The sequence below is a fragment of the Lithobates pipiens genome, unplaced genomic scaffold, assembly GCF_037356315.1.
Source record: "Lithobates pipiens isolate NorthernLeopardFrog02 unplaced genomic scaffold, aLitPip1_a1.2 Scaffold_30, whole genome shotgun sequence".
Lineage (NCBI taxonomy): Eukaryota > Metazoa > Chordata > Amphibia > Anura > Ranidae > Lithobates > Lithobates pipiens.
The window spans coordinates 31,880,067-31,952,155 of NW_027507791.1; the positions used below are offsets into that span (position 1 = coordinate 31,880,067).

The 72,089-nt window shown below is 45.3% G+C and overlaps 1 protein-coding gene across 1 annotated transcript; it reads left to right on the top strand.

Moving 5' to 3' along the window:
* The first annotated feature begins 5,214 nt into the window (after positions 1-5,214).
* On the top strand, positions 5,215-41,531 carry MEX3A (mex-3 RNA binding family member A). The gene is made up of 2 exons (XM_077463363.1): positions 5,215-5,566; positions 40,200-41,531. The coding sequence occupies exons 1-2, from the start codon at positions 5,233-5,235 to the stop codon at positions 41,273-41,275; spliced, it is 1,410 nt and encodes a 469-aa protein (XP_077319489.1). The 5' UTR covers positions 5,215-5,232; the 3' UTR covers positions 41,276-41,531.
* The last annotated feature ends 30,558 nt before the right edge of the window (positions 41,532-72,089 follow it).

Genomic DNA, 72,089 nt, shown 5'->3' on the forward strand with positions numbered 1-72,089 from the left:
CAACCCCCAGCAGACAGAGCCCCTCCCCCTTCTAGAACTACAGCCTCCAGCAGACAAAGCCCCTCCTCCTTATAGAACTACAACTCCCAGCAGACAGAGCCTCTCCTCCTTATAGAACTACAACCCCCAGCAGACAGAGCCTCTCCTCCTTATAGAACTACAACCCCCAGCAGACAGAGCCTCTTCTCATAGAACTACAACCCCCAGCAGACAGAGCCTCTCCTCATAGAACTACAACCCTCAGCAGACAGAGCCTCTCCCCCTTATAGAACTACAACCTCCAGCAGACAGGGCTCCTCCCCCTTATAGAACGACAACCCCCAGCAGACAGAGCTTTTCCCCCTTATAGAACTACAACCCCCAGCAGAGCTTCTCCCCCTTATAGAACTACAACCCCCAGCAGACAGAGCTTCTCCCCCTTATAGAACTACAACTCCCAGCAGACAGAGCCTCTCCTCCTTATAGAACTACAACCCCCAGCAGACAGAGCCTCTCCTCCTTATAGAACTACAACTCCCAGCAGACAGAGCCTCTCCTCCTTATAGAACTACAACTCCCAGCAGACAGAGCCTCTCCTCCTTATAGAACTACAACTCCCAGCAGACAGAGCCTCTCCCCCTTATAGAACTACAACTCCCAGCAGACAGAGCCTCTCCTCCTTATAGAACTACAACCCCCAGCAGACAGAGCCTCTCCTCCTTATAGAACTACAACCCCCAGCAGACAGAGCCTCTCCTCCTTATAGAACTACAACCCCCAGCAGACAGAGCTTCTCCCCCTTATAGAACTACAACCCCCAGCAGACAGAGCTTCTCCCCCTTATAGAACTACAACTCCCAGCAGACAGAGCTCCTCCCCTTATAGAACTACAACCCCCAGCAGACAGAGCTCCTCCCCCTTATAGAACTACAACCCCCAGCAGACAGAGCTCCTCCCCCTTATAGAACTACAACGCCCAGCAGACAGAGCCTTTGCTCCTTATAGAACTGCAACCCCCAGCAGACAGAGTTTCTCCCCCTTATAGAACTACAACCCCCAGCAGACAGAGCTTCTCCCCCTTATAGAACTACAACTCCCAGCAGACAGAGCCTCTCCTCCTTATAGAACTACAACTCCCAGCAGACAGAGCTTCTCCCCCTTATAGAACTACAACCCCCAGCAGACAGAGCCTCTCCTCCTTATAGAACTACAACTCCCAGCAGACAGAGCTTCTCTCCCTTATAGAACTACAACCCCCAGCAGACAGAGCTTCTCCCCCTTATAGAACTACAACCCCCAGCAGACAGAGCCTCTCCTCCTTATAGAACTACAACTCCCAGCAGACAGAGCTTCTCCCCCTTATAGAACTACAACTCCCAGCAGACAGAGCCTCTCCCCCTTATAGAACTACAACTCCCAGCAGACAGAGCCTCTCCTCCTTATAGAACTACAACTCCCAGCAGACAGAGCCTCTCCTCCTTATAGAACTACAACCCCCAGCAGAGCTTCTCCCCTTATAGAACTACAACCCCCAGCAGACAGAGCTTCTCCCCCTTATAGAACTACAACTCCCAGCAGACAGAGCTCCTCCCCTTATAGAACTACAACCTCCAGCAGACAGAGCTCCTCCCCTTATAGAACTACAACCCCCAGCAGACATAGCCCCTCCCCCTTCTAGAACTACAGCCTCCAGCAGACAAAGCCCCTTCTCCTTATAGAACTACAACCCCCAGCAGACAGAGCTCCTCCCCTTATAGAACTACAACCCCCAGCAGACAGAGCCCCTCCCCCTTCTAGAACTGCAGACAAAGCCCCTCCTCCTTATAGAACTACAACTCCCAGCAGACAGAGCTTCTCCCCCTTATAGAACTACAACCCCCAGCAGACAGAGCCTCTCCTCCTTATAGAACTACAACTCCCAGCAGACATAGCTTCTCCCCCTTATAGAACTACAACCCCCAGCAGACAGAGCCTCTCCTCCTTATAGAACTACAACTCCCAGCAGACAGAGCTTCTCCCCCTCATAGAACTACAACCCCCAGCAGACAGAGCCTCTCCTCCTTATAGAACTACAACCCCCAGCAGACAGAGCTCCTTCCCCCTTATAGAACTACAACCCCCAGCAGACAGAGCCTCTCCTCCTTATAGAACTACAACCCCCAGCAGACAGAGCTCCTTCCCCCTTATAGAACTACAACTCCCAGCAGACAGAGCTCCTCCTCCTTATAGAACTACAACTCCCAGCAGACAGAGCTTCTCCCCCTTATAGAACTACAACCCCCAGCAGACAGAGCTTCTCCCCCTTATAGAACTACAACCCCCAGCAGACAGAGCCTCTCCCCCTTATAGAACTACAACTCCCAGCAGACAGAGCCTCTCCCCCTTATAGAACTACAACTCCCAGCAGACAGAGCCTCTCCCCCTTATAGAACTACAACTCCCAGCAGACAGAGCCTCTCCTCCTTATAGAACTACAACTCCCAGCAGACAGAGCCTCTCCTCCTTATAGAACTACAACCCCCAGCAGAGCTTCTCCCCTTATAGAACTACAACCCCCAGCAGACAGAGCTTCTCCCCCTTATAGAACTACAACTCCCAGCAGACAGAGCTCCTCCCCTTATAGAACTACAACCTCCAGCAGACAGAGCTCCTCCCCTTATAGAACTACAACCCCCAGCAGACAGAGCTTCTCCCCCTCATAGAACTACAACCCCCAGCAGACAGAGCCTCTCCTCCTTATAGAACTACAACCCCCAGCAGACAGAGCTCCTTCCCCCTTATAGAACTACAACCCCCAGCAGACAGAGCCTCTCCTCCTTATAGAACTACAACCCCCAGCAGACAGAGCTCCTTCCCCCTTATAGAACTACAACTCCCAGCAGACAGAGCTCCTCCTCCTTATAGAACTACAACTCCCAGCAGACAGAGCTTCTCCCCCTTATAGAACTACAACCCCCAGCAGACAGAGCTTCTCCCCCTTATAGAACTACAACCCCCAGCAGACAGAGCCTCTCCCCCTTATAGAACTACAACTCCCAGCAGACAGAGCCTCTCCCCCTTATAGAACTACAACTCCCAGCAGACAGAGCCTCTCCCCCTTATAGAACTACAACTCCCAGCAGACAGAGCCTCTCCTCCTTATAGAACTACAACTCCCAGCAGACAGAGCCTCTCCTCCTTATAGAACTACAACCCCCAGCAGAGCTTCTCCCCTTATAGAACTACAACCCCCAGCAGACAGAGCTTCTCCCCCTTATAGAACTACAACTCCCAGCAGACAGAGCTCCTCCCCTTATAGAACTACAACCTCCAGCAGACAGAGCTCCTCCCCTTATAGAACTACAACCCCCAGCAGACAGAGCCCCTCCCCCTTCTAGAACTACAGCCTCCAGCAGACAAAGCCCCTCCTCCTTATAGAACTACAACTCCCAGCAGACAGAGCTCCTCCCCTTATAGAACTACAACCCCCAGCAGACAGAGCCTCTCCTCCTTATAGAACTACAACCCCCAGCAGACAGAGCCTCTTCTCATAGAACTACAACCCCCAGCAGACAGAGCCTCTCCTCATAGAACTACAACCCTCAGCAGACAGAGCCTCTCCCCCTTATAGAACTACAACCTCCAGCAGACAGGGCTCCTCCCCCTTATAGAACGACAACCCCCAGCAGACAGAGCTTTTCCCCCTTATAGAACTACAACCCCCAGCAGAGCTTCTCCCCCTTATAGAACTACAACCCCCAGCAGACAGAGCTTCTCCCCCTTATAGAACTACAACTCCCAGCAGACAGCCTCTCCTCCTTATAGAACTACAACCCCCAGCAGACAGAGCCTCTCCTCCTTATAGAACTACAACTCCCAGCAGACAGAGCCTCTCCTCCTTATAGAACTACAACTCCCAGCAGACAGAGCCTCTCCTCCTTATAGAACTACAACTCCCAGCAGACAGAGCCTCTCCCCCTTATAGAACTACAACTCCCAGCAGACAGAGCCTCTCCTCCTTATAGAACTACAACCCCCAGCAGACAGAGCCTCTCCTCCTTATAGAACTACAACCCCCAGCAGACAGAGCCTCTCCTCCTTATAGAACTACAACCCCCAGCAGACAGAGCTTCTCCCCCTTATAGAACTACAACCCCCAGCAGACAGAGCTTCTCCCCCTTATAGAACTACAACTCCCAGCAGACAGAGCTCCTCCCCTTATAGAACTACAACCCCCAGCAGAGCGCCTCCCCTTTATAGAACTACAACCCCCAGCAGGCAGACCCCTCACTCTTTTAACACTACAACTCCCAGCAGACAGCCCCCTCCCCCATTAGAGCACTACAACTCCTTGATGTCAGGGGAAGTCCTTTCCGCAATTATGTAGAACTACAACACCCAGCAGGCGAACCCCTCCCTTTTATAGCACTACAACACCCAGACAGGCAGGCGGGCTGCCGGTGTCTTGTGAAATAGGGTCCTCCATCAGATGCTGTCCCCTGCGTACTGCGCATGCGCAGTACACAGGAGCACAGATTCCGAAAATTGCCGAGGACGAACGGCGCCTGCGCCGTGAGTCCAGGTTCTATCCCCACTATCCAAGTGGACATAGAGTTAGAATAAAAAAGAGCCGAGCGCAGCGAGGCCGAGCCCGAAGCGTGGCGAGCGAAGCTCGCCCGCGAGGGGCCCTCTAAAATTCTAAACCCTATGTCCGCTTGGATAGTGGGGCTACCTCCTCCACTCACGGCGCAGGCGCCGTTCAGCTTCGGAGATTTTCCGAAGCTTCGTCTGCTCCGTACTGCGCATGCGCAGTACGGAACGGACACATATGGATGGCCGGACTCTATTAGGCAGAACACCGGCCGGCTCCTCCCCCCCGTAGGCAGACAAAAGGCGTGGGGTGTGCGAAACTCCACCCTCTGTGTCTCTGTTCCCTTCTGGCCCCTCCTACACTAAGCAGGCAATGGGCGGTGGGGTGTGCGAAGCTCCGCCCTAGTGTGTGTTTCTCTCCCTGTGTCCCCGCCTTCGGTAGGCGGGGGGGTTGTCCCGCGCCCCGCCCTCCCCGTGTATCCGTGCGTCTCTCCCTCCCTCCAGTAGGCGGTGTGTCCCCCGTGTCCCCGCCCTCGGTGTCTCTCTCCCCCATTGTGTCCCCTCCCCCGGTGGGCGGTGTGTTGCCGTGTCCCCGCCCCCCGTGTGTCTCTCCCCGTGGCTCCTCTGCCTCTCTCTCTCTCTCTCTCTCTTCTTGCCCCTCTTTGTTCCCAGCCTTTGTCAGCCATGCCTAGTCTGGTGGTGCCAGGGCTGATGATGGAGAGAAATGGGGCCCTGGCAGAGCTCACCAAGGAGCGGGTCCTGGAGGACGAGCGAGCCCTGCAGATCGCCCTGGACCAGCTGTGCCTGCTGGGGCTCGGGGAGAGCGAGGAGGACAGCGCCAACAACAATGCCAGCAGCGGCGGCAGCAGCAGCAGCAGCCCTGGCACCCGGGACAAGGGGGACAGCAAGCTGTGTGCCCTGTACAAGGAGGCCGAGCTCCGGCTCAAGAGTTCCAATACCACAGAGTGTGTGCCAGTGCCCAGCTCCGAGCACGTGGCTGAGATTGTGGGCAGACAAGGTAAGGGAGAACACCCCCCCCCCCTTTGTCTCCATCCACCTGCATGGTGAGGGACCCCCCCCCCATTCCATCATCACCCCCCCATCATCATCACCCCCCCCCCCCCCTCATTGGATAACCCCCCAACAACAAACCCCACCATACCCTTCTTTGTTTGGGCGCCGCGGCGGGACGTTGTCATTAACACACCCCCCTCGCCCACCGCCGCCAACGCCGCATGTGCCTTTGTTTGGCTAACGGCTCGCCGCTCCGTTTTGGCCATGTGGGGGTACCACCACCCCCCTCCACCACTTATCCCCGCGCCGTCCCCTTTGTTGTCTCTCCGAACCGATTTCTATTGTCTGCCTTTTCTTTTTTTTTTTTTTTTCGCTCGGGCACTTCCTGAGCTGGAAAGTTTATGTGAGGATAGCGTGCTGCAGTCTGGCGTCTATAGCGTGCCATGTATAGTCTGTGCCGACAGACAGGGGGGTGGGTTTACATTGTAATGCCCCTATAGTGGAAAGGGGGGGGCAGAATTCATTCTGTAGTAGGGACCGTTTGTTGTCCCCCCCCACACCCACCAACACCATGGGATGGGACAGATGGTGGCTGGAAAGAAAGGGACGGAGTGCCTCAAGAGAGAGAAACATTCGCCCAGTAGAATGGGACCACTTACCTCTATATGGGGACATTTGAAAGGGAACGTTTGCACCCATGGGAGGGGGCAGGTGGTGGAAGGTCCCCTATAGAAAAGGAACGGCGTGCCCCTAGAGAGCGAGAGGGAATGTTTCCCCTATAGAAGCGACAGCTTGCCTCTATACGCGAACATTTGCACTATAGAAGTGACAGTTTACTTCTATACAGGAACAGTTCCCCTATAGAAGCGACAGCCCCCCTTGGGGGGGCGGTTTTGTCCGGTAGATGGGAACGTTTGCCCCATAGAAGAAACTGTGTGCCCTATAGAAGGGAGTTTGGGACTGTTTGCCCCTACAGGCAGAATATTTGCCCTATGATGGGGACTGTTTGCCTCTATAGAAGGGGCAGCATGTCCCTGTCGAGGGGGGAAAACAATTGTCCCAACGAAAGGGGGAGGGGGGGCACCTGCCCTATAGAAGGGGGGGCATATTTTCTATTGAAGTGTCAGCCTGCCCCTATAGGGGGAAGATTTATTCCATGCAAGGGGCATCTTGCCCCTATAGGGGGAGGGCATTTGCCCTATAGAAGAAAAAGCTTCCCCCTATAAGGGAGAACATTTGCCCTATGGAAAGGTTAAGTTGCCCCTATGGGGGGGGGGGCATTTGCCATATGGGACAGCTTTCCCCTATAGGGGAAACATTTGCCCTATAGATGGGGTAGCTTGCCCATGCAGGGGACAACATTTGCCCTATAGAAGGGCAGCTTGCTCCTATGGAATGGACAGTTTGCCCCTATGGAATGGACAGTTTGTCCCTATGGAATGGATAGCTTGCCCTTATATGGGGATAACATTTGCCCCTATGGAATGGACAGCTTGCCCCTATAGGAGGGGACATTTGCTCCTATGGAAGGGACAGCTTGCCCCTATAGGGAGGAACATTTGCTCCCATGGAAGGGACAGCTTGCCCCTATAGGGAGGAACATTTGCCCCTATGGAAGGGACAGCTTGCCCCTGTAGGGGGGAAAATTTGCCCCTATGGAAGGGACAGCTTGCCCCTATAATAAAGAACATTTGCCCCCATGGAAGGGACAGCTTGCCCCTAAAGAAAGAACAGTTTTCCTTTTAGAATGAACTGTTTGCCCACCTAAACCTCCCCCTCCCTCCTTCCCCTGGAGGGGGATCGTACGCGTGCACACGGAGGGAAGCCTCTGTCCTTTGTTTGGGCTGAGGGGGGTCCTCGGCGTTCCAGGAAGACAGAATTTTGTCCTGGGGCAACTTCCTCCTCACGTTAAGTTTCTACGTAAAGTTGTGTGTTGCTTTGTGTGCCCGCTAACCCTCGACCGTACGCCAGGCAGCCTTTGTTCTCGTTTTAGGGGGAGGACCAGTTAGGGTTAAATTGAGAGATACCACACCCACCTTTTCTGGCTCACCAGCGGTCCCTAAGATGTGTTTGGGGATGCGCCGTGGTCCTTCTCCCTTCTGCCCCCCCCTGCACCCTCTGTCTTTGCCCCACTAATGCTTGCAGTGCCTGGTCCAGAGACAGTTGCGGTCCAACTTCTTTGTTGACTCGTTTGCACGTTTTTTATTTGGGGGGGGGGATAAATGCACGTACTGAGCTCCCCCAATGTGCAGCAGAACCTCAACGTTACCGAAATCCATTTAAAAAAAGTTGATCAAATGTCTGGCGATCGGTCTCTGGACCCTAGAGCTAGCAATCTGTTTCATGCACGGGCTGCCCCGCGAAAGTAGTAGAAGAAGATCAAAGGTGCGGGTTTTCAAAAATGTGCAAATCTCGCGCGCTCGTGTATGTGTGCGCTTTTATTTTTTTTTTGTGTGGTGCGAGGTAGGCGTAAGATGCGGCAGCGTGCTTCCGAAATAAGTTTTTTTTTTTTTTTGGTGGGTGTGTGCGGCGTGCTGCTGTGTTTGGTGCCGGAGACGACGCTTGCGCGAGCCGGACCCCGTTCGCGGCGTGAAGATCTCGTTTAAAACAGGAAGCGGTTGTTGCTAACTTTTTTTTGGGGGGTGGGTGTGGGGACGATAGGGAATTCGGGTATCAGGGGGTCCCTCGTACGAAGCGGTGCTATTAGGGGGGGGGGGGCTGCTGGGTTGCGATTGGTCCCCACCCCCAAACGAGTTGGCCCGTGGCAAAGTGAGGTGCGCAGTCACCTCTGCCCTCTGCGGATATCTCTAGGCTAGCGCGTCCCCCAGCTCGCTTGGGGGCTGCAGTGATGTTCTCCGGACCCCCGTTTTGCGCACACGCCCCCCTCCTCCGCCTCCTTTCCAAAACCTGCCGTGTGTAGAATGAATGATGTGACATCACTGTTGCTTTGCGCATTGTTCTCCAATCTGCCCCGACTGGCGCAAACCAAAAAAATTCCCGAAGCCTCCCCCGTTCCTTTTTTTTCGGAAGTTGGCGGGCTTGCAAAGCTCGTACGAGCCACGGCGGCAACGCTACGACTTTTGCCCCCTTGCAATGTCAATTTGACCCAAAAACCTCTCCTCCCCAGGACGGGACCCCACCGTATACGGGGTGCCTGACAACCCCCTGAACCCCCTCCACGGGATTGGTCGCATCTTGCACTCCTCCGGCCGGTGGGAGAGGGGGGGGGGAGAGAGTAGGTGTAAACTTGAAATATTGCCCGCAATAGCTGTCAACTTGGGTCTTTGTTCGGCGGCGCACGTGCCGCGTTCATTGTAAATAGTACGATTGTTTATCCAAGTAAATCCGGACGACAACAACAGATTGCGTGGCCCGGCTGATTAACCTCCTCCGCCCAAACACCCCCCCCCCCCTTCCCCGAGCCGACCCCCCGCGGGAAAAGGCTGGCCCGCCGTTCCAAGGGAGCGAGAGGGGAATGGTTGGGGGAGTGAAGGGCTCTTTTTTTTTTTTTTTGCGTACCAAAACACGAAACGGCTACCTAGCATGTGCTTCAGACAAGACAACTGGCAACAAAGCCTTTCCTCCAGACAGCCTCGACAAAAAAACGGAGCGCCCCCCACCTTCGCTTATCCACCAAGAGGGTCGCCCCCGTCTTGACGTTGGGGGGGGGGGGCCCCCGTTTTTCACATTTTGAAAGGGGGTGAGATGTGGAAGCTCTGAGACGTTGAGTTTTTCGAGAAAAAAAAAAGAAAAAACGTGCCTCTCGTGAAATTATGTAACTGCAGACAGTCAGTAGACAGTGTCGGGCTGGGGTCTGGTGGTAGACGTTATTGTGCTTTTTTTTTTTTTTTGATGGTTGTTGTTGTTGCTTTGTTGTGTTGTGGCAGTCGTAAATCTCAGGCACCACCTGTATAAGAATTTGTGTAGGAGACTCTGCAGCGTGCTGTGGTGCAGGAAGTGAGCCTTGTTGCAGGCTCTTTGTCTGAAGCTCTAGACTTTTTCTCTCCTGCACATGTGCTTCCCCCGAAGCAGCACAATTTTTTTGTCCCATCTTTTGTCTGAAAACAACAAGGGGGAAAAAAAAAAAACACTTACACTGCTTGTCGGTGAGCCTTCCAGCCCATGTCGTCATGGGGGTCTCGCTCCAAGAATCAGCACAGTCTGCAAGCTAACGCTTTTTGTTTTAAATAATTCATAGCCAAATCTTTTTAGATATTTAACTCCAGCCTTGGAGATTGAGGTCTTCAAGACGTCTGAAGATCACAATGGGCTTGATTTTTGGTTTTTGTTGTTGTTGTTGTTGTTGTTACAATGTAACAGTTTTACCTTCCTGTGCAGCCATGTCAGCATGTCCCAAACAAAAGAACTGGGGTGATGTTTTACGTCTCGGCCAGACAAAGTGGCCGAAAAAAAAAAAAGAATTGCCTAAACTTACCTGCTGACCCTTGAGGTCTTCATAAATCCTTGATGGATCCTTTAGAAAAATCCTGTGTTTTTTTTTTTTTTTTTTGTGTTCGGAATTTTTGGCAAAATGAACTTTGACTCGGCTTTTGAGATCACCAACCCCCAAGAACGTGTTTTTGATTTTCTTTTTTTTTCCGACTTGGCCCTTTATTGGTTTCAAAAGCCTGGCCTTTTTTTATTTAATGTTTTATTCTGAATGAGATTTTGTGTTACAGACAAAGGGGGGGGGGGGAATTTGCATCAGTTATTGCTTTTGTGTCTGCGTGCGAGGGAATGTGTGCGAAATGCGCAGGTTTGTAGCGAGAAACAGTTAGGGGGGTGTGGTCCTTATTTTACAGTCGCGATCAGAGCCATGCGTGTCCGTGCTCTTTTTTTTTTTTTTTTTCAGAAGGCTAGAGAGACACTGCGGAAGGGTCGAAGATTGGCATTTTCGTATGATTTCGAAGGGGTGCCGTTGAGACCTTCAACCCCTTCTGTTGGATTTTAAAAGGTTGTAGAGTTATTTTTGGATGAGCTGGTTGCGATGTTGTATTTTTTTATTTTATTTTTGTAGATTTTTTTTATTTGGGAGATGGCAGGAGAAGGTTCCATTTCGGGGGGGGGGGGGGGGGTTGGGTAGTTGTCTTAATAAAAAATGGAAGTTTTTTTTTTTTCGGTTGCATAAGTACGTAGACATCCTTCCTAAATTTTTGAATCGTAACCTGTTATTTAAGATGTCCATCTCAAGGTAGTGAGATCTGATCTCATGGTCTTTTTGGATATTGTAGGCCAGACCAGAAAAAAGGTGGGGGGGGGGGGGGGGCATATATAGGGCAATGTACCATTGTACCTCGATCATGCTTTCAACGTGATCTAAGACTTTGAGCATGGCCTTTGTGCCAACACACCCCCGAAACTTGAACAAAAGGCAAGGCTGCTCACCAGCCTGTTGTGTTTTTTTTTTTTTTTTGTAACCAGATTAGGATTCTAAAGAGGGGCTCGACTAAATTCCATACATTTTATTTTTCTTAATATACCAGAGATTACGATTCTACCAGCTTTGGCGTGGGCACGTGGCTTGGCGCTGCGTCTGTAGATCTTCCATGACTCTGCAGCCCCCCCCCCCTTTTTTTATAAACCTAGATACAGCCCTTTGTATCTGTCATCTGCCTGAGAGGCAGGTGATAGCCATTGGCTGTTCGCATGGGGTGGTGGCATGGAGGGGCGTGGCGGTTGTTGGCAGCGGCACCCTCACGCGGTCCTCCGAGCAGGCGCAGTGTTGGTAAACACACGGCACATTTTTGGCATGGTGAAGGATGTTGACGGGAAGAAAAAAAAAAAAAAAACAACTGACTTCCAATATTTCACTCTTCCATTTGCGCCAAATTCTAACGCCTTTTTATTTTATTTTATTTTTTCGTGAACGCGGGATTTTTTTTTACATTTTTTTTTTTTTTCAAGCTTGGAAACTTCCTGAACTCTTAAGATATCTCTAACTTAAATTCGACACCATTCTTCGTGAAAAGGGGTTTTATTAAAATTTGATGTCCACGATCTCATAGGGTTCACACCCTTCTTCCTTTTTTTTTAGATCTAATTATTTTTTTATATATATATTCATATTGTGATTGGAAATTTTTTTTTTTTTTTTTTTTTTTTTTTCAAAGATGATCAAGAGACTGGTCTAGAGCTTCAGCATGAGTTAACCATCAAGAACTGGAGACAAGCTGACCAATAGGGTTAGGGCCTGCATAATTTGCTTTGTTCAGGTTGTCCGTCGTTCTTTTTGTGTGCGTGCGTGTAGGCTGGGCTCGGAGAAGGGGATTGGAGTGCTGCTCAAGATCCTGCTTCGTATTGTTCTTTTGTAGGCTACTGTACGCTAACGAAAAGGGGTTAAATCTCGCTCGGCTTTAGCGCTGGTCAAGCAATTCTCTGTTTTTGGCAGGCATTTCGAATTTTTATGGACTATTTTAATGATCCTATGAGCTGTGTATTATTTTTTTTTTATCATTGGTTTCTTAAATACTTTTCATGCCTTTTTTTTTTGTCAGGTAGGCCAGGGGTGCTGGCTTTGTGTGTTCAAACTATGGACATCTGGTTGATGCAACCCCCATCTTGCTGCCATATGAGAAGTGTGAGCTTCTGGGTTATCTCTGTTGCTCGGGATATAGTTACTTGGGATAGATCTACGAACACAGCCGAGTAGCAGGGCCCACCTCGGTGACAAGGGGTCCCTTGTTGACCTTTCTCATTGTTCGATGAGAAACTTCATATTTTTTTATGTGTGTATCTCTGCGTCATGCTTGATCAATTTAGCCAGTGAATAGGACACTTGAACCAGTAGAGCAAAGGACAGTTGCCACGTAATACCGGGACAGGCAAAGCTGAAAGTATAAAGTGTGCAGGATTGTGAGCGATCAGAAACCAACAATGACCCTTAGGTTAAATTCTGAGTAGGATTTGGCATTAAACAATACCCAGAAGAACTGGGCCTTTGGTTTTTTTGTGATACCCAAAAAAATCACTGGAATGGTCTGCCAGAGTCTATGAAGTAGTGGTTGGATCAGGACCATGTGTCTTTGTTTTTAAGTACCTGTGCACACACCCCCCAGACTTTGTGGCATTAGAAAATAAACGTAGTGTTTTTGGATCAGGACCATATGGCCATACACTACTAGGAACCTGTACAGGCACCCCCAGACTTGGTGGCCTTAGAAGATATAATGTTCGGCTCGGGACCATATGTCTATACTTTTACTAGGAACCTGTAAAGACATACTAGGCTTGGGGACCTTAGAAGATATAGTGGTTGGTTTGGGACCATATGCTTTTAAGTACCTGTGCAGACACCCCCCAGACTTGGTGACCTTTAGAAGATAAAATTAGTGGTTGGATCGGGACCATATGTTCATAAGTTACTAGGAACGAGACCCCCAAACTTGGTGACCTTAGAAGATAAAGTAGTGGTTGGATCAAGTTGAGACCATATATCTTTGTTTTGAAGTACCTGTGTACACACCCCCAGAACTTGGTGGCCTTAGAAAACAAAGTAGTGATTGCATCTGGAGCATATGTCCATACATTACTGGAAACCTGTACAGGACATCCCCAGGCTTGGTGATCTTAGAAGAAAAAGTGGTGGTTGAATCGGGACCCTATTTGTTTATGTTTAAGTGCCTGTGCAGACCTCTTCAGTCTTGGTGGCACTAGAAAATATAGTATTCGGAACATATAGCCGTACATTGCTAGGAGCCTGTGCAAACACCCCCAGGCTTGGTGACCTTGGAGGATGAAGTAGTGGTTGGATCGGGACCTTATGTCTGTATTCTACTAAGAAGCTGTGCAGATAAACACCCCCACCCCCCACAAACAAAAAAAATAAAGGTTAAAGCAAGAACTGTATTACCTGGAATAGTTTTTTTTCTGGATGATAGCTGTTGTACCCCTGAGATAAGACAAGCAATATCATACGATTGTTTGGCAGAACTTTTGATTTGTCAACCTTAAAGTGTAACCCCAGCTAGATAGTTCCGTTGTTTTTTTGTTTTGGATGGAGTGGAGGAAGGGAAAAAGATTTTGTTGCAGAATGTGGCCCTTTCAGGGAGATTTCCCATCACTTTCTGTCCTGGTGGTAATGTCAATTGGACAGGAAGTAAAGACTCAATTTTCAATGTTCTGGTCACAGCAATAGGAAGCAAATGGAGGCCCTAACCTTGCTGAACTCTACTAATTTTATTTATTTTTAGTTTTTTTTTTACCTTCGTCACTGTTCTAGAAAGTTTCCCTTTCTGCAATAAGGTGCAGACAGAACACCTTAAAACTAAAATTTGTCTGGAAGCCGGCTTTAAAAGGGTTAATTTCCTTAGTGCTGTAAAACGGGGGATCTCCAGACTACGACACCCCAGCTGTTGCGGAGCTACATGTGGCATTGTAAAACTCTTGGCATGGTTAGGCATGATGGAAATTGTAGTTCCTGAACAACTGGCGGGCCATAGTTTGGAGACCCCTGCTGTAAAGGATTGGCCTGCATGTGACGTGGGTAACTTAATTTGCCTGCAGGCACCCTGGAGGAACCTGTAGTTTTTATTACGTGACTTTTAGAGAGAAAGTCAAGGGCTGGCCCACCGCTTTGTGCCTCCAAACAACTCCCTGTTGGACGTTGAAGCCTCTTGTGTAAAAGAATCTGTAAGGAGATTACAAAGGATGGTCCATCCTGTGACCTTTTTTTTATTTTTATTTTATTTTTTTTCGCAGACGATGGGGATTCCTGGGATTGGAGATCGTTTTTTTTTTTCTGCAGGCACCACGGGGTTCTCGTATTGGCTTCATGCTGCCATACTGAGTTAAAATTTGATTTAACCAAAAAAATGTTGCCGGATCACCCTCTTGGCTAGCTGGGTACCAGGCATGGACTCGTCCACAGCCCAAGCTATCCTTGGATCCAGCAGAAAGAAGCCATTGGCACACCATAGAGTTCCTCATATGCGATTTATGTGACAAACACGAAGGCCCATCTGGGACCTCCTCCTTTTTTGACACGTTTTATTCAAAATGAGGCTTAATCCTAGAAACGTCTCTCTTCATTTTGGGTGAAATGCCCCCCGAGGAGGAGGTCTCAGTTGAGGCTTCAATTTATTTGTCCGCCAGCTTCTTTCTCTTTAACCCGTTTGCTCAAGAACAATTACACTTGTCCTCCATTGGCTCCAGGAAAAATAAAAATCAGGTCAACTTTCGCCCAGGATCAGGATGTGACGGGCCTGAATTTAGCAGGGTGCTGGTGGTAGTTGAAGGTTTATGGAGAGGTCTGAACCTTTTTCGTACGAAAAATCATCCCTTTTATTAGGGGCAGACTTGACGTGTAATAGGCTGTATGTGATAGGAATGTCAGCTTTCAACTAAGATTTAGGGGGTGGGGGTGGGAATGTAATACCCAGGATTCACTGGGGCTTTTTTTGCTTCCTCCTTCGGTCAATAAACCAAACTCAGAACTGTTCTATCCTGAGACAAAGCACCAGTAGTTCAGCAAAAAAAAAAAGAGACCATTACATAACCTGGAGGTCATTTTCTAGCAGAATTTGAAAGGTTTGTTCCCAATTAATAATATGAGACCACCACAGGCTATTATCCCATGGGGTCATAGTGGTTTCATATCTAGTTTGTTCCTGGCCAGCTTGCACATGGCGCTTTTTCAGTTTGAGTTATTTCCCAATTAATATTGTTTGAATTTCTTACAAATTTAAAATTGGTCTTCTCTTAGGCCAGCCATGATTGGGGGCTGATGTGGTTCCTACAATTCGCTGGGTCTGGATTTGCAATGAACTGTGTAAAATTCGTTGGCTGACTAAGGCAGTGAAACTGATCAAATCACCTGTGAAAAATAATGGAAAACCTGAAAACATGACCTGTTGGGGGGGGCCTGAGGACTGGATTTGAGAAACACTGGACTAGGTTTACAATGAACTGTACAGCATTCTTTGCAAGAAAAATATCTTGATTTTCCTTAGGAATATTGGTTCCCAATTAATAATCAAATACCTTCCAAAGAAAAATGAGTCTTCCCTTAGGCCAAAGTTTAACCATCATTGGGTGGGTGGTGATGAGCCCACAATTCACTGGGTCTGGGTTTACAACTCGAAAATACTTTACAAGAACAATTTCTCGATATGAATTGTGAATTTAATATTCGTAGGGATTATCGAGAAATTGTTCTTGTAAAGAATTTTGAACAGTTTGTTGCGGTGCCCACAATTCACTAGAACTGGGTTTACAATGAACTGCTCAACATTCTTTGCAAGAAAAAAATGAATTCTGGGACATTCCCTATGAATATTAATTCCCAATGAATGATTTCTAAAATTTCTTCCAAAGAAAAATTGGTCTTCTCTTAGGCCAACCTCTAACCTTGATCGGGGGTTGTCTGGTGTTGTAAACCCAGTTGCAGTGAATTGTGGGTACCACATCCCCCCCCCCTCCCCCAACCATGGTTAGACGTTGGCCTAAGAGAAGGCCAAATTTTTCTTTGGAAGAAATCGAAACATTAATTGGGAATTGATATCTGTATGGAATATAAAAAAAAAAAAATGTTTCTTGTAAAGAATTCTGAACCAATTATGGTTAGACATTGGCCTAAGAGAAGACCAAATTTTTCTTTAGAAGAAATTCAGATATTAATTTGGAATTTTAATATTCGTAGGGATTAGCTGAATTGGACTTCTCCAAAAATTGGTCTTCCATTAGGCCAATATCTAACCATGGTTGGGGGGGGGGGTGATGTGGTGCCCACAATTCACTGCAACTGGGGTTTACATCACCCCCCAATCATGGTTGGACATTGGCCTTAGAGAAGACCAATTTTTCTTTAGAAGAAGTTCAGATATTAATTTTGGAATTTTAATATTCGTAGGGATTATCTCAATAGGAATTCTCCAAAAATTGGTCTTCTATTGGGCCAATATCTTACTATGGTTTGGGGTTGATGTGGTGTCCACAATTCACTGCAACTGGGGTTTACATCACCCCCCAATCATGGTTGGACATTGGCCTTAGAGAAGGCCAATTTTTCTTTAGAAGAAGTTCAGATATTAATTTTGGAATTTTAATATTCGTAGGGATTATCTCAAGAGGACTTCTCCAAAAATTGGTCTTCTATTAGGCCAATATCTAACCATGGTTTGGGGGTGATGTGGTACCCACAATTCACTGCAACTGGGTAACACATCAACCCCCCCCCCCCCCCCCCAGTCATGGTTAGACGTTGGCCTAAGAGAAGACCAATTTGTCTTTGGAAGAAATTTGAATGTCATTAATTGGGGGGATTTAACATTCGTAGGGAATATTGAGAATTTTTTTTCTTGCAAAGAATTGTGAACAGTGCATTTTGTAAACCCAGTCCTAGTGAATTGCGGTTACGACATCAACACCCCCCAACCATGGTTAGACGTTGGCCTAAGAGAAGACCAATTTTTTCTTTTGGATTTCTTCCAAACAACATTAATTGGGAATTTAATATCTGTATGGAATATAAAAAAAGTTTCTTGTAAAGGATTCCGAACCAATTATGGTTAGACATTGGCCTAAGAGAAGACCAAATTTTTCTTTAGAAGAAATTCAGATATTATTTTGGAATTTTAATATTCGTAGGGATTATCTCAATAGGAATTCTCCAAAAATTGGTCTTCTATTAGGCCAATATCTTACCATGGTTTGGGGTTGATGTGATGTGGTGTCCACAATTCACTGCAACTGGGGTTTACATCACCCCCCAATCATGGTTGGACATTGGCCTTAGAGAAGACCAATTTTTCTTTAGAATAAGTTCAGATATTAATTTTGGAATTTTAATATTCGTAGGGATTAGCTGAATTGGACTTCTCCAAAAATTGGTCTTCCATTAGGCCAATATCTAACCATGGTTGGGGGGGGGGTGATATGGTGCCCACAATTCACTGCAACTGGGGTTTACATCACCCCCCAATCATGGTTGGACATTGGCCTTAGAGAAGACCAATTTTTCTTTAGAAGAAATTCAGATATTAATTTGGAATTTAAATATTCATAGGGATTATCTGAATTGGACTTCTCCAAAAATTGGTCTTCTCTTAGGCCAACGTCTAACCATGATTGGGCGGTGATGTGGTACCCACAATTCACTGAAACTGGGGTTTACATCACCCCCCAATCATGGTTGGACATTGGCCTTAGAGAAGACCAATTTTTCTTTAGAAGAAATTCAGATATTAATTTGGAATTTAAATATTCATAGGGATTATCTGAATTGGACTTCTCCAAAAATTGGTCTTCTCTTAGGCCAACGTCTAACCATGATTTGGGGGATGATGTGGTACCCACAATTCATTGAAACTGGGGTTTACATCACCCCCCAATCATGGTTAGACATTGGCCTAAGAGAAGACCAAATTTTTCTTTAGAAGAAATTCAGATATTAATTTGGAATTTAAATATTCGTAGGGATTATCTGAATAGGACTTCTCCAAAAATTGGTCTTCTCTTAGGCCAACGTCTAACCATGATTGGGCGGTGATGTGGTACCCACAATTCACTGAAACTGGGGTTTACATCACCCCCCAATCATGGTTGGACATTGGCCTTAGAGAAGACCAATTTTTCTTTAGAAGAAATTCAGATATTAATTTGGAATTTAAATATTCATAGGGATTATCTGAATTGGACTTCTCCAAAAATTGGTCTTCTCTTAGGCCAACGTCTAACCATGATTTGGGGGGTGATGTGGTACCCACAATTCACTGCAACTGGGGTTTACATCACCCCCCCCCCCAATCATGGTTAGACATTGGCCTTTGAGAAGACCAATTTTTTTCTTTAGAAGAAGTTCAGATATTAATTTTGGAATTTTAATATTCTTGGGGATTATCTGAAATTAAATTCCCAGTTAATGACATTCGAATTTCTTCCAAAGAAAAATTGGTCTTCTCTTAGGCCAACGTCTAACCATGATTGGGGGGGTGATGTGGTACCCACAATTCACCGCAACTGGGTAACACCTCAACCCCCCCCCCCCATCATGGTTAGACGTTGACCTAAGAGAAGACCGATTTGTCTTTGGAAGAAATTCGAATGCCATTAATTGGGGGAATTTAACATTCGTAGGGAATATTGAGAATTTATTTTTTTCTTTCTTGCAAAGAATTGTGAACAGTGCATTTTGTAAACCCAGTCCTAGTGATTTGCGGTTACGACATCAACCCCCCCCCCCCAACCATGGTTAGACATTGGCCTCAGAGAAGACCTATTTTTTTCTTTTGAAGAAATTCGAACAATCATTAATTGGCAATTTAATATTCATAGGGAATATCGAGAAATGTAATCTTGTAAAGAATTCTAAACAGTTCATTGTAAACCCAGTCACCAGTGAATTGTGGGTACCATATCGCCCTCCCCAACCCCCAATCATGGTTAGACGTTGGAGAAGACCAAGTTTTTCTTTGGAAGAAATGTAGAAATCATTTGTTGGGAATTAATATTCGTAGGATTCACAGAATTTTTTTTTTTTTCTTGCAATGAATGTTGAACGGTTCATTGTAAACCCAGTTCCAGTGAATTGTGGGCACCACAACAAGTTGTTCAAAAATTCTTTGCAAGAATTTTTTTTTCGTTACAATACGATTATTAATTCCCAATTAATGACGTTTGAATTTCCTTCAAAGAAAAATTACTCTTTTCTTAGGCCAACGTCTACCCCATGGTTGTGGGGTGATATGGTACCCACAATTCAGACTGGGATCACAATGAACTCGTCAAAATTCTTTATAAGAAATATTTATCAATTATTATTCCCTACGAATATTAATGATATTCAGATTTCTTCCAAAGGAAAAATTGGTTTTCTCTTAGGCCAACATCTAACCATGATTGGTGGGGGGAGGGTTGATGTGATGCCCACAATTCACTAGGACCAGGTTTACAACTAACTATTCAACATTCTTTATAAGAAAAATTTCTCGAAATTCCCTAAGTGTAGACTTTTTTTTTTTTTTTTTTCCTTTTTCTGCCAGTTGATCAAAAGAACGACCCTTGAACCAGGATTGGAAGTAACCTGATACTCCCAGATTATTATGGTCTCTCGTTTTCCCAACTGAGAATTACCTAGGAGAGGATTTGCTTTCAGCTCGGTGATGGTGTTTACCAGGTTTAAGCTTCGTGATTTTTTTTTATTTTTTTTTTTTTTAAATGAAAGCTTTGGTCCTGTTCTCCAGCATAGACCTAACCCCCCGAAAAAATATATATATAAAAAAAAAATTTGAGGTGCTGAGGTTAGGTCACACAGCTCTCGCCTCCAAGGGAGGAGGACAAAGGTGAGACGATCTCTTTGTTGTGCGTTTGGTTAACCCCACCCATTCTCCCCCCAGCGCTATCCCATTCTCCTTACTCTTCTCTTGGCTGCCCGCCAGGCCTGTGTAAAGCCAATTTTAGCATTTAAAAGTGACTCAACACGAAGCATTTGCAACCCGCATCTGTTAGCGAAAGAGTGTCAAATCACTTGGCAGCTCCTCTTTTGCCCTGCCAAAGGAGTGGGGGGGGGGGGGACTAAGAATTTGCAAGTCGCCTATAATGTATTTAACGGGTTTCGGCACCTTCGACACCAAAACGTTGGACCTTTTTTTTTTTTTTAAAACTCGGAAAAACTTGGGGAGGGGGGGGTCCTCGCTCTGAGATGTTGAGGGGGGGAAAAGAGAGGCTTATTATGCGTCAGCGAAGTCCGTGTGACCTCTGGCGAGTCCATTGTGCCTCGGAGGCCTCCGGGTCACGTGTTGGGTGTAGCATGATCCAATGGTCACATGCTTTCTCCTCCATTATGCACTGCTGTGTCATGCTATGCGGAGTCTGGAATTTTTTTTAAAAAAACTTTGCCGGTTTCTATACTTTTATTTAAAAAAAAAAATATATATATATATATATATATAGCCAATTTTGCCAATTACTGATCTACCGAATGCCTAAAAATGTGGTGAATAATAAGGCAAGTAGAGTTTTTTTTATGCGTAAAAAATAGGGAAAAGGTAATGCCCGAGTTGTAGGAAGTTCTCCAAGTTCTTAGCAGAGGACCTTTTTTAGGCCTTCGCTCCAGGCCTAATCCAAACATTGCTTCATGGAGGTATTCTGTGTAGAAACCTAGAAAAGCGACGGCAGAAAAAGACAGAGTAGTCCCATCTTCTTTTTTTATAATTATTATTATTTTATTTATTTTTTATGTCGCGGTATTTGCACAGCGGTTTTTGAAATATATTGGGAAACAGTCATTGGACAGCCAAAAAAAATTGCAACCAATGAATGCGCTTGGAGATTGCGTCTGCACCCAGCCCCCTAAGCAAACAAAAAGGAAACCATCGTTTGGCTACACGGGTGGTAGGGGGGCTTAATAGAGTACCAAATGAACTACAAACATATCCATAAAATTCTATATTCCTTATTGATAAAGTGCTAAAAAAAAAATGTCCATCAGGCCATCTGGTCATGTCCATGTTGCAGCTCTAAAAACAATGGCGTGCTGTAACATTTATCATGGGTTGTATTGCCCCCCCCCCCAAGGGGGGGGATTTTGAAGCTTTTAACCCAGAATCAATTGAGCCCAAAATTCCGACATGTTTTGAGACTTGCTCTTCCTCAGGGGGATTTTCTCTCAGATTTTTAGAAGTCTGAGAGAAGGAAGAAAATTGCTTATTCTGTACTGCTAACAAAAAAAAATCCAAGAAATGGCTGAAACGCATCAGTCCCAAGCCAGGGGTTAATTTTGAAGCCACTAACCACCCATAATTAATTTGAAGCCCAGATCGACGCGTTTCGGCTATTTATAGGACCCTTTAGAAGGGCAGAACAAAGTAAAAGTGATTTTCTTCTTTTTTGGACTTTAAAAAAAAAAAATTACTCTTAAGAGCAAGTCTTGAAATGCGTCCGGCTTTGGGCTCGATTTGATTCTGGATTAAAAAATTACCCCCTGGGTTTGGGGGACAAATAACAACCCATAAGGGTTATGCACACCATTGTTGTTAATATGTTTTTTAGCGATGCTGCAGATGTAACATCAGATGGCCAGATGGACATGTTACCACTTCATGAATGAAGGGAAACATTTTTCCAAAAGTATTGGGACGCTGGCCTTTGCACGCACATGAACTTTAATGGCATCCCAGTCTTAGTCCGTAGGGTTCAATATTGAGTTGGCCCCGCCCTTTGCAGCTATAACGGCTTCACATCTTCTGGGAAGGCCGTCCACAAGGTTTAGGAGGGCGTCTATGGGAATGTTTGACCATTCTTCCAGAAGAGCATTTGTGAAGTCAGGCTCTCAGTCTACGCTCTAATCTCAAAGGTGTTCTATGGGATTGAGGTCAGGACTCTGCAGGCCAGTCAAGTTCCTCCACCCCAAACTCGCTCTTCCATGTCTTTACGGACCTTGCTTTGTGCACTGGTGGGCAGTCATGTTGGAACAGGAAGGGGCCGTCCCCAGATTGTTCCCAAAAAGTTGGTAGAATGATATTGTCCAAAATGTTTTGGTATGCTGACGCCTTAAGAGTTCCCGTTACTGGAACAAAGGGGCCAAACCCAACCCCTGAAAAACAACCCTCCGCCATAATCCCCCCCACCAAATGATTTGGACCAGTGGACAAAGCAAGGTCCATAAAAGACGTGGATGAGCGCGTTTGGGGAGGAGGAACTTGACTGGCCTTCTGACGCCTGACCTCAACCCCATAGAACGCCTTTGGGATGAATTAGAGTGGAGACTGCAAGCCAGGCCTTCTGGTCCAACATCAGTGCCTGACCTCACAAATGCTCTTCTGTAAGAATGGTCAAACATTTCCCATAGACACCCTCCTAAACCTTGTGGACGGCCTTCCCAGAAGAGTTGAAGCTGTTATAGCTGCAAAGGGGGGGCCAACTCCATATTGAACCCCTACGGACTAAGACTGGGATGCCATTAAATTTCATGTGCGTGTAAAGGCAGGTGTTTCGATGCTTTTGGTAATAGTGTGTGTGTGTGTGTGTGTGTGTGTGTGTGTGTGTGTGTGTGTGTGTGTGTGTATGTGTATGTGTATGTGTATATATATATATACACACATACACAGTATCTCACAAAAGTAAGTACACCCCTAAGTGACATTCGTGTAAATCTTCTCTCTTTTCATGTGACAACACTGAAGAAATGACACTTGTCTACAATGTAAAGTAGTGAGTGTACAGCTTGTATAACAGTGTAAATTTCCTGTCCCCTCAAAATAACTCAACACACAGCCATTAATGTCTAAACCGCTGGCAACAAAAGTCAGTACACCCCTAAGTGAAAATGTCCACATTGAGCCCGATTAGCCGTTTTCCCTCCCCCCGGTGTCATGTGACTCGTTAGTGTTACAAGGTCTCAGGTGTGAATGGGGAGCAGGTGTGTTAAATTTGGTGTTTTTCGCTCTCACTCTCTCATACTGGTCACTGGAAGTACAACATGGCGCCTCATGGCAAAGAACTCTGAGGATCTGAAGGGAAAAAAAAAAAAAAGAATTGTTGCTCTACATAAAGATGGCCTAGGCCAGTGATGGCGAACCTTGGCACCCCAGATGTTTTGGAACTACATTTCCCATGATGCTCGGCTACACTGCAGAGTGCATGAGCATCATGGGGAAATGTAGTTCCAAAACAGCTGGAGTGCCAAGGTTCGCCATCACTGGCCTAGGCTATAAGAAGATTGCCAAGACCCTGAAACTGATCTGCAGCACGGTGGCCAAGACCATACAGCGGTATAACAGGACAGGTTCCCCTCAGAACAGGCCTCGCCATGGTCCACCAAAGAAGTTGAGGTCACGTGCTCAGCGTCATATCCAGAGGTTGTCTTTTGGGAAATAGACGTATGAGTGTTGCCAGCATTGCTGCAGAGGTTTTAGGGGTGGAGGGGGAGTCAGCCTGTCAGTGCTCAGACCATACGCCGCACACTGCATCAAATTGGTCTGCATGGCTGTCGTCCCAGAAGGAAGCCTCTTCTAAAGATGATGCACAAGAAAGACCCACAAACAGTTTGCTGAAGACAAGCAGACTAAGGCCGCGTACACACGGGCGGACTGTTCGCCCAACTTAGTCCGCTGAACAGTGTTTCAGCGGACAGTCCGCTCGTGTGTGGGCTTCAGCAGACTGTTTCAGCGGACAGTCTGACGAACAAAGTCTTACGGAATTTCCGTAAGACAGTCCGTCCAAACTTGGTTTCAGCGGACAGTCCGCTCGTGAGTAGGCTAGTTCGACAGACTAAGTTTGGCGCATGCTCAGAAAGGATTTACACGGCGAAGGTTGCATTGCAGTGTATTGGACGTCGAATTTCTCGTCCCGTCGTACGTGCCGTTCACGTCATCGCGCACGCTTTCAGCGGACTGTCTGCTCATCGTGTGCGGTCAAGTCCGCTCATGCAAATTTTGAACGGACTGTTTGTCGGATTGTCTGACGAACTTAGTTGGGCGAACAGTCCGCCCGTGTGTACGCGGCCTAAGGAGATGGATTACTGGAACCACGTCCTGTGGTCTGATGAGACCAAGATAAACGTATTTGGTGTCAGATGGTGACAAGCGTGTGTGGGGGCAACCAGGTGAGGAGGACAAAGACAAGTGTGTCTTGTCTACAGTCAGGCATGGTGGTGGGGGTGTCATGGTCTGGGGCTGCATGAGTGCTGCCGGCCCTGGGGGGCTACAGATCATTGAGTGGACCATGAATGCCAACATGTACTGTGACATACTGAAGCAGAGCATGATTCCCCTCCCTTCAGAGACTGGGCTGCAGGGCAGTATTCCAACATGATAACCACCCCAAACACACCTCCAACACCACCACTGCCTTGCTAAAGAAGCTGAGGGTAAAGGGGATGGACTGGCCAAGCATGTCTCCAGACCTAAACCCTATTGCTCATCCTCAAACGGAAGGTTGAGGAGTGCAAGGTCTCCCAACATCCACCAGCTCCGTGATGTCATCATGGGGGAGGGGAAGAGGATTCCAGTGGTGACCTGTGAAGCTCTGCTGACCTCCATGCCCAAGAGGGTGAAGGCCGTGCTGGAAAATAATGGCGGCCACACAAAATATTGACACTTTGGGCCCAATCTGGACATTTTCACTTAGGGGTGTACTGACTTTTGTTGCCAGCAGTTTAGACATTAATGGCTGTGTGTTGAGTTATTTTGAGGGGACAGGAAATTTACACTGTTATACAAGGCCTAGTAGCCCACGTTTAATAAATGAACAAAAAAAAAAAAACAGTCCATAAATCCACTAAGGAATCCCACACAGGGGTTTACACGTCATTCAAACAAAACTGAAAATGCAAGCCCACCTGGCTACTCTTGAACAGCCCTGCTGTTATAGGTACTGGTAACTCAAACCACCAGATCCTCCAGGCCCATGGTCTTGGGTGCACACCACTTTGGGCTCCTTTTTAAAGCTTCAAGCTCCTCAATGCATACAGCTTCTCGCCCCTTGGACGCACATAGCTTTGAAGCCCTTGGACGCACATAGCATCTATCCTCACACAGACACTCGCTAGAAGCCACTGCTCCAACTCCACCTTCCTTTTTCTTCTGCTCTCACAATCCCCTCGTTATATGGGCTGTGTGCACCTGGGCACACACCCTGCTGGCTGTCCACAAGACCCGGACACAGGGTTGGAGATCCCGTCCCACCCAAGACTCTGAACGATCTCCAAACTACAGAGCCCCTTTCAGAAATGGCAAGGTCCAGAGAAAACTGCCGGAGCGGTTTTCTCTGTTTCAAATCTACGCTCTGTAGCTTGGCAATATAAATTTACTAACCTAATGTCAGGCCCGGTGGTGACATCGCTGGGTCTCTGTGCTTCTATTTGCAATGCAGGCAGATTATGGCTGGTGGGAGGGGCACCTGCAGGGGGCGCTGTACACGGCTTCCTGAAAACATCCCAGCACCCGGCCTCAGTAGTACTCCTCTCAAGAGCCCTCAGTCCTGATGCCAGCAGCGGGAGGAGTTACGCAAATATCAGGATGCCTCGATGGGCGAGTGTCAGTCTGGAGGTGTGGGCTCTAGGTAATGATCACATGTGACGCTGAACCTCCATGATTGAAGTGCAATCCAATGAATGAAAGGGCGGGGCCAGGAAGAGTCACGCCTGGGGGGGGGGGGGACTCATAGGTGCTCAACCTGTGGCCCTCCAGCTGTTGCAGAACTACAAGTGCCATGAGGCATTGCAAGCTTGACCATTACAAGCATGGCTCAGAAAGACAGGCATGGTGGGACTTGCAGTTCCGCAACAGCTGAAGGACCGCAGGTTGAGCACCCATGACGTCATCCAGACAGGAAATGAGGCAGGGCTCTATCTGACTTGCCGCAGCTTCTAATGCACATTGTGAGAAGCCCGCAGTGTGCAGCAGAAGCCGTTTTTTTTTGTTTTGGGAGGGGGTCCTGGACAACTGGGCAGAACTGAAGGGAAGGGCAGAGCTCGGCATCAAGAAACCTAGAAGTTCCACCATTCGTTCACCCTGCAGAAATCTGCAAACATGAATAATATATGAAGGTGGGAAGAGAAAGGGACAGCTCCCTTAAGAGATGATGGAGAGATTTAGAATCGGGGGGGTCGTCATATGATAACCCCCCCCCTTCCCCCAGCCGAATGTATAAGTTACTAATCGGGGCTTGCGATCTGCGGCATATGTTGTTGTTGACACTCTGCGGACGCCAGTCCCTGGCCGGCATGTGTCACATATGTGCGCCGCATCGGGACAAGGGTGGGGTGGGGACACCGCATGTGGCCAGTCAGGCCTGGGACCCATCAGACAGGACTGAGCAAGATTCTAAGAAATCCTTTGTGGCGGTTCCAGCCCCCCCCCCCTGCTCACCCTCCCCGGAGAATGAGGCCTTTTCACAAGAGATTACTCCAGCCGCTCAAAACTCTCAGACCGTCGCCTGTTAACCAGTTCCTGGCCTGGCCGGGTCCCCCCCCTCCGGCGGCCTGCTTGGCCAAAACCAGGCAGAGTGCCTCGCCGCTCACGCAGGGTTAAGTCAAACGTGAGAAGACGGGTCAAATAGGCAAAAAAAAATGTATTGTACATTTGCTCCCCGAAAGTAAAAAAAAAAGAAAAGCACTTCGTAGAATTATTTTTTTCTTCCATTTGGCGTGAAAGAAAAAGCGTCCATTTTGTCTGGGAGCCGTTTGTCCGCGCACAGCCCGGGCGTAAGGCGCCGAGGTGGGAGGGACCCCCGTGTAAAGAACGAAGTCGTAATTGTCTTAAAACGGTCAAAAGAGGGCCAATTAACGCTTCAACCTCTCTTCCTTGCAGGGGTGGAGGGGGTAAGGCCCAACCTAGTGCCCGACACCCTCCTAGGCTATGCGTCTATACCCCGCCTCGCTTACCGCCCTGATGATGCAACTCATGAAGGGTGGCGAAAACTCCAACTGCATTATGGGTGCTGACCGCTCGCTTAGGTTAGTCGTAAAGCTGGAGTATTGGGGCACTCGGAAAAGTGTTACACAAAGTGTTAGCTCAGTGGGGATCACCCTTAAATTATTATGGGCTTTGTAGAGCTGGTGGGGGGGCACCTCCTAAATGCCGGGGGGAAGGTATATACAAAATTCCCCCCACCCCGGAAAGGTGACTTTAATTTACCAGGCTGGACAAAGATACTGAAATATTGGTTCAGCATGGACGGACCGTTTTAGGGCGGAGCCGAGAGTCTACTTAGGTAGGACTAAAGGCCCATTCGCTCCATCTCACGATAAATGCACTGGTGCCATGTAATGTGCCTGGTGTGGTCAGGTATCTTACTGCAACCTATGGCATCGCATGCTACGTTTCTAAATGGCATCTCTTAATGGACGGATCTGCGTTGCACCATTTCGACCGGATCACATAGATGTGCAAAACCCGACGTATGGGCCAGGGTCGGCCTGCAGTATCCTCCAATGGGTTTGCTGGACAGGAAGTCAGCTGTGCGTGGGAGAAGGTCTTCCCTTTATGGACGGAACCTGGAATATTATTGGTTGGTGTGTTATAGGAACATTCTAGGACCTTCCAGCTGGCTGGCCAGGTGCATTGTATCTATAAAAAAGTTGGGGGGTTTAGAGGGTGAGCATGGGGGGACTGTTGGAAAATGTTTAGTTTCTGATTTGAAAACGTTGTGATCCTTGGTGTCCTGGTGAGCTCTAGGCAACTTAAAAAATTCATGAACTTCCAACGATTATAAATTCTAGGATTATCTTTCTTTTTATTTTTTATTATTATTATTATATATAGGATTTGTGGTATATTGCAGATGTTAGGACACAGATGCATTGTTACATATAGTCATTATTGTTGGTCTTCTTCATCAAGACGCCATTTTTCTTGTGAGATTATTTTTTTTGTAACGATGCTCCTTTTTATTCAAGGGGGACAAAAACGGGAACAGCAAAACATTCACTATCCAATAGGATGTGTGTGTCTCTTCTGACACGAAGTTGCGGTAATAACAATTATACCTTTTTTTTTTTTTTTTTCTTCCAAATATTTGGAAGACTCCATAACGATCTCCTAGTAAGATCTTGGGTTCAGCTGATACTGAGTGGCCCACCCCCCTGACGACGTCCTTTGCGACGAAACACGTTGGGGGGGGCGACGTCATCACGCAAGTGATTGGTTGAGTGGTACAGAGTCCAGGCAGCCCATAATAAATCCTACATATATCTATTACCTGCACTGTGAAGCTGGTCTGTTGTGTGTGTGTGTGTGTGTGTATAAGTTTTATGACATTTTTTTTTTTTTTATGTGGTTTTACACTATGGGGGTTGCTTCCTGGGTTTTATCTCTGAGCGTCATGGCGGCTGTTTGTCTGGAGTGGTGCTGATCCATCAGCTGGGGGTTAGCCGTATTAACCCTAAAAGCGCTGTTTAACCATTTGCTATGATGGTCATGGACATCTGGTAGGCAAGGCAGCTGATTCCTCTCGACTTTATTTTTTTATTTTTTTATACCAGTACAGTTTTTAGGACCCTGTATCTGGGAAAGGAAGGTACAGAGTCTCTCGCCTTTTTCCACTGGTAAATAGGAACTTTGTCTGGACACGGGGTTTGCTCCATTATGGGATTGATGAAGGATTCAGATTTCTGTTGGATATTTTCCTTATACTGGTGACCTTAACGGGCAATGGACATCTTTTTTGGTTTTATGGGACTTTTATACTTTTCTTGAGCTTTTTCTGGCCAGTTTTATAAATTTCTGTACATATATTTTTTTTTTGTGTGTGTGTGTGTGTTTGTGTTTTTTTATTATTATTATTATTTATTTTTTTCACAAATAATTTTATGTTTGTTTTTGAGGATACATGTTTATTACATGTTGTTATAGTTGTGGTATGTGGTATAGCACTACACTATTGTACACATATTTTGCTCTGGGTTTAGTATCGCAAGCTATTTTTGATGTCTGCAGCTATGGGTAGAGAGGTTATACCTAAGCGCAGAGATATTTTTAATTTTATTTCTGTATTAGCTGATACTGATCTACAGTCATAAAGTGGGCGGAAGGTTGCCCGGCCGAAACGCGTTAGCCATTGTCATGCTTCGAACGCAAGCCGAAAGGTTTAATAAAAGAAGCACAGAAGATCAGAGACTGACTGCCGACTCGCATTTGGATGGCTGCGTGGCTAACGGGAGCCTGAGCGCCCATCGGTGTCCCCTGTTGGGAGTATGGCGGGGAGGAGGTTAAACGCTTCAGTTTATTCAGTAGGAGGATTATCTTCTGTACCATGAGGAGGTGACAAGAGTTTGGGATGTAACTCGCGGGTCCAAAATTTTAGGAGAATTTTTGTGGATGTCCCCTAGCTTCGTGTTTGATATTTTAGTACAGGAGGGGGCCTTATTATTCAGCATTACCCATTTTTTCTCATTTAGTGGTGTATGTACATTTCCAGTGAAGTGCAATCCATTGTCTAGCCTAGGAAAAAGGAGTTTTAGGCTGGCCAAACATGACTACAGTTTCGTCCAAATCCTAAGCCATCGGCCCATGGGTGGTCCTGTCTGCACCATCCAGCTCAACAAACCAATTGAATAATTTTAAAGGAGCGGAATTGTCGGCCAGTCGGAGGCAGTAACTGTTCGGGTATTCAAGTAATTGCTCATGGCGACAGATGAGCTTTCTCCATCTGTGCTCTTCAGCGGGGATGAAGGAACCGCTTGGATTTCTCTTGTGAACGTTTTTAAGCATGATCCCAACCGTCTTTTCACCTCTTCCCACACTCCTGCATACCTCTGTTGGGCTAAATATGTATTCCCTAGTCTTCGGGATTTGGGATTTTCTTAACAATTTGGCACACTGGTCGCATCTTTTCAAACTCAATTTGAACAATTATTTGTAGAATTTTAATTTTGGCAAACCATCAGTAGTTTTATCGCTCCCACTGTCTACAGCAGCCTTTCTCAACAAGGGTTCCTCCATAAGTTGCTATGGGTTCCTTCAGCATTTTCTGCCTTGGATAGTTTACCACTGACACCAATTACATTTTGAGATGTTTGTAAGAGGGGCATTATTATTATTATTATTCAGGATTTATATAGCGCCAACAGTTTGCGCAGCTCTTTACAATATGAGGGCAGACAGTACACTTGCAATACAAATCAATACAGGAGGGATCAGAGGGCCCTGCTCGTTAGAGTTTACAATCTAGAAGGGATTATTCCCACTGATCACCAATGTGAGAAGGCTACTTATCTATTGGCCACCAATGTAAGGAGCCTACTTCTCTATTGGCCACCAGTGTAAGGAGGCTACTTCTCTATTGGCCGCCAGTGTAAGGAGACTACTTCTCTATTGGCCGCCAGTGTAAGGAGACTACTTCTCTATTGGCCGCCAGTGTAAGGAGACTACTTCTCTATTGGCCGCCAATGTTAGGAGGCTACTTCTCTATTGGCCGCCAATGTTAGGAGGCTACTTCTCCATTGACCGCCAATGTTAGGAGGCTACTTCTCCATTGACCGCCAATGTTAGGAGGCTACTTCTCCATTGACCGCCAATGTTAGGAGGCTACTTCTCCATTGACCGCCAATGTTAGGAGGCTACTTCTCCATTGACCGCCAATGTTAGGAGGCTACTTCTCCATTGACCGCCAATGTTAGGAGGCTACTTCTCCATTGACTGCCAGTCTAAGGAGGCTTCTTCTCCTCCCATTGACCCGCCAATGCAAGGAGGCTGCTTCATACAAGGAGGCCGCTTCTCCTCCCGTTGACCCGCCAATGCAAGGAGGCCGCTTCTCCTCCCGTTGACCCGCCAATGCAAGGAGGCCGCTTCTCCTCCCGTTGACCCGCCAATGCAAGGAGGCCGCTTCTCCTCCCGTTGACCCGCCAATGCAAGGAGGCCGCTTCTCCTCCCGTTGACCCGCCAATGCAAGGAGGCCGCTTCTCCTCCCGTTGACCCTCCAATGCAAGGAGGCCGCTTCTCCTCCCGTTGACCCTCCAATGCAAGGAGGCCGCTTCTCCTCCCGTTGACCCGCCAATGCAAGGAGGCTACTTCTCCATTGACTGCCAGTCTAAGGAGGCTTCTTCTCCTCCCATTGACCCGCCAATGCAAGGAGGCTGCTTCATACAAGGAGGCCGCTTCTCCTCCCGTTGACCCGCCAATGCAAGGAGGCCGCTTCTCCTCCCGTTGACCCGCCAATGCAAGGAGGCCGCTTCTCCTCCCGTTGACCCGCCAATGCAAGGAGGCCGCTTCTCTTCCCGTTGACCCGCCAATGCAAGGAGGCCGCTTCTCTTCCCGTTGACCCGCCAATGCAAGGAGGCCGCTTCTCCACACGTTGACCCGCCAATGCAAGGAGGCCGCTTCTCCTCCCGTTGACCCGCCAATGAAAGGAGGCGGCTTCTCCTCCCGTTGACCCGCCAATGCAAGGAGGCCGCTTCTCCTCCCGTTGACCCGCCAATGCAAGGAGGCCGCTTCTCCTCCCGTTGACCCGCCAATGCAAGGAGGCCGCTTCTCCTCCCGTTGACCCGCCAATGCAAGGAGGCCGCTTCTCCCGTTGACCCGCCAATGCAAGGAGGCCGCTTCTCCTCCCGTTGACCCGCCAATGCAAGGAGGCCGCTTCTCCTCCCGTTGACCCGCCAATGCAAGGAGGCCGCTTCTCCTCCCGTTGACCCGCCAATGCAAGGAGGCCGCTTCTCCTCCCGTTGACCCGCCAATGCAAGGAGGCCGCTTCTCCTCCCGTTGACCCGCCAATGCAAGGAGGCCGCTTCTCCTCCCGTTGACCCGCCAATGCAAGGAGGCCGCTTCTCCTCCCGTTGACCCGCCAATGCAAGGAGGCCGCTTCTCCTCCCGTTGACCCGCCACTGTAAGGAGGCCGCTTCTCCTCCCGTTGACTGGCCAATGTAAGGAGGCCCCCGCTGTTTTCATGGCCTGTGCTTCTATTTTGGCCATTATTCTAATTATTATTGCTGCAAAGAAAAAGTGTTTTTTCGCAGCCCTGGGTGTCAAATATGTGCAGTACTCCACATTTCTTATTTTTCATTTCTATATCCTCAACTTGATGTTCACACTAATGTCCCATAAGCTGGATATATAATTATTGGCAGGTGTTCCCCAAGAACCAAAGGGGTTCTTCACTGCTAAACCGTTTGAGAGGCTGATCTACAGCCTAATCCGGTAGGATATTCAGAAGATGAAGAGCATTGCCAACATTAGGGGGATATCAAAGAGATTGGAAATCTGCAATTTGTGACCAGAATGGCCTAAGTTTAGGGCCACCCCTCTTGAGGAACCCCCCCCCCCCCCCATGTTCTTTAATGATAGCACTTTAGATGAAGGTTGTTCTTTCCCTTCCGATTAAAACCTCACAGCTGTATAGTCAGTGGAGTCAAAGTTCTTCATTTGACTCATTTTTGTCTCTGGAGGAAATTGCTGTAGGTAAATAAGTTTAAAGACCCTCGTTCCTCACCATCGTTGAGACCTCTTTACCCCACCTTCGCTCCTCGAGTCTCCCATTTTTGTCATAAAGTAACTCTTCTATATAATCCATCGTGGCCTAAAAGTGGGGGTAGGCACTAAGAAAATCGGACAAAGGGTCGCCCAATTTTTCCACGAAGGGCCGTATCGTGATGTAATTGACAATGGTAATGACTTTTACAAAAGTTCTCGAACAACAAAGCCAAACGTTTCTTTCTTGTGTGTGATTTCTATGTCTTGCCACCTTCTTCTTGGTAATTTTTTGCTTCTGATGATGCACAATTTTTCTCTTTTCGATTCTTTTTGTACGATTACTGTGCACATTGAACGAAAATTGGATGTGTTCATGTATGATAAAATAATTCTAGCTTACGCCTGTGGGGTTTTTTTTTTTTTTTTCTGAACAGTCGGAATCGGATACTGTTCTAACGATCAGATAATCGGCTGATTGTTCCTCGTACAGACTTTTTCTTACAATTTTCTGATTGTGCGTACCCAGCTTAATTCAGCAGGCTTTTCATAGTAGACCAGAAGCAGGGTTCGCTTGCCTGCTTAAAGGTGAACGAACTGCACCCCTGAGCTTTGCCTGTACTTCTCCTCCTATGGATCACAGGAGTGCAGTTTTTTCTGCACTCCTGCGACCTGTTTTCAGCAGACAGCGGGCTGAAGCTCGCTGTCGGCTGACGTCATAGAGCCGGTCCAGGCTCGGGAAAGATCGTGAGCATATGGTCGGGATCTGCCCACATGCCCGTACCAGCACCTTGGCTCAACCTCTCAGCGAGCTGCTGGGAGCCGGAGCCAGGCCACTCCCGCCCCTTCCACAGCCCAGCTCTCCAGTGAGCACGGGAGGGCAGAGTAGAGAGCCGGTGACTGGCGGTCACCAGCTCTCTGCACAGGAAGCTCTGAGAACCAAGTGATCGGTGGTGTTTGATCGCTCATGTTTTCAGCCTTAGAGACACCGGGGGACAGATGCAGCATCAGACCGATCCACCTAGGTAAGTATAATTCCAAAAAAAGGATGGCCCTTCCATGATGTGTCTTATGCACAACTACTCGAATACTCGAACCGTGACTGCATTTCATAGGATCTCAGCCCCCATCCCCTCTCTGTCTCCTCGTTGGCTTACTGGCTATGATTGACATGACTCCCACTGCTGTCTCAGCCAATGAAGGGGGGAGAGCTGAGGCTCTTGTACAAATTGCTGCACAGCACATGCATGAAGGTAAAAGAACTTGTGCCTTTTTAGAACCTCTTTAAAGTGGTTGTGTACCGAGTCACTTCACTGGGGTACACAACAGAGATGAAAACAAAGCCTCCTGCATAAGTTCTCCCTGTTTACCCACAGCAACAAATCCTCTTCCATAAGTTGTACCTGTTTATCTGCAGTCCAGTGGTCATCAACCCTGTCCTCAGGGCCCACAAACAGGCCAGGTTTACAAGATAACTAAAATACATCACAAGTGATGTCATTTGCTGCTCAGTGATTGCAGTATTCTAATCTGCATCTCCCCGAGGTAATACATAAAAAAGGGCCCTGAGGACAGGGTTGATGACCACTGCTCTGGTCTGTACAGCCTTCTAAAACACACACGACAAAGGCTTTTTTTTTTCCCCCTCAGCTCCAGAAGCCGGGGGGGGGGGGGGCATCTGATTTCACACGCTGCACAGTACAGAGGAGAGCTGAGTGTAATCTGAGACTGGAGTGGAGGGGAAAAGGACTCGTTGGGTTCTAGACCAGGGATATGCAATTAGCGGACCTCCAGCTGTTGCAAAAACGACAAGTCCCATCATGCCTCTGGGTGTCCTGCTTGTGGCTGTCAGAGTCTTGCTATGCCTCATGGGACTGCAACAGCTGGAGGTCCGCTATTAGCATATCCCTGCTCTACACAGTCTCCTAGGGAAACGTGCACGACTGAGCTGTGCTGGGGCCTTCTCCTGAGATACTTTTGGCGTCAGGATAACACGTTAGACGTGACTAATGTGGATAGATAAGAGACGGAGAGGAGACAGAAATCACAAAGGGGTGCTTTGGATTGAGACAAGTATACACTACAGAAGGAATATGCCTTGTTCATTTTATCATTTCAGAGGTTTACAAATCAGCGGAGCCCCCCGGTGTTTTTTTTGAAGGACCACCCACGGCTCTTAGTTCAATCGATTTTTCAGCAGGAATTATAAGCCGTCCATGGCCATCTTAAGGGCTTGTTCACACCAACAAAGACCCTGCACAATAAAGTTTCAGCAAGCAAAAAAAAAAGTTTACAGAGTGTTAAATTTTTTATTTATTTTTTGTTGAAACTTTGATGAAATGTCACAAAACGACATTTTATTCAGTTCTGTTGGTTGCGGCGACGTGTGATTCAGTAGATTGCTTATCCAAGGTATTGCCTGCCATAAGTGGGACATGTCCTGCCTTGCCCAAGGTATCTGGTGTGAACGGGTCCAGGTTCCCTTCAGCATGTACAGGCTTTAAACGTTATTTTTTTTATTTTTATTTTTTGCATCCTTTTTTAAAAAAAAAAAAGGTTTTTGGTTGTGGAACTGTAAAACCAGTGGAATCCCTCCACAGACGGCTCCAAGGCTTGGAATTTTCCCATTTAGCGCAATGGGCACTCGAGCCTTTGAAGACCTACGTTGGGGCCTATAAATTCTCAGCGCGTTGGGCTCTTTTGGCCAACTCATCGACGAGGCAAAAACCCTTTGTTTATTTATTTGTTTTGTTTTTTTACCATTCACACCAACAAAACGAGGCAGGCAGCGTTTTATCGCAGCGCGTGTTGGGTTAACAAAAAAAAAGGCAACAAAAACACGCTCTGCACCAAAAATCATGGTAGTGCACCTCACCAGCTCATGCAATCGCATATGATGCACGCGCTGTGGTGTGAACCTTCCCTAAGGTATGTTGGTAGCTGCAGATTGCCGGCAGGGACCCCCCCCCACCAAACGCCAAAAGTGCAAAAAAACAACCAAAACACACCAAAGGAATGTCACCTAAATTTTGACGGTTGAACACTCGCCCTGTATTGCTATTCTGGGACCAGCCTGCCCTATTTTTAGAAGCGGCCGGGGTGGGGGGGGGGTTGGTTTTAAAATTAGCGGTTAAAGTGGGGGGGGGGATAATTTTGGGGGACTTTTTTTTTTTTCCCTCAGACTACGAGCGGTTGCAGCAATTAGTCGCGGTCCTGTTTACCCCCACGTCAAACCGACACGCGTTTGGCTGTCTAATTATTTTGTGAGCCCATGAATGCAGCGTTTGAGAGGGGCGAGTTTATGAGCCTTATTTTATGAGGGTACAAGGACAAGCCATCAGCACATCACCCCCCCCCCCCCCATTTTCTCTTCGACTCTATTAAGAGTTAAAGGGGGGGGGGGAATTGTGACCACCCTTACAATAAAAACCTCGAGGCTTTTAGTAGGCTATTAAAGCAGACTTCATTTCCTAGAGCACGGAGACCCTCGTGAGACGGCCAACAATAAGGGTTTTGTTTGCTCTGCGAGAGACCTAGGTTGGGTTCTGGGTAAGGGGAGGGGGTGATAGGAGATTAATAGCACCCCCATGGGCCGGCTCCTCGCATACACCTTTTTATTAACCATTTTCCTTCCAGGTAGGACACAAAAAAAAAAAGATTTTATTAGAAGGGAGGGGTTAAGTCAGATATAGTCTTGCGTTTTAAACATTGCCTGTAATTCCGCCCATTGCTGAAGGGGGGGGGGGGGGGAATTATTCTTTTAATACCGATCGAAAACTTGTATTGCTTTTTTTTTTTTGAGTGCTGGCAAGCGGCATCTAGGCGATGTTATAGGGTGTTGCATAGACGACAATCCTAACTCCATCCTCCCACAACAGTGAGATTTCCCTGCGGTAGTTTGTGTCTCTGCCCCTCCCACAATGGGGAGATTTCCCGCAGTAGTTTTTTGTCTCTGCCCCTCCCACAGTAATGAGATTTCCTGCAGTAGTTTGTGTCTCTGCCCCTCCCACAATGGGGAGATTTCCTGCAGTAGTTTGTATCTCTGCCCCTCCCACAATGATGAGATTTCCTGCAGTAGTTTGTGTCTCTGCCCCTCCCATAGTGATGAGATTTCCTTCAGTAGTTTGTGTATCTGCCACTCCCACAGTGATGAGATTTCTTGCAGTAGTTTGTGTCTCTGCCCCTCCCACAATGGGGAGATTTTCTGTAGTAGTTTGTGTCTCTGCCCCTCCCATAGTGATGAGATTTCCTGCAGTAGTTTGTGTCTCTGCCCCTCCCACAATGGGGAGATTTCCTGCAGTAGTTTGTATCTCTGCCCCTCCCACAATGATGAGATTTCCTGCAGTAGTTTGTGTCTCTGCCCCTCCCACAATGGGGAGATTTCCTGCAGTAGTTTGTATCTCTGCCCCTCCCACAATGATGAGATTTCCTGCAGTAGTTTGTGTCTCTGCCCCTCCCATAGTGATGAGATTTCCTTCAGTAGTTTGTGTCTCTGCCCCTCCCACAGTGATGAGATTTCCTGCAGTAGTTTGTGTGTCTGCCACTCCCACAGTGATGAGATTTCTTGCAGTAGTTTGTGTCTCTGCCCCTCCCACAATGGGGAGATTTTCTGTAGTAGTTTGTGTCTCTGCCCCTCCCACAGTGATGAGATTTCCTGCAGTAGTTTGTGTCTCTGCCCCTCCCATAGTGATGAGATTTCCTGCAGTAGTTTGTGTCTCTGCCACTCCCACAGTGATGAGATTTCCTGCAGTAGTTTGTGTCTCTGCCACTCCCACAGTGATGAGATTTCCTGCAGTAGTTTGTGTCTCTGCCCCTCCCATAGTGATGAGATTTCTTGCAGTAGTTTGTGTCTCTGCCCCTCCCACAGTGATGAGATTTCCTGCCGTAGTTTGTGTCTCTGCCCCTCCCATAGTGATGAGATTTCTTGCAGTAGTTTGTGTCTCTGCCCCTCCCACAGTGATGAGATTTCCTGCCGTAGTTTGTGTCTCTGCCCCTCCCACAGTGATGAGATTTCCTGCAGTAGTTTGTGTCTCTGCCCCTCCCACAGTGATGAGATTTCCCTGCCGTAGTTTGTGTCTCTGCCCCTCCCACAATAGTGACATCTCCCATTAGGCTGTATCTCTGCCCCTCCCACAATGGTAAGATTCCCTGCAGTGATTTGTCCATGCCCCTCCCACAATGGTGAGATTTCCTGTAGTCGTTTGTCTCTGCCCCTCCCACAAGTTCATAGTGATTCCTATGGTCTTGATTGATCTTTTTCCATGCACACACAGTTATTTCCGAATGGTTGGAATTGTCTATGATTAATGATCTTTGCTGACACATGGCTACCCTTACTGGCATCGCTTTTACCCCCCCCAACTTTCTATATCCATTCTGTCCGATGTGGACCCACTTTTGTGTTCGCTCTCTAGTCTGCACCTTTTTTTCTTTGTTGTTCTGATTTGCCTTTTTGTTGTATGCAATCTTGTGACATGTACTGTATATAACTGACCACGTCTACATAATACAGTCCGAGGGTCAGTGGCTAGAGGAACTTTCTATGATGACTTTGCATGAACATGGATGATTGCTTCCATCTGGAATAGATATTTATACCTCCAGCCTCATCGCAGATAAACGGAGATTGGTAAATCCATCCTGAACGGTTCATTTTCTTTACCCGAGATCTGATGTCTTGAGGCAGTCTGGATGACTCCTCAAGAGCACTCAGCCCTGATGCAAGCAGTGGGAGGAGCTATGCAAATATTAAAATGGCTCGATGCGTGAATGTCAGTCTGGAGGAGTAGGCATTCCCAGGCAGGCCTCATTTTACATAGGCAACGCCCACATGGGGTTATCGGCCTCCATGATTGAAAGAACTGGAATAATAATGTATGAGGGAATGGTTAGATGATGTGGTGGGCTCTGACCAGCTTCTAATGCACATTGTAAGAAGGTCACAGTGTGCAGTGAAATCGGAGTAAGCCATTTCACGTCAGGAGTCGGTACACTTGGAAGGTCAGGTTTAAAAGCGAGCAAGTTTTGGGGTTTTAGATACTTTTTAAAGTGCTAAGAAGAATGATAAATGGTGGAGTGTTCTTCAATCCTTGTGCACCTTGCTTGAGTTCCACAGCGACATCTTTCTCAACCGGGCTCCTGACGAAGCCGGCGTGTCGCGAGAGCCGCTCCCGGTGCAGCGCTACGTGACGCGAGAGCCGCTCCCGGTGCAGCGCTACGTGACGCGAGAGCCGCTTTGCTCCCAGTGCAGCATCGCGAGAAAGGCATCGCTCCCGGTGCAGCGCCACGTGTCGCGAGAGAGGCGTCGCTCCCGGTGCAGCGCCACGTGTCGCGAGAGCCGCAATGCTCCCGGTGCAGCCCCATGTGTCGCGAGAGACGCAACGCTCCCGGTGCAGCCCCACGTGTCGCGAGAGACGCGACCGATGCAGCCCCACGTGTCGCAAGAGCCGTGTCGCTCCCGGTGCAGCATCGCGAGAGCCGCGTCGCTCCCGGTGCAGCGCCACATGTCCCGAGAGAGGCGTCGCCCCCGGTGCAGCGCCACCTGTCGCAAGAGCCGTGTCGCGAGAGCCGCGCTGCGACAGATGCAGCCCCATGTGTCGCGAGAGCCGCATTGCGACCGATGCAGCCCCACGTGTCGCGAGAGCCGCGTCGCGACCGATGCAGCCCCACGTTTCCAGGGAGCCGCGTCCCTTCCAATGAAGCCCCAGGTTTCAAGGGAGCCGCGTCCCTTCCAATGAAGCCCCATGTATCCCGAGAGCCATTTCGGGTCTGAACTACCCACTTCAAATTTGGATTCTTTTTTAAACCCTTTCTGGTTCATTTCAGTCCCATTTTGTTCAATTTGCCCCATATCATATATACTCCTGTCTGCTTTTAGTTTTTTTATTTTTATTTTTTATTTTTCCCTTTTGATCCCACTCTTATTATGTGTGCCTTTTTTGTTTTATTTTTATTTTTTTTCTATTTTGCATTTTATCTTATCTCAAGTGATGGGAATATTACCTGCATGCGTTCTTCGGGGATTTTTTATCGCCGGGCTTCCTTTACTTATAATCCTGTGTATTTGTCATAAGTGTTCTGTTGTGTGTTGGGTTTTTTTTTTTTTTTTAATCCGATCACATTTCAGCCTATCTTGATGTTGGAAGGTCACTTGGCCTTAATGTAACGTAAAGTAGAATTCCAGGCTAAACCTAACCAATCCTAAAGATGTTCCCTCCCCTCCTAACACCTGTGCTGACTAACCTGTGGAAGAAAGCTCTATAAACTTTTCAGCTTTATCTGGTCCAGTCACATGACCCAGCTCCCCTGTGGCAGCTGCAGAGGAGAAGAGGGAGCGCTGAGAAAGGAATGGGGGCTATAGGTAACGTCAATGCTCCAAGACATTCCTAGCCGCTGCAAGGGAAGGGAGAGATCACTCAACAACGGTTAGGAATGCCTGACGTCACAGGCAACCATGTCCCAACCGTTCTCTGCGCTCTTTTCCCCTGCAGCCGCCGCTGGCTGACATAGGGGATCACATGAACAGAAAGGAGGGAACATTTTCAGACTAGTTACGTTTTTAGCTTTGAATTCCACTTTAAGTTGCATTAAGGCCAAGTAACGTCCCATCATCAAGATAGGCTAAAATGTTGCATCCTGCAAATCACATCTTGTCTATAATAAGTTGGAATAATCTGTAGTTATGCAAGTTTTTTTGTTTTATATGTTGGTGCTGAAAGTTATATTTTTGTAGCTTTAGGACTTGCGCTTCTGTTCTAATTTTTTCCTTTTGTCTTTTCTTATTTTTTTCTTAATGTCCAGGTTGCAAAATCAAGGCGTTGAGGGCCAAAACCAATACTTACATTAAGACGCCCGTCCGGGGAGAAGAGCCAGTGTTCATGGTGACCGGACGGCGAGAAGACGTGGCCATGGCAAGACGCGAGATTATTTCGGCGGCAGAACATTTCTCCATGATCAGAGCTTCCCGTAACAAAGCCGGCACTGCCTTCGGCAGCGCCCCGACTCTGCCCGGTCAAGTGACTATCCGAGTGCGAGTCCCGTACAGAGTGGTGGGTTTGGTGGTCGGACCCAAGGGCGCTACCATTAAACGGATCCAACAGCAGACCAACACCTACATCATCACGCCAAGCCGCGACAGAGACCCCGTCTTCGAGATCACGGGGGCCCCAGGAAACGTGGAGCGCGCTCGGGAGGAAATCGAGACGCACATCGCGGTACGCACCGGAAAAATCCTCGAGTACAACAACGAGAATGACTTTCTCTCCAGCAGCCCGGACTCCGGCATGGAAAACCGATACCCGGAAAGCTGGAGGGTGCACGGCACGGCGGGCGGGTGCAAGCCCCTCTCGACCTTCCGTCAGAACAGCCTCGGCTGCATCGGCGACTGCCCGACCGAGCCGGTTTACGAGACACCGAGGCTCAACGATCAAAACGAGTTCAACTACGGTTACCTGTTCCCCAACTACAAGCAAGAGGTGTATTACGGCGTGGCCGAAACCGGAGGTCCTATGTGGGGCGGTCAGGAGAACAACAGCTCCACGCCAAATATTTTCACAAAGCAGCAGCGTTCCGGGAGTAGCGGTACAATCCAGACCAACTCCACGCAACGGTCTCCAGAATCCGGCCTTTCTAGCTTGCCAAGGAGGAGCCAAGGGGAAGCTCTTCAAGGCTTTACCAAGATCAACGCCACTCGGACCTCTGTTTCGGGAAGCCGGGAGTGCATGGTCTGCTTCGAAAGTGAGGTCACAGCTGCACTTGTTCCCTGTGGACACAACCTCTTCTGCATGGAATGCGCCGTCCGCATCTGCGAGCGCAACGAACCCGAATGCCCCGTTTGCCATGCATCTGCCACTCAGGCTATCCGAATATTTTCTTAAGAGACGCAGGGAATATGACTGTGGGTGGGGAAAAAAAGGAGAAAAAAAAAAAAGGGGTGCAGGACTTTGTGGTGCATAGAGGTCAACAACCCAATATTTAAACTTCATCGAAAAATCTTACCGCCAATTAACTTATCAGGAACCTTTTCGATGAGAATGTGGACATGTTTACTGGTTCATGAAAGGGGGGTCACCCTTCCCAAAAATCACAACAGTTTTTCTGGGGAGTTTGTACCCCCTCAAAAAAAATCACTCAGTACCAGATGTACTTTTTTATTTTAATTTTTAAATTTCTTTTATTATTATTATTATTATTTTTTTTTTTTTTTTTTTTTTACACGAGAACATTGGATAAAAGCAGGTTTTCCATCAGATGACACATTGTAGTTGTGGATTAGGAAACATACAAAAAAAAAAAACGTTGAGCGTATAATAAGAACAGAGTTGATTAAAGAGGAACGAAAAATTTTTTGATGCAGTCCAAACCTTGAACGTCCCTCGTATTCTGTTGCTGTTTAAGTGGATGACAGACGGGAGGCGCTGTTCTTGCGAAGAAAGGAACCACGTGTACCTAAAAGAAGAAAGTAAAGCCTGATCGCTACAAACATTGGGAGTTTTCGTCAGTTCAGCGGTCGCGTGGTTTTGTTTATGTTTTTTTCTCCCCGCGTGCGCTGTTATTGTTGTCCTCTTCGAAAATTAAATTTTTTTTTAAAAAAGCGGGCAGCTTTAGCAGAAGGGCTAAATCGAGGATTATTGGACGAAGCGTTTTATGGGCACTCAGGGGTACTTCTAAGCCAGGTCAAAAAAATTTTTTTTAGGCATTTGCAGGCCCCCTCCCTCCTGCGCCCAGTGATGCCTTTTTTTTTTTTCTCTCTCTCTCTCTTTTTCTGCCTGACTACAGAAATCTGTTTTATCGTTTTTTGTTTTTTTTAACTAGCGAAAAAAAAAAAAACTGTACGTATCAAACTCTGGGAACCTGCAACATTGAGGACACAACACTTACCTCACGCTCAACAAAAAATGCAGCTTAATCTATCGTTTTTTTGTAATTTTAACTGTCATTTTGCTTTATTTTTTATTTTTTTATTTTTTTCAGATGGAAAAAAAAAAATAAAAAATCTGCCGGGATTCAATTTTAAGCACCACGAAAAAAAAAAAAAAAATTTGCAAGGAAAATAACACACAACTATCAGGACTTATGCATGGAGGTCTTGCTTTCTTTTTTTTTTTTTTGTAGGAAAATGAAACAAAAGACATGGGGGGGGGGGGGGGGGATACTGTTTTTTTGTTTTTTAACTGTGCACTGAATTTGAGGCACCAAGAATTGCGGTCCTCTTTATCTCAGACAACTGCCGCTGTACCTGCCAGGTGTCTATGGCCATTTTAGACGAGCAAAAGCACTCTTAAGATTTTTTTTTTTTTTTTTAAGCAGGAGAGCACTGAGGTGATGAAACGGAGGAACACTTCCAATTGTGTCCACGGGACTTTTTTTTTTTTTTTTTTCCTCCTGAATGCAAAGAATTAAAATTAAAAAATATAACAAAGTTATTTTCTTCCTTGGAACTGGACAAGACAGAACATTTTATTGATGATGCAGATATGTTGGACCAAAGTTTCACGTGCTGGGGGGGGGGGATTGTTTTAGATTGTGCCATGTGTAAAACTCCAGCCTTTTGACCACTTTTGACACGTTAGGGTCTCCTACTGCTCTTTGGATCAAATTTAACGGGACGACAAGTCAAAACCAGAGGGGGTTGCGATACAAATGACTGCGCCCTGTCATATATTGCTCATCTCATCCAATATATATGTTTTTCTTTTTTTCTTTTTTCTTTTTTTCTTTTTCATTCCTTCTCAGTTAGATTTAGGGTTGGTTTAATCCAAAATTTGGTGCTTCCTGGATGATACCATCCCAATTTTTTATATATATATATATATCGTTTTATTTTTTTTTTCATTGGGACAAAAACAACACTAGGTCATGGCATTTTCTCAAAAGAAGTTGCAAAACTTTTCCACTTGTGTTCTATGAACTCTAAAATACCATTATTATTATTATTTTTTATTTTTTTGGTATCTGAGGATTCCCAAAAAAAAAATTTCCTTGTGCCATCATCCGGTGGTGGTGTGTTCCATTTTAAACTCTTCCCTGGTGAAGGGGGGCGGGAGGGGGGCTGTTCCTTTTTATTAAACATTGGCCTCCTTTCATACCGCACCTGTGAAAAAAATAAAAATAAACACTTCCCATTACTTTTGCATCTGATGCATCCGAATGTGAGGGCAAGGGATGTGAAGCTTCCCTAATCCCCCTCCCCCCACCCAAGAAAAAAAAATACCAATATTCTTTAACATGGATTTTTATGGGAAACAAAGTTCACCCAAATATTTCAAAAAAAAAAAAATAGTATACTTTCGACATTTTTTATATATATAATTTTTTTAATGTATGGTTTTTAAATGTATGTAGCACTCTTTATAGCTTATTACGGATTAGCAGTATTTTTTTTTTTTTTTTTTTGGTTTTTATTTAAATCCAAAATGTAGCAGTTTTACTTTTATTAAAAAAAAGGGACCTAATGGAAAATAATATTTCAGGTCAGTCTCGGTGGGAACTGCTCAGTCAGATCTCGTAGGACAGGATAGGCTCGAGATGGGACTGTTTTTTTTTTTTAATGACTGCATGAGTCTACGTTGTCAAAAAGAGTTTGGTTGAATTATTTAATTCCGCTCTCAAAGCTTCTTAAAGGTCTTTTTTATTTAAAAAAAAAAAAACAATACAAAAAAAAAAAAAAAACCTTCAGTGGGAATGTATTTTACTGCACTGAAGGGTTTAACAGTTAAACTACCAGTCTTACAAGTCTTTTGTAAAGCTTGCTTACTCGTTCATAACCAACTACACCTCCCAGGGTTGGTCAACCTTCTTTACGTTCTTGCATACTCCTTCCAGTGGTTGATACATTTCATGAGAGGAAAACAAAAATAAAAATAAAAGCACTTTTCATCAAAAATTTTGGTTCCATGGATATTGGAGGAGGTTTGTGAGATAGTCCTGCGGTTTGCTGCACCTGGGCCCGTTCTCTCTCTAGGATTGTGGTGGTACACCCCTTTTTGTGTCGTCGCAGGATGGATAGTCGGACCTAAAGGACCTTGGGCCCTTCAGACCTAAACAGTGTCTTGACCTTTTCTCTATACTTGCCCAGAGTTTTTTGGGCGAAAAAGGGATCCTGACGTGGCGTATGTGTTGGAATCGGCTACTTTTTCACGGGCCTCATGCCATCTCCACCTTTTTATCTTTTGAGTCGCTGCCCCACAACTAGAAGGATTCTGAGTAGACTGATGGCTAAGCCCTCTCGTTGGTGGCCCATTTAGCCGTACTGTACAATTTTTTTGGTATCACGTTTTTGGTTGGAAGGTGACCTTTTTATTTTTTATTTTTTTATTGAAAAGTGGGTTTTGAGAAAGCCGTTTTAAAGAATCTTGGCACTATCCATATTCTACTCTTCCACGAAGAGTACCTATTTTTGAGTTGAGATGAAGCTGCAGCTGATGGAGACCTTGTAGGCAGAAACGATGACCATCTACCGGCCTATTAAATTTTGGTAGAGGAAACTGGCATAGCTGAATCACATAAACTGGCCTTGTTATCACCATTCTAAAAGGGTGATGTCACCAATCCTCTAATGATTGGATGGGCTATATGCTTGGTGATGTCACCAATCCTCTAATGATCGGATGGGCTACATCCTTGGTGATGTCACCAAGCTGATTGAATAGGCTACATCCTTGGTGATGTCACCGGTCTTTGATTGGCTAGACTGCATTATCAGTGATGTGAATGGATAGGCTACATTCTTAGTAATGTCACTGGTCTCTAATGAATGGATAGGCTACATCCTCCATGATGTCACAGGTCTCTGGTGCATGGATAGGCTGCATTCTTTGTGATGTTACTCTAGTGAATTGATAACTATATTATGAGTGATATCACCTGTCTGAAAATGGGTGAAGTCTCTGCTCTCTAGTAAAGGGTTAGGCTGCATTATGAGTAGTGGTGCACCGAAATGAAAATACTGGACCGAAACCGAAAATTCACGATGCACTTGGCCGAAATCCGGAACCAAAATGGACATTTTTGTAAAAAATATATATATTTTTTATATATAATTGTATTATATTTGACTTTTTGATAGTATTTTTTTTTTTTTTAGCTCTTTTGCATTAAAAAAAAAAAATCTTAAGAAAAATGCAACCCGTGTTGAGTTTTTGATGTGGTTTTTTGAGTCGCGTGACCTATGAAAAATCACGGTAAAACCGTGTGCTTTTTTTTCATGGCCGTTATCGGCACTTTTTTTTTTTTTTTCCTAACGGAAAAAACGCAAATAACCTTTTTTTTTTTTTTTTTCGGCTGATTTTAAATTGGTGCATCCATATTTATAAGTGATACCACTGGCTTGAAATGAATGGCTAGACTGCATTCTGAGATATATATCTTTTGGTTTCTAGTGGACGGATAGACTACATGCTCCGTGATATCACCTGTGGCCAGTGAAATGGATAAGGCTATGTTTCTCAGTGATGTCACCAACCTCTACTGAGTTGATAGGTTACATTCTCTGTGTGTCTGCCGAAATTGAAAGTTCTGCTTTCCCAGTGATTTGTCTCCGTGGTCAAGCGAAGAGCGGAGCTGCGTTTTCAGCGCTTGTCTTAGTTTAGTATTGAATGGATAGGCTGTAGTCATCGTGATATCACCGATCTTTGGTGAACAGACCGGGCTGCTTTCTCAGTGCTGTAATTGCTCTCTAGTGAAAGAATAGGCTGCATAGCTCCGTAAATGGATGGAATAAATTTTATGTAAAACAAAAAAACAAATTCTGGCCTCTAGTGACTGGCCATGCTTCATCCCTAACGATATTGCTCATCTCTAACACACGGATAGGTTGCCTCCTCAGAGACGTCCTTTTTAGTGAAATGGATAGGCTGCATTTTCCGTAAAATATTTCAGTTCAGAAAACGGCTTTCTCAAAAATCACGTAGGCGATGGTTACCAAATTTATACCAACTGTGAACCAAATGAACAGGAATGGTGGGGAAGCCGACTTGAAATTTTGAAAGGACACGTAAGGGTCTACCACCCGCACGCCAGTTGACACTCGAAGTGCCGTAACCTCGTTGCCTGGATCGACTTTCTCAGATTATCTTTTTTTTTTCTTTTTTGCCGTACGATGCTTCACGAACAGAGGTTTATGTAACCTGTATCAGTCAGCCCAAAGCTTTCTCCATTTTCTAAAGTGCACTACAAACATGACAATTAGGACCTGGTTGTTGTGGGTTACATCACTTTTTGAACAACCCGTTTTCTGAAGCCTTGTGCCACTTTTTTCTTTTTGTGAATGGTGCTTTGTGTCAAAACATTTCAGGATTGTCTTTTTTATATATGAATTCAGTTTTGGCTTTTTTTTTTTTTTTTTTAAACATACGGCACTTCAAATCGACATGGTTCTTCCCCCCTACCCCCCAAAAAAGGGGTATCTACTGGCATTACATAAATAGAGATATATGTTAAAGGATAGAAACTTCCCTCCTGTGACCGATAGGATTGTGGATACTAAGCTCATCGAAGGGATACTGTATAACCAGATGGGTCGTAGCTTGGAAAGAAAGGTTTGGAGATGGATGCCTCCCGGAGTTTTGTGGTGTCATCGGGAAGCCACCTAAAAAAAAGTGGTGTAAGGTTTCCCTAGGAACCACATGTGAGAATATGGCTCATTGTTGGACAGATCTTTAAGTCAAGGGCTATTCTCTCTCCCAGTAACCCAACAAAGGAATCTTGGATTTGGCCTCAGAAAAATGTCTAAGCTACTTTTGATGGGGGCTCTAAAAAAAATGTCAACATTGGATGAGTCTATCATCTTTTATACATCTATTGTCACATGGAGCTTAAGGTGTAGGGTTATGGAGGGCTTTACTAGTCTTACCTAAAGGTATATTCCACTTACTAAGCTAACAAAATGGCTTCATCAAGGATAATGGTTTACACCACAGATGATTTTGTGTGGACCAATCGGAGATGAATATTAATCAGTTGAGTGCTAGTTATCAGAACCCAGAAGCCATCATGACATTTTAAGGAGCCAGGAACTTTCTGTTTCACAAAGGTACTGAAAACATAGCCACCATTTTTAAAAAGTTTTGAAGGCACTTTGGCTATCGGAATCAGACCTTGCTTTTGGAATCCGTCCAGTCCTGGTGCCACCACCCCTGTGAAATCAATGGTTGGCTGTTGGGAGACATTTTTGTGTTATAGGAATCCCCTTCTAAAATATTAGAGGGGGGGGGGGGGGGAACTTATAGGATTGGCAGGGGAGATTATCCCCTTAAACCCCAACCTAGGGTGGAGAGGGGAAGATATCACCGTGAAACCCAAAGCTAGTGAGGAGAGGGGGGACATATCACCATGAACTCCTAAGGGTGGAGAAGGGAAGATATCTCCTTAAACCCCAGCCTAGGGTGGAGAGGGGAAGATATTACCATGAACCCCAAACCTGGGTTGGAGAGGGGAAGATATCTCCTTAAACCCCAGCCTAGGGTGGAGAGGGGAAGATATTACCATGAACCCCAAACCTGGGTTGGAGAAGGGAAGATATCTCCTTAAACCCCAACCTAGGATGGAGAAGGGAAGAGGTCACTGTGAATCCCCAACCTAGGGTGGAGAAGGGAAGATATCACCATGAATCCCAACCTAGGGTAGAGTGGGGAGGATCTCGCCATGAATCCCAACCTAGGATGGAGAAGGGAAGATATCGCCATGAATCCCAACCTAGGGTGGAGAGGGGAACATCTCACCATGAATCCCAACCTAGGGTGGAGAGGGGAAGATATCACCGTGAAACCCAAAGCTAGTGAGGAGAGGGGGACATATCACCATGAACTCCTAAGGGTGGAGAAGGGAAGATATCTCCTTAAACCCCAGCCTAGGGTGGAGAGGGGAAGATATTACCATGAACCCCAAACCTGGGTTGGAGAAGGGAAGATCTCTCCTTAAACCCCAACCTAGGATGGAGAAGGGAAGAGGTCACTGTGAATCCCCAACCTAGGGTGGAGAAGGGAAGATATCACCATGAATCCCAACCTAGGGTAGAGTGGGGAGGATCTCGCCATGAATCCCAACCTAGGATGGAGAAGGGAAGATATCGCCATGAATCCCAACCTAGGGTGGAGAGGGGAACATCTCACCATGAATCCCAACCTAGGGTGGAGAGGGGAACATCTCACCATAAATCCCTACCTAGGGTGGAGTGGGGACTATATCTCCCCAAACCTCAACCTCTGTTGGTGCATCAAGATCTAAGGCCTTCTGACAGAGTAGGTGGTCAGTAACCTTTGGGGGGGGGGGGGCGGGGTCTGCTCTGGATCATTGGGCATACCTAGGCTTTACCCGTTCGTGAATACCGTATGCGTTCCCTTTTTTTTTTTTTTTTTTTTAATTTTCAGTTCTAGAGGGAATGAGGGTCCGTTTCTGAGACGCTCGTCACGTGTGGTCCACCTGGCATTGAAGCACATCTCATCTTTTGCTTTCCAATCCAAGTTTTAGCCATCTCCATTTAAGAATGTAATACCTTTGCTGGACTTAACAATTATAGACACTTAAAAGAAAGAGAGAGAGATATAGAACAATATACATAATAAGGCAAAAGCTATACTGTGATATGGTCATCAAAAAATTATATAGATAAATGTTTTATTCTACACAAAGACCAAATTTTGTTTATATTTAAGGAAGCAGTATAAAGATAGTTTTAATTTGCCCCGAAATAATAGCTATTAAAGGAGAAAAAAAAAAAAGTTTTTTTTATTTGGAGAAGTGTTTTTTTTTTTTTTTTTTTTATTTAAGAGTCTATTTCTGACCCATGAGGAGGCCATGACTGTTAATAAGTCTGTAACTATTTCATTTGTAATCAAAAAGGAAAATTAAAAAAAAAAAAAAGTAGAGGCAAAAATAAATGACACTGCTTAAAAAAAAAAAAAAAAATTAGATCATTTCTTTATAATTTAATAATCTATTTTAATAAATGCATTTATTACGTGTAAAGGTAAGCAGGACACATGCTCTGAAGAAGAAAAAAAAATAAATACTTTTTATTGGGTAATTTATTAAAATAAAGGATTTTATTTTATGATAAAGTAATCCTTAAGCTTTCGAAAACATAGATATGTAGACAGAAAAGAAAAAAAGACTGAAACTTTTTGTAGCCAGATTTTAAATTTTAAGTATTTCTTTTTTAAAAAAAAATAAATAAAGTAAATGTTTTTTTTTGTTGTATTTTTTTTTTTTTTTTTTCGTGTGCCGAACATTTTTGCTGTTGATGGAAATTTTTAGCTATAAATGCCTTGTCTAGTGAGTATTCACATCATTGTGTTTTAGAGTATTGAACATTTAATGCCTTTTATGCCTAAAAAAAAAAAAGAAAAAAAAAAAAAAAAGCTTCCCACAATGGTTTTTTGGGTTCCTTTTTTTTTTTTTTTCATAAAAGGAGTTCACCGATCGCTGCAAATCAGTGGGATCCCTGGCCCGTCCAACCATTAATGATGAGTTAGTTGGACCCACCAGCGTCAGAAATAAAAAATAAAAAAATAAAATAAAAAGGGGCTTTATTACACCTTGTGCTGTTTTAGTGATGTAAATGCAATATTTTGTAGCTGGGGATTTTAGAAGCTTTTCAAGTGTCTTAGATAGCTCATTGTACGCTTCATTTTTGGGTAGTCCAGCAAAAATTTTGTTGCTTTAACGATTCTAAAATGCCACAGTTTCTATATTGTTTGGGGGTTATTATTTTTTTATTTTATTTTTTTATCTCTTTGTCATAATTAATATTACCAACCAGTTTTTGTTGTGTTGAGGGGGAAATCACTGTACATTTCGTTTTAGTGGATGCAAATTTTTTATTTTAATTTTTTTTTTTTCCCATTATCTCTGACTTGACTGCAATGTGTTGGGAGGATGGTAAAGGGCTGGATCGTTGCGTCACGAAAGATCCTAACCGATCAAACATTTTCCTTCCTTTACAGCTAGGTAGAAACACTCTACTTTTTTTTTATTTTTATTTTTTATTATTATTATTATTATTCCTGTTCTAGCAATCCCTTTAAAGCTAGCTCCCCATTTTTTTTTTTATTTTTTTTTATTTTTTTTTTTAAATCTGATCTAAATTTCTCCAAGACACAACAGATGGCAGGATGGCCATGTGCAATGGGAAAGGCCAGAATCGTACCAGATGCCATCTTTCGAGACTCTATTCCCCTAATTAATTATTAATCTTTTTGCACTTGGATAAAATGCTTGGTCATAGAGCGCCCCCCCCCCCCCTTTCATATGTTGCGGCCCCACTGATAAGGAGTGAGTTTTATTCACTTATTTCATATATTTTTTTTATATGCGCCACAACCTGCGTTTTAAGCAGAAAGTAAAAAAAAAAAATATCAAAAATTTTGTTGTGGCTACAATTTTTGGCTGCGCAATGAATGAGGCGAGTTGAGTTAAGAGTTTGTCAAACAGGATGAATAAATTAATTAACAAGCCACCTTTTTCGAATATATATATATATATATAATATATATATATATATATATATTAAAAAAAAGTTCGATTTGAGAAGTTTTATACCCTATATTTTTTATTTTATTTTTTTAACCAAAACTTTTCTTCTAATTTTTTTTTTTTTTTAATATATATATAGAACTTGACCAAAAGATGACATATTGGTATCCCAATTGCACTGGCTTACTAGCCGTTCTGAAATCTCCTGGCATTTGTTAGTGTGACAGATTTGCTATCCCAAGCTTAAGGGATGATATAATTATTATTTTTTTTTTTTTTATGCGGAAGCCGGTGTCCAAACCCTTTTTTTTTGTTTTTTTGTTTTTTTTTTTAAGTCGATAGTTGTTAAAATATGTATAGTTTTATTTCTTTAAATTTTTACTATTGTGTGAGCTCCGAGAGAGCTAATAGGCTCGTCTTTTTTTTCAACAGTGTATGACCATTTGGATCTTCTGCCCTCTGCAGGAAACAGATGGTAATTAAAAAAAAATTATTAATATTTTTATTAAGCTTTTTTTTTTTTTTGTTTTTGTTTATTTTTTATTTTTTTTAACATCGTTACCAAAATACTACAGCAAACTTTTTTTTTTTATATTAAATATATTTATACAGTGTAGGAATTTATAAAGGTATTTTTCTTTCTTTTATTTTTGATCGGATTTTTGTTGTGGTTTGTGACATTGAGCAAAGACAGCAGCCCAGCAATAATCTTGTGCACTAAAAGAGAGATTTGCTAGCAATCTTATAGCCAAATGCTGATTTATGGGGTTATTCTCAATCCCTATATTATTAAAAATAAAATAAAAAAGGGTACATATTGCAGAATAAGTCCCAAAAAGAGGGGTTATCATATTGCCTATTGTATTGAAGGACTTACAGTGCCTTGAAAAAGTATTCATACCCCTTGAAATTTCCCACATTTTTTGTCATGTTACAACCTAAAACTTAAATGTATTTTATTGGGATTTTATGTGATCGACCAACACAAAGGGGCACATAATTGTGAAGTGGAAGGAAAAATGATACAAATAAATATGTGAAAAGTGTGGCGGGAGGGGCATTTGTATGGCGCCCCCCGGAGTCAATACTTTGTAGAACCCCCTTTCTCTACAAGTGGTTTTGGGGGTGTCTCTACCAGCTTTGCCCATCTAGAGAGGACATTTCTGCCCATTCTTCTTCTTTGTAAAATATCTCAAGCTCTGTCAGATTGGATGGAGAGCGTCTGTGATCAGCAATTTTCAAGTCTGGCCACAGATTCTCAATGGGATTTAGGTCTGGACTGTGACTGGGTCATTCTAACACATGAATATGCTTTGATGTAAACCATTCCATTGTAGCTCTGGCTGGATGTTTCGGGTCGTTGTCCTGCTGGAAGGTGAACCTCCGCCCCGGTCTCAAGTCTTTTGCCGACTCTAACAGGTTTTCTTCTAAAGGCCCGTACACACGGTCGGACTTTTTGACAACAAACATGCAAATTAGCTGTTTTGGAGCAACATCCGACTGTGTGTACGCTCAATCGGACCAACTTTTTCTGTTTTCATCGGACTTTTGTTGGCTGTGCGAACGGACAAACTTTCTGGCAACAAAAGTCCGATGGAGCAAAGTCCGACCGTGTGTACGCAAAAGCATCGGACTTTTGTACAAGGTACAAACACGCATGCTCAGAACCTATGCAAAAGATCAGACTACAATACAGAAGTTCACCAAAGGTGGCGCTGGAGTCATTGAACGTCCTCTTTTGAAGCGGCGTCAGTACGTTGTGACGTCATTACGTTCGTGTTTGTTGTCAAAAAGTTAGACCGTGTGTATGCAATACAAACTTGTGGACCACGCCCTTTGTACAAAAGTCCACGGAAAAGTTTGTACAAAGTCCGACCGTGTGTATGAGGCTTTAGATTGTCCTGTATTTGTCTCCATCCATCTTCCCATCAACTCTGACCAGCTTCCCTGTCCCTGCTGAAGAAAACCATCCCCACCACATGATGCTGCCACCGCCATGTCTCACGGTGGGGATGGTGTGTTCAGGGGGATGGGCGGTGTTAGTTTTCCCCACACATAGCGTTTTGCTTTTAGGCCAAAAAGTTGAATTTTGGTCTCCTCTGACCAGATCACCTTCTTCCACATGTTTGCTGCCCCCTCCCCCACATGGCTTCTCACAAACTACAAACAGGACTTCTTATGACTTTCTTTCTCCAATGTCTTTCTTCTTGTCACTCTTCCATAAAGGGCAGATTTGTGGAGAGACGACTAATAGTTGTCCTGTGGACAGATTCTCCCCCCTGAGCTGTGGATCTCTGCAGCTCCTCCAGAGTTACCATGGACCTCTTGGCTCTTCTCTGATGAATGCTCTCCTTGCCCGGCCCGGTCAGTTTAGGTGGACGGCCATGTCTTGGTAGGGTTGCAGTTGTGCCCATACTCTTTCCATTTTCCGATGATGGATTGAACAGAGCTCCGTGAGGCTTTCAAAGCTCGGGAGATTTTATTTATAACCTAACCCTGCTTTATACTTCTCCACAACTTTATCCCTGACCTGTCTGGTGTGTTCCTTGGCCTTCATGATGCTGTTTGTTCACTGAGGTTCTCTAACAAAACTTCTGAGGGCTTCACAGAACAGCTGTATTTATACTGAGATTAAATGACACACGGGTGGACTCTATTTACTAATTAGGTGACTTCTGAAGGCAATTGGTTCCACTAGATTTTAGTTAGGGGTATCAGTGTAAAGGGGGCACCATACAAATGCCCCTCCACCACACTTCTCACATATTTATTTGTATCATTTACCTTCCACTTCACAATTATGTGACACTTTGTGTTGGTCTATCACATAAAATCCCAATAATTTTACGTTTTTGGTTGTAGTACATGACAAAATTTGGAAAATTTCAGTGGGTGTGAATACTTTTTCAAGGCACTGTATTTTTATTTTTTTGTGGCTGGTATTTAAAATGAAATGTATGTGGGTATAGCGGGGATACGTCTAAATGTAATTTTCCCGTACTTACCCCTCAAAGGTCCTATGTTGTTTCTTTTTTTTTTTTTTTTTTTCTATTTCAAAACCAAAAAAACAGTTTTTTTTTGCTTTTTTTTTTTCATTATTTTTTTTTTCTGTGTATTCCTCTGCAAAAAAAAAAAAAGTGGGTTAATTGATTTTGCATTTTATTTCACATTTTAGGCAAAAAAATAAATTAAAAAAAATATGGTTCCTAATATAGCACTTAATATGTTCAAAAATAGAGAGAGAGAGAGGGAGGACAAGCTGGGGATGTGTATTTGTTCAGACTTGTCCCATAACATTTTGCAAATAGCTTTAACGTTTAGGGCCCAGGAAACACTAAAGCAGTCTGAGCCAAAATACGTAAGTGGAAAAAAAAAAAGTTAAAAAAATTAATTAAATTTTTAATGAAGCAAGACAAAAGTTAAAAAAATAAAAATAAAACTTTATATAGAGATTACAAATCCGGATGACTATTTAATACTTGTATGAAATGGGAAGATTTATGACATAGATTAATTGCTGGTATCTTACTACATTATTATTATTATTCAATTTTTTTTTTTTTTTTTAGAGGTTGCCAGATTTAGATTCTATTAGATTCTGTATCACCTTGGCTGCATTATTACCTGATCCACCCCCCCCCCCCCTTTTTTTTTTTTTTCTTTTACTTGAACAAACCTGAATGAGACTCGTCTTGAGATATATAATCATACTTCATGCACTTTATATTCTTTTTTTTGTTTTTGTTTTTTCTTTTCTTTCAAATACATTTCATGGAAAGTTATATAAATGGGAATTAAAAAAAAAAGCGGGAGGGGGGGGGGGGGGCTCGGTCATTTTATATGCATATAATACACACGGCGCTGTTCTTAAAAAAAAAAAATAATAATAATAAAAAAAAAAATCTTGTTGGAACGCAAAAAAGAGACAAGATTAAATAGTCATGTTCTTCCATCCGATTTTTTTTTCATTTCATTTTGGAAGGAATAAAATGAATTTTTGTTTAAAAAAATAAAATAAAAAAATGGCATCTGATTTCTCAGTTATCTTTGTGATAGTAAATGATAATTGTTCACTTAATGCGGTTTGGTGCTCCGTAAGGCACCCGATTGGTTCCCTTCCGTAGGACTGACACTTCTATTAACGTGTCCTCTTGGTAACCACAGTTGTTCCCTTTTTTTTTGAGTTTTCAAGAGAAGTCTATGACCTGTACATTGAATTTTTTTATTTTTTATTTTCTCTACATTTTTAATAAAATGTTGTTCTCTTTATTTTCTCAAACTCTTATCACTGAGGGCTTCCTTTTTGGAATGTTCCAAAAAAAAAACAATTGCCATCAATGTGTTTCAGGAATTCGGCCCATTCAAACGGATTCTTCCAATTGACCGCCCACATATCCATCCTGGAAAAAATAAATCAAAAATAGAAACCCATGAGCCATTTGCAGAAAGTAGATATAGTCCTGTTTTATGGATTTTTTTTGTTTTTTTTGTTTAATGCAGATAGTTAAAGCATACATGATGTTGCACAACTTGTAGAAAACAAAGAAGGGAAGGGTTAATGTATTAAATGTGCTGAATTGACATTAAGAACTTAATTTTATTAAAGTATTATTACTTAAAAAAATAATGGCTTCCATCTTTTTCTTGGTTGGGTTGGGGATGGGCGGGGGGGGGGGGGGGGGGGGTTGTATGCAAAACTTTATCCAGTGATGCCACACAGCGCCTAAAGCCCCGTACACACGAGCGGACTTTTCAACATCCAAAGTCTGACGGAATGATTCCGGCAGACTATTCGATCGTGTGTGGGCTGCAACGGACTTTAGATTCGCAAAAGTCTGACAGACTTTAGAAATGGAACATGCTTCAAATTTTTCCACCAGAACTCTGCCGGACCCAGTTCCTAAGGAAAAATTTGCTCGTGTGTGTGCTATTCCGACGGACTAAAACCGACGCTAGGGCAGCTATTGGCTACTGGCTATGAACTTCCTTATTCGAGTCCAGTCGTACGTCATCACGTTCGAATCCGTCGGAGTTTGGTGTGATTGTGTGTGGCCAAGTCCGCTCATTCGAAAAGTCCGTCAGAACTCTGTCGGAACTCCGTCGAAAGTCTGTCGGACTTAATCCCTCGAAAAGTCCGCTTGTGTGTACGTGGCATAAGACTTGTAGTCTCCTGACCATCACTATTACTATAATACACACGACCGGACTTTTCGAGGGACTAGGTCCGGCGGTCTTTCCGACTGAGTTTTTGCGGAGTTCCGACGGACTTTCCGAATGAATGGACTTGGCCACACACAATCACACCAAAGTCCGACGGATTCGAACGTGATGACGTACGACTGGACTAGAATAAGGAAGTTCGTAGCCAATAGCTGCCCTAGCCTCAGTTTTTGTCCGCCGGACCAGCATACACACGAACGGTTTTCTCGGTCCGGCGGAATTCCGGTGGAAAAATTTAAAACCTGTTCTATTTCTAAGTCCGCCGGATTTTTTGGCAAGCAAAGGTCCGATGGAGCCCACACAAGATCGAATTGTCCGACGGACTCGTTCCGTCAGACCTTTGCTGTCAGAAAGTCCGGTCGTGTGTACGCGGCATTAACCAGTCCGTGACACCCCAAAACTTGTAGTCACATGACCATCGCTACTTCTTTATGGCAAAAGTTCATAGACATCAAACTGGGGCTGAATCTAAACTATAAAGTGATGCCCTAAAATTTGTAGGCACCTGACATCTCTACTACTATATGGCCAAATGTTCACAGGCATCAAACTGGGGTTGAGTCTAAGGGCGCGTACACACGACCGGACTTTTCGAGGGACTAGGTCCGGTGGTCTTTCCGACTGAGTTTTGGCGGAGTTCCGACGGACTTTCCGAATGAATGGACTTGGCCACACACAATCACACCAAAGTCTGACGGATTCGAACGTGATGATAGAATAAGGAAGTTCGTAGCCAATAGCTGCCCTAGCGTCGGTTTTTGTCCGTCGGACCAGCATACACACGAACGGATTTCTCGGTCCGGCGGAGTTCCAGTGGAAAAATTTAAAACATGTTCTATTTCTAAGTCCGCCGGATTTTTTGGCAAGCAAAGGTCCGATGGAGCCCACACAAAATCGAATTGTCCGCCGGACTCGTTCCGTCAGACCTTTGCTGTCAGAAAGTCCGGTCGTGTGTACGTGGCATTAACCAGTCCGTGACACCCCAAAACTTGTAGTCACATGACCATCGCTACTTCTTTATGGCCAAAAGTTCATAGACATCAAACTGGGGCTGAATCGAAACTATAAAGTGACGCCCTAAAATTTGTAGGCACCTGACATCTCTACTACTATATGGCCATACGTTCACAGGCATCAAACTGGGGTTGAGACTAAACCAGTCCGTGAGACCCCAAAACTTGTAGTCACATGACCATCGCTACTTCTATATGGCCAAAAGTTCATGGACATCAAACGGGCTGAATCTAAACTATAAAGTGACGCCCTGAAATTTGTAGGCACCTGACATCTCTACTACTATATGGCCAAATGTTCACAGGCATCAAACTGGGGTTGAGTCTAAACCATACAGTGACGCCCTAAAACTTGTAGTCACATGACCATCACTACTGCTATATGGCCAAACCCTCATGGGTGTCAAACTATAAGGTTGAGTCTAAACCAGGTTTTAAGTGTTTGATGTTCTGCTGCAGTACCGGTGACTCTCCAAATCTATCATATGTAATTAAAGTTGGGACTTTTAAGGGTTTTTTTCATTGGTATTGTATCCAAACATACATTGACGTCCCTCTGAAGTGGTCAGGTGTTCCCAGTGAGGGAACTTCTAATGCTACAGCAAAAACTTTGTATGCTTCCAACTTTTTGGTGGCAGTTAGGGGAAGAATCTTTTCCGACTTTTGATCCTGTCTACAATGCCAACTCCGTAAAGACCTGATCTGGCCAGTTTGGTGTGGGGAAAAACTCAAAGAGGCCTGACCCCCAACCCCACTGAACATCTCTGGTGTAAATTAAATGGATGATTGTCGTACCCGGCCTCACAAATTCCCACATACTCCAAAAGTTTGTGGAACACCTTCACAATAGAGTACAGGCTGTTGGAGCTTCAAAGCGCAGGTCAACTTTAAAAAAAGAACCGTAGTTTTGGAATGTGATTTCCAACAAGCTGACGTAGGTGAGATGGTTGGGTTTTTACCAACCTTTGGCAATATGGTGTATCAGAAGAAGACCTAGTATTCATTGTACTCCACTTTGGATGCTCATCATTGTATGAAGCGTATGCCCGTCTAGGTCATCCTGGAACTGAGGTATAGTTTGGCTCTTGGGTATGCAAACATTAGGCCTCAGAATCCAAGATTTTTGGATGCCGAAATTTCCAAGATTTCACTTTGGAATGTTATGTTGAGGAACACATTTATGAAACCTCAAAACTTGGTTTACCAGAAACCAGACCACCGATCTTTGGTGCACCAACATAAACATCTACTCTTGGTAAGAGCTCACTAACTTCGTATGTCCTCTGAAGATCTGGCATATAGAATTTATAGCTATGAATTTGATATGGTCTCACCAGTAAGGTGTATATAGACATTCTGAGGTCTGTTTAGGGTATCAGTGTAGGACTGATCCCTAGACTCACAAGATTTCACCAGTGATATGTATAGAGTAATACATGTGATGTTACCATCTCTAAATTAGGTGATCACCTCTTTTAAGGTGCATCTTCTATGTCAACCTCTGGAGGAACCCTAGGGAACCATCTTGGAATTAGAAGATCCACTATAAAGAGCTGCTCACTATACCCAATGTCAGTCTTTCTCAATCATTTTAGCCAAGTGGTTTTGGTGATCATTTATTGAAGAGCTAGAAATTGACCATTGTTCAAGGAAACCCTAGCAACCTCTTTAGGAATCCTAGGGAACCATCCCTGAATTAGAAGATCCACTATAAAGAGCTAATCACTAAAGTCTATGTCCGCCTTTCTCAACCCTTTTAACCATTTGCCGCCCGCCATATAGCAAAATGACGGCGGCAAAGTGGTTTCAATATCCTGACCGGACGTCATATGACGTCCAGCAGGATATCAAGCCGCTGCATGCCCCTGGGGGCACGCATCGCGCCGATCGTTGTTGCGGGTTGCAAGTCTGACACCCCGCAACACCGATCTAGGTAAAGAGTCTCTGACGGAAACTCTTTACCACATGATCAGCCCTGTCTAATCACAGTGTAAATGAGAAGAGCCGTGATCGGCTTTTCCTCGCTCACGTCTGTCAGGCGCGAGTAGAGGAGAGCCGATCAGCTGCTCATCTGACGGGGGGGGGGGGGTCTGTTCTGATCGATTACCAGTGCAGCCCCCCATGGATGCCCACACTGGACCACCAGGGACGCCGCCACCAGTTATGCCACCCTAGACCACCAGGGATACCAATCAGTGCCCACAATGGGCATCATTGGCAGGCATTGTTTGGCACTAATTGGCATCCATTGGTACCATTTATTAGTGTTCAGTGCCCATCCGTGCCGCCTTTCAGTGCTGCATATTAGTGCCGCCTCAACAGCCCCATCAGTGAAGGAGAAAACGTACATTTTGTAACAAACAAAAAAAAAAACAACCACCAAAAGAAAGTTCTATTTGTGGGAACAAAATTAAAAAAAATTTGTTTGGGTACAGTGTAGCATGACCGCGCAATTGTCAAAGCGCAACAGCGCTGAAAGCTGAAAATTGGTCTGGGCAGGAAGGGGTATAAAGTGCCAAGTGTTGAAATGGTTAATGGAGTGGTGTGAGCGATTGATTATTTGAGAGGCAGAAATTGACCATTGTTCTAGGAACCCCTACCAACCTCTGGAGCAACTGTAGGGTTCCATGGAACTATCTCGGGATTAGAAGATTCATTATAAAGAGCTAATCGCTACACCCTGTGTCAGCCTTTCGCAACCATTTTAACCCGCGGCGTCGGTGAATACTTACCGTGGATATAAAAAGTCTACACACCCCTGTTTCAAATATCAGATTTCTGTGCCTAAAAATCAAAACCAAGATAAATCATTTCAGAACTTTTTCCACCTTTTTTTTAATGAGACCTGTAAACTGTACAACTCAATTTCCTGACATTTTTATTGGCCGCATCCTCCCGCAAAAGCCACGGTCCTCCAGAGAGATTCCAAAGCATCAGAGGGATCTCATTATTAACCCTTTCCCGCTGAGCGTACGCAGATATGCGTACTCGGCTTCCGGGGGGTATACCGGGATTGATCCCCGCACCTGCAGGCATCATCCCGGTACCGTTTTTTGCAGCAGGCGATTGGCTATCCAGGCATAACAACCGATGCGGCTAAAAGCCGCTCGGCTGTTATGCCGGAGGAGCGGGAGGGGACGTCCCCCCCTCCCGCCGCCTCTCGCCGCTGTTACCGGTGCTTCCGCTCGATCGGGAGCACCGATCAGAGATCCGACGCCTCCGGCTGCTGGGGAGGAACTGGAACGAAGCCGTAATCGACTTCGTTCCAGTCTCCTCATAGTAAACACGGAAGCGACGGCATGACTTCACTTCTTGTTTACTCGGCTGCCAATGGCGCCGGTTTTAAAAAAATATCCGGTACTCAGAATCGCCGTTTTCGGCGATCTGAATACATTAAAGTGTAAAGGAGGGGTGGGGGGTCTTTTAGACCCCCGATCCCTCCATAAAGAGGACCTGTCACCACCTATTACTGTCACAAGGGATGTTTACATTCCTTGTGACAGCAATAAAAGTGATCAATTTTTTTTTTTTTTTTTAAACAATTTAGTCATTTTAAAATAAATAAAAAAATAAATTTTAAAGCGCCCGCCGTCCCCGCGAGCTCGCGAAGCAAAGAAAACGCATACGTAAGTCGCGCCCGCGTATGTAAACGGTGTTCAAATCACACACGTGAGGTATCACCGCGATCGTCGGAGCGAGAGCAATAATTCTAGCACTAGACCTCCTCTGTGACGCTAACCTGGTAACCGTAAAAAAAATTTAAAGCGCCGCCTATTGAGATTTTTAGGTACCGTACTTTGTCGTCAATCTACAAGTGCGCGCAATTATAAAGTGTGACATGTTTGGTATCTATTTACTCGGCGTAACATTATCTTTCACATTACGCAAAAAAATTGGGCTAATTTTACTGTTTTGTTTTTTTTTTTATTCATGAAAGTGTCCCTTTTTCCAAAAAGTTGCGTTTAAAACACCACTGCGCAAATACCATGTGACATAAAATATTGCAACAATCGCCGTTTTATTCTCTAGAGTCTCTGCTAAAAAAATATATATAATGTTTGGGGGTTCCAAGTAATTTTCTAGCAAAAAATATGGATTTTAACTTGTAAACACCAAATTCCAAAAATAGGCTTAGTCATGAAAGGGTTAAAAGGTATCCGTCGGAAAGGGTACAAAAGAATTTGCAGGGCGTTAGATATGCTATGGAACACGGTGAAGGCAGTCATCAAGTGGAGAAAATATAGCACAAGAGTGACGACAATCTCCCATATTGTTCATATGTCTGGGCAATGGGGTAGAGGGGCAAGACTGAAGCCTTTTCTTACGAAGAAAAACACCCAAGCCCGGCTAAATTTTGCAAAAACACATCTAAAACCTCCCAAAAGCATGTGGGAAAATGTGTTCCGGTTCAATGAAGCCAAAGTTGAATGTTTTTTGCTATAACTCCAAAAAGATATTTTTGGCACAAAAACAACACAGCACATCACAAAAAGAACACCATACCCACTGTGAAGCATGGTGGTGGTAACGGGGCTGTTTTTTTTTTTTTTTTTTTTTTTTTTTTTTTTCTTCAGCTGGAACAGGGGCCTTGGTCGAGGTAGAGGGCATTATGAACCGTTCCAAATACCGGGCAATATTGGCACGAAACCTTCAGGATTCTGCTAGAAAGCTGAACGTGAAGAGGGACTTTATCCTAGCAGCATGACAAACGACCCAAAGCCTACATCCAAATCAACAAAAGGAATGGCTTCACCAGAAGAAGAGTTTTAGAACCGCCCAGCCAGAGCCCAGACCCGAATCCCATTGAAAAAAAATCTGTGGGGTGATCTGAAGAGGGCTGTGCACAGGAGATTCCCCTAACGATCTGACAGATTTGGAGTGTTTTTGCAAAGAAGAGTCAAAAGTCAAGATGTGCCGTGCTGATGGACTCATACCCCAAAAAAAGACTGAGTGCTGTTAATAAAATCAAAAGGAGCTTCAACAAAGTATTCGCTTTCAGCCCCGGACCATTTTGGTGGCTTAAGACCAGACCACTTTTTTTGCGATTCGACGCTGCGTCGCTTTAACTGACAATTGCGCGGTCGGGCGACGTGGCTCCCAAACAAAATTGACATCCTTTTTTTCCCCCACAAATAGAGCTTTCTTTTGGTGGTATTTGATCACCCCTGCGGTTTTTATTTTTTGCGCTATAAACAAAAATAGAGCGACAATTTTGAAAAAAAAAACATAATTTTTTACTTTTTGTTATAATAAATATCCCCCAAAAATATATAAAAAAAATTTTTTTCGCTCAGTTTAGGCCGATACGTATTCTTCTACATATTTTTGGTAAAAAAAAAATCGCAATAAGCAATTATTGATTGGTTTGCGCAAAAGTTATAGCGTTAACAAAATAGGGGATAGTTTTATGGCATTTTTATTAATATTTTTTTTTTTACTAGTAATGGCGGCGATCAGCGATTTTTATTGTGACTGCGACATTGTGGCGGACACATCGGACATTTTTGATACATTTTTGGGACCGTTGTCATTTATACAGCAATCAATGCTATACAAATGCAGTGATTCCTGTGTAAATGACACTGGCAGTGAAGGGGTTAACCAGGGGGTGGCAGTGTAGGGGTTAAGTGTTCCTAGTGTTACTAACTATGGGGGGGGCTGGGCTTTGTGTTAATGAACACTGATCTCTGCTCCAATCACATGGAGCAGAGATCAGCATCACTTGTTGCTAGGCAGAACGGGGAGATGCTGTTTACAACGGTATCTCCCTGTTCAGCCGCCCCGTGAGACGATCGCGGGTTTCCCCCTGAGGCGATCGAGTCCACGGGACCTGCAATTGGACTCCCGGGGGCCGGCGGCGTGCACAAGATGGCAGGACGGCATTTAAAAATGGACGTACCTGTAAGCCAATATGCCTGCCCGTGCAATTCTGCCAACATACATTGGCGTACGCCGGTCGGGAACTGGTTAAAGGGTGTGCACACTTATGCAACCATATTTTTTTATTTTTTTTTCACTTCCCTCCACCTAAAAGGTTTTGTTTTGTTGTACAGTTTATAGGTCACATTAACCACTTCCCATCCACGCCAATTCTGGCACTAGGGGAAAAAAATGGTGGTTGTTGCAACTTTTTACGCGGTACATTATGTGCGCAGCGATTTTTCAAATGCGTTTTTGTTTTTTGGTTTTGTTTTTGTTTTTGAGAATTTTTTTTTTCAGGAATTAAAAAAAAAAAAAAAAAGTTAGCCCAATTTTTTTTTTGTATAATGCGAAAGATGATGTTACGCCGAGTAAATAGATACCTAACATGTCATGCTTTAATGTTGCGCACGCTCGTGGAAATGGCGCCAAACTTTGGTACTTAAAAATCCCCATAGGCGACGCTTTAACTTTTTTTTTTTTTTTTTTTTTTTACAGGTTACCTGTTTAGAGTTACAGAGGAGGTCCTGGGCTGGGATTGTTGATCTCACTCTCTGACGCACACGGCGATACCTCACACGTGTGATTTGAATGGCGTATACATATGTGGGCGTGACTTACATATACATGTGTTCGCTTCTGTGTGTGGGGGGACAGGACGATTTTTACTTTAAAATTTTTGGGTCACTTTTATTCCTATAACAAGGAACGTAAACATCCCTTGTAATAGGAATAGTGTGTGACAGGTCCTCTTTATGGAGAAGTCTGGGGTCTATAAGACCCCAGATCTCTCCTTCAGGCTGGAAAAAGGCCAAGACAAAAGATAAAAACTGCCTCGGCCGTTCCAGCTGAGTACCCGGCATTGTTTATATCTGCTGGCCCGGACGTGACATCATAACGTTGCGCCCGGGCCTCCGAGGGTCATAGAGATGACTCGGGACCATCTGGTCAACGGAAATCTCTATGGATAACTTCTGGCGGTGACCGATTCATTCTCCGGCTCGCGGATCGCACGGGTGAGACTGGAGAAGCACCAGAGGGAGGTGGAAGGGGGGGAGTGGTCCCTTCCGCGCCGCCTGTAAGGGATGATCAGGCGGCTGAACTGCCGCTATGATTTTTCTTGTAGTGCACAGAATCGGTAGCGGAAAAAATGATATCTGGGTGATGCCTGCAGCTGCACCCATCATTCAGATATCACCACTGAAAGTCCACGACGTCATATGACGTACTGCCGGCGCAAAGTGGTTAAAGGTGGAAAAAATTCTGAAATGATTAATCTTTGTAATTTTTTTTTTACATCACAGAAACCCGACATTTTACCACCCGGGGTGTGTAGACTTTTTTTATATTCACTATATGAGAGGTAGAAAGTGACCATTGGAAGAAGTGACCATTGTTAGACTCTTTGTCGTCACTTTAACCAGTCTATCATTTTCATTCAGGAGTCTGCACCAAGGTGTTGGACCCACTCTGCTCTAGCTCCGACCCTTCGCTACAAGCCACCCCCTTCCCCTCCACCCTCTCCTCCCTTCCCCCCATTTTTATTTCTTTCTCCTTTTCTCCTTTTTCTCTCCTTTCTTCTTTTTTTCCCACCACCTTTCTTCTATTTCTTTTTCACCTCCTTTCTTCTTTCTTTCTTTTTTCTTCCCCTTCCCTTTCCTTCTCTTCTCTTTCTTTTTCTTCTCCCCCTTCCCTTCTTTTTTTTTCTTCCCCTTCCCTTCTCTTTCTTTTTTTTTTTCTTCCCCTTTCTTTTTTTTTTCTCCCCTTCCCTTCTTTTTTTTTTTTTCTTCCCCCTCCCCTCCCTTCTATTCTCTTTCTTTTTCTTCTTCCCCTTCCCTTCCCTTCTCTTTTTTTTCTTCCCCTTCCCTTCTCTTTTTTTTTTCTTACCCTTCCCTTCTTTCTTTTTCTTCTTCCCCTTCCCTTCTCTTTTTTTTTTTTTCTTACCCTTCCCTTCTTTCTTTTTTTTCTTACCCTTCCCTTCCCTTTTTTTTGTTACCCTTCCCTTCCCTTCTATTTCTTTTTTTTTTCTTCCCCCTTCCCTTCCCTTCTTTCTTTTTTTTCTTCCCCTTCCCTTCTTGTTTTTTTCTTCCCCTTCCCTTCTTGTTTTTTTCTTCCCCTTCCCTTCTTTCTTTTTTTCTTCCCCTTCCCTTCTTGTTTTTTTTCTTCCCCTTCCCTTCTTTCTTTTTTTTTTTTTCTTCCACTTCCCTTCCCTTCTCTTTTTTTTCTTCCCCTTCTCTTCTCTTCTTTTCTTTCTTTCTTTTTTTTTCTTCCCCTTCCATTCTTTCTTTTTTTTTCTTTGGCCGCGTACACACGGGCGGACTGTTCGTCCAACTTTGTCCGCTGAACAGTGTTTCAGCGGACAGTCCGCTCGTGTGTGGGCTTGTTTGGCAAACTAAGGCCACGTACACACGGGCGGACTGTTCGCCCAACTTTGTCCGCTGAACAGTGTTTCAGCGGACAGTTCGCTCGTGTGTGGGCTTGTTTGGCAAACTAAGGCCGCGTACACACGGGCGGACTGTTCGCCCAACTTTGTCCGCTGAACAGTGTTTCAGCGGACAGTCCGCTCGTGTGTGGGCTTCAGCGGACAGTTTCAGCGGACAGTCTGACGAACAAAGTTTTTCGGAATTTCCGTAAAACTGTCCGCTGAAACTTGGTTTGAGCGGACAGTCCGCTCGTGTGTAGGCTTGTTCGTCAAACTAAGTTCCGCGCATGCTCGGAAAGGATTTACACGCCGAAGGTTGCATTGCAGTGTATAGGACGTCGTTTTCTAGTCCCGTCGTACGTGCCGTTCACGTCATCGCGCACGGTTTCAGCGGACTGTTCGTTCATCGTGTGTGGTCAAGTCCGTTCATGCTAATTTTGAGCGGACTGTTTGTCAAACTGTTTGACGAACAAGGTTGGGCGAACAGTCCGCGCGTGTGTACGCGGCCTAAGTCTCGCGCATGCTCAGAAAGAATTTACACGGCGAAGGTTGCATTGCAGTGTATCGGACGCCGAATTTCTCGTCCCGTCGTACGTGCCGTTCACGTCATCGCGCAAGTTTTCTGCGGACTGTTCGTTCGTCGTGTGTGGTCAAGTCCGCTCATGCAAATTTTGAACGGACTGTTTGTCAAACTGTTTGACGAACCTAGTTGGGCGGACAGTCCGCCCGTGTGTACGCGGCCTTACCCTTCCTTTCTTTTTTTTCTTCCCCTTCCATTCTTTCTTTTTTTTTCTTCCCCCTTCCCTTCCCTTCTCTTTCTTTTTTTTTTCTTCCCCTTCCCTTCTCTTCTCTTTCTTTTTTTTTCTTCCCCTTCCCTTCTTTCTTTTTTTTTTTCTTCCCCTTCTCATGTAAGCTTGGTTTCACAATACACATTATTTGACTAGACTCTCTTAGCTCCCTTGGTGCAGGGCCCTGTGGGGGGCATGTGCCCTGCTGCCCCTCACCAGAGTCCAGACGCCGTACAGACTGTGATCTGTCTGATGAACACACGCTCTACTCGGTGGTACAGGGGTGAATTTTGGACCTTGTTGTCCCATTACTATACTCTTGGTACCCTTAATATTTTTTGTGACGCAATATTAATTTAGTATGCACCGGTATGCCTTGTGATCCACCTTACCTCTTTATACTTTGCATGTTGTACAATTGTTTTGTATGTTATAAAAACCCTCAATAAATACCACCGAAACAGAAAGTGACCATTTGTTCACGGAACTCCTAGCAGCCTCTGGAGAAACCCCAGGGTTCCATGGAACCCAAATTCAGAAAGGCTGAGCTATGTGTACAGTGTGTATGTTTCTGACACATTCAATGTATAACAACATCTTACACTGTAGCAAATTATATGTTACATATAAAAAAAAAGATGTAGTTTATATATAAGATATGGCCAGAAGTACGTAGACTGGCCCCTATCCTCCAAATGATGAGGTTTAGGCCTTTACACTGAAGGGTACATTTAATACATTAGCTTACTAAGATATTTTAGACAATTGTACGCATCAAACCTTGTGCTCTTCCAGCATGACCGTCCCCTGTCCCCCCCCCCCCAAATGCACAAAGCCAGCCCCCTAAAGTGAAGGTTTGACCAGTTTTGTGAGGAGGACCTTGAACGTCCAGCACGTAGCCCTGATCACCACCCATACTGAACTGAACATCTTTGGGATGAAGTGGATCACAGATTGGGAGATTGAGGGATTCTTGTCTCAGTTTACCTGACCCCATGATTGTTTTGAATCGGCACAAATTCCCACATACTCCCAAGATTTTACGTAAAGTCTTCCTAGAAGAGGGGAGGCTGGTGTAACCATAAAGGTGGCTGGGGAAACTTCAAGTTGGTGGTTTCAAAAATGCTGAGAAACCTTTGGCTATATAACGTACAAATGTCAAGGCAAGGGTACCCACCCTTTCGAAGAATGAGGGCCACTTAAGCGTCAATGAGCGGAGTGGGCAGATGGGAGGTCCGTGTCCGGCGGACATGGACATAGCCGGTTCTACTCTATGGGCCCTCTGATCCTATCTGTCCAGACTCAAAATCCGTTTACCCAATCAGATCAGTCAGTGATTGCGATTGGCTGCCAGAGGTTACAGTGTATCATTACCGCTCACTGACTGGTTGCTAGAGGTTACAGCACACATTACGGCTGATTAGTTGTTAGAAGTTACGGCACATGATTTCTGCATGTTGATTGGTTGCTACAGATTGCTATACATCAATACTGCTCACTGGTTGCTAGAGGTTACTGCACATCATTACTGATTGGTTGCTAGAGGTTACAGCACATCATCTCACTGCCTGCACACCATGGACTGGGGAGGTGAGGGGACCCATTAATAGACAGAAAATTCCTGAGATCAGTGCTGGGGGAGGGGGTGGTGTGATCAATGGCAATGTAGATTTTTATTTTTTTTACCAACTACCAATATAAAGAGGAGTTTCATCACTGGCCACCAATGTAATAGAGATTTACACTGACCGCTAATGTAATGGGGATTTACACTGGCCACTAATGTAATAGCAGCATTCACAGTAACCACCAATGTAAGGAGGGATTTACACTGACCACTAATGTAATAGAAGCATTCACAGTAACCACCAATGTAAGGGGGGATTTACACTGACCACCAATGTAAGCAGGGATTTACACTGACCACTAATGTAATAGAAGCATTCACAGTAACCACCAATGTAAGGGGGGATTTACACTGACCACCAATGTAAGCAGGGATTTACACTGGCCACCAATCTAAGGGGGACATTCACACTGGCCGCTAGTGTGAATGAAAGGATTCTACACCAAGCACCAATGTAATGAGAAGACTTACACTGACCACCAATGTGACTGAGACATTTCGCCTGCGTTCACATTTGTCGGCAACGCATGCAAAATCGCTTTCCTGACACCAGAGAAATGTGCTGCCCTTTAGCAGATGCACAGCAGTGCCATTAATTGTTACTAACACCCTCACGTATCTGCTGCCGTGTGCCTTGGCACTGTGTGATTTTGAAAAAGGGTTTGAGACATTCTTCCGCATTTGCAACGCATAGAGCAGCCCACTGAAATGATTGGGGTGCCCTACATGCGACCTACATCTTCATTCACCCTGTCAGTACACCTTTGCATCCTAAAACCCCTGCTAACCTCTGCACCCCAAACCTCCCCCACCCTCTCCACTCCAATCCCCTTCCCCTTCAACTCTACCTGACCCCTCTGCTCATCTTTGCACCCACCTTCCTTACCGCTACACATCACCTCCTTGCTCACCTGTGCACCCCAAACTGTGTTTCCATCTCCGCACTAACCACACTACCGATCTGGGCTTGACGTACTGCCATATCACAGCAGGAGGGTCGCTGGCCACATCACAGGGCTCCACAGGTCACGTGTAGCCCAGGGGCCAGTGGTTGGGCACCCCTGTGCTAAGGAGCACTTGAGATATGTGAAGTTTGGTGGGTGATAGTTTGGGAAATATGTTATACGATGAGAAGCAGCTCTAGGTAGGGTCCCACTAGCAAACTATTAAAGCGGGAGTCCACCGGGACTCCGCGTTTTTTTTTTTTTTTTTTTATTTATTTATTTTTTTAAAAGCCAGCAGCTACAAATACTGCAGCTGCTGACTTTTAAATAGTGACACTTACCTGTCCAGCGCGCCCGCGATGTCGGCACCCGAAGCCGATCGCTCGCTCGTCTGGCGGGTCCTGCCGCCGCCATCTTGGGTATGGGAATCAGGAAATGGAGCCTTTCGGCTTCATTTCCCGGTTCCCTACTGCGCATGCGCGAGCTGCGCGGCGCAATCCGGACGGTCCCCGCTGCCTCTGGGAAATGTGTGTTTCCCAGCAGGCAGCGGGGCACTTGCTGAAGGGGGCGGGCGCTTGCGGAAAGGGGCGTAACGTACGCCCCTTTCCGCAGAGAGCTAGCCCGGAAGTGGGTGCAGTTACCTGGATTATCCAGGTAACTGCACCCCCCTCCCCCCTGAAAGGTGCCGATTGTGGCGCCGGAGGGGGGGGGGATTCCGATGAGCGGAGGTCCATTTTAGGGTGGACCTCCGCTTTAAGTGATATTAATGACTTTCTATGTCCTGGAGATCCATTTTGAGGAAACGACCACTATAGATTTCACCAATATAAACCGTCACAACCTCTTTATGTTCTCCGGAAAAGCTGCTGTATGCTTTAGAAAACATCTCAACGAGGGTGTAAGTGATACAACTATTTCTACTCTGAAACGTGACCGATGAGATCGAAGTATCATCTTTTGTCTCTTTCAGTCTCTCTGACAATCATTTGTTTGCTTGTGAGGTGCGAGGTCCGGTATTTCCTCCATGGTCACCAAATGTGCCTAAGTGATGTCGTAGTTTATGCCAACCTGGCAGGGCCCATCTCTCTAAGCAGTTGGTTTGCTGGCATGACGTCAGGGCTTGGCGTGTCCGTAGATCGGGCAGATGGTCGGTTGAAACAACACGATCCTGCCCTTATTGTGATTTGCTTGGCCACATAAGCGTAGACGTTTAGCACCTCGGTAGGGGCTATTGTTCGACCACTCGCTGTTTTCGTGGTGTGAATCAAGCTGGAAAATCTCAAAGTCAACATGGCCGGGAGGTGGGGGGGAGGGGGGGGGAGCAAACAGACTGTAGACACCAATGTACACCATAAGGCCAGGAAGGCCTGGCTTGGGCTCAGCCATCAAGCCTTTTTTCTCTTTTTTTTCTTTGCCATGGAGCCATGTGGTGGTGTATTTTGTTAGAGCCAAAGTGGCTGCTTACTGCCCTTTTCAGATATCCCCTTCTGTCCAAAACTTCTTCTAAGTGACTGCTGGTTGGTCAGAAGGAGGTCTGGACACCGCATCTTGTTAAAATGTATTTGTACAATGTGTAACTCAGTTGTATCCAATGCCTATCATTCCGTGATATAGGGATATTTTTGATAGAATCAACCCTAAACCCTTGTACACACGGGTCGGACATTTCGACAACAAAATCCGTCGGATTTTGTCTGAAACTTGTGTTACATACACACGGTCTACGGGACTACGTTCAGGCTAGTAGCCAATAGCTAAGGGCCAAGGCCTAAGATCTTGTACACACGGTCGGACATTCCGACAACCAAATCTCCGACGGATTTTTGTCCGAAACTGTTGCATACACACAGTTGGACAAAGTTGTCGGAAAATCCGATCCTACGTAACGTGATGACGTTATTTCGTTACGACGGGACTACGTTCAGGCTAGTAGCCAATAGCTTTGGTCTAGGAATTTGATCTGAGCACGCGTGGCAGTTTGTCCGATCGGAATTCTCTACACACAATCGGACAAAGTCCGATCGGATCATGTTGTCGGAAAGTTTTATAGCCCAGCTCTAAAACTTTGTCCGTCAGATATTCCGACGGAAACAGTCCGATGGAGCCCACACACAGTCGGATTATCCGACAACAGGGTCCGATCGGACCGATGGAGCCCACACACAGTCGGATTATCCGACAACACGGTCCGATCGGACATTTTCCGTCGGAATGTCCGACCGTGTGTATAAGGGCTAAGATCTTGTACACACGGTCGGACATTACGACAAACAAATCCGTCGGATTTTGTCCGAAACTGTTGCATACACACAGTTGGACAAAGTTGTCGGAAAATCCGATCGTACGTAACGTGATGACGTTATTTCGTTACGACGGGACTACGTTCAGGCTAGTAGCCAATAGCTTTGGTCTAGGAATTTGATCTGAGCATGCGTGGCACTTTGTCCGATCGGAATTCTCTACACACAATCGGACAAAGTCCGATCGGATCATGTTGTCGGAAAGTTTTATAGCCCAGCTCTAAAACTTTGTCCGTCAGATATTCCGACGGAAACAGTCCAATGGAGCCCACACACAGTCGGATTATCCGACAACACGGTCCGATCGGACATTTTCCGTCGGAATGTCCGACCGTGTGTACAAGGGCTAAGATCTTGTACACATGGTCGGACATTCCGACAACCAAATCCGTCGGATTTAGTCCGACGGATTTTGTCCGAAACTGTTGCATACACACAGTTGGACAAAGTTGTCGGAAAATCCGATCGTACGTAACGTGATGACGTTATTTCGTTACGACAGGACTACGTTCAGGCTAGTAGCCAATAGCTTTGGTCTAGGAATTTGATCTGAGCACGCGTGGCACTTTGTCCGATCGGAATTCTCTACACACATTTCGGACAAAGTCCGATCGGATCATGTGGTCGGAAAGTTTTATAGCCCAGCTCTAAAACTTTGTCCGTCGGATATTCCGACGGAAACAGTCCAATGGAGCCCCCACACACAGTTGGATTATCCAACAACATGGTCCAATTGGACATTTTCCGTCGGAATGTCCGACCGCGTGTACAAGGGCTATAAGACTAATGCCGCGTACACACGACCGGACTTTTTGACAGCAAAGGTCCAACGGAACGAGACCGTCGGACAATTCGATCGTGTGTGGGCTCCATCGGACCTTTGCTTGCCAAAAATCCGGCGGACTTTACAAATAGAACATGTTTTACATTTTTCCACCGGAACTCCGCCGGACCGAGAAATCCGTTTATGTGTATGCTGGTCCGAC

What these genes read in the sequence shown, in the direction of transcription:
- MEX3A (XM_077463363.1), top strand. Translation starts at nt 5,233, where the DNA reads ATGCCTAGTCTGGTGGTGCCAGGGCTGATGATGGAGAGAAATGGGGCC. An exon ending in TGAGATTGTGGGCAGACAAG is followed by an intron (nt 5,567 to 40,199) that starts GTAAGGGAGAAC and finishes CTTAATGTCCAG; the next exon opens with GTTGCAAAATCAAGGCGTTG.